This window comes from Protopterus annectens, chromosome 2.part2 (genome assembly GCF_019279795.1).
Source record: "Protopterus annectens isolate FY-2018-M chromosome 2.part2, PAN1.0, whole genome shotgun sequence".
In the NCBI taxonomy this organism is placed as follows: domain Eukaryota; kingdom Metazoa; phylum Chordata; order Ceratodontiformes; family Protopteridae; genus Protopterus; species Protopterus annectens.
This window is the reverse complement of record NC_056730.1, coordinates 556,631,116-556,703,204: the sequence shown is the minus strand read 5'-3', so window position 1 is coordinate 556,703,204 and position 72,089 is coordinate 556,631,116.

The window sequence follows — 72,089 nt, the reverse complement described above, 5'->3', positions numbered from 1 at the left end:
TTGGAAAGACTGTAAGAATATTTTGGTAGAGAATTAGTGAGCATGTTCATTCTATTAAACATAATGATTACGCTAATGCTTTAGGTAAGCATTCAGTTTCATGTGTGGGTTTCAAAAGATTTTCATTTTTTGTGGTGGATAATGTCACTGATTATGAGGAGATGGGGATATGAATAATTTATAAGAGATCAAAGCACTGAAATGGCAGGTATGCTTAAATGCCAGAAAACCTCCTGGGCTAAATGGATAGTAAAATATTAAAAGTTTGCTGCCTGCAAGGGGACAATTCATGAATTGATAATGCATTATTATATAGTTGGTTGTAATTATTTTTTAATTTAATTTTTTATCATAATCTCTGCAGGTGTTTTAAATTTTTATATCAGTCATGTGATCCAATTGCATTTAAATGTCTTTGGGTTTTTATATGCACTAAGTTATGATTAAGTCTTTTTAGATGAAAGCTCTTAACTGAGCGGATTAAGTTTTAAGAATAAATGCAAGTTATTTTTTGTTTCCCTCAGCTTTTTGGTGTTTTTACATAGAATGCTGATTGCAGGATCTATTTATCAAGACAGTACATCTGTGCCTGTGGTAATGATGCTATTTGAGTTTTGACAATAATAAAATTGTGGATATAAATAATAAACATGCTTGGCCCACAATAAATATGTCCAGCACAGATGATAGACAAGGGCCATATACTTTTATTGTATATTGTGAAACGTCCATCAAACTACTATTAGTTATGGATATTACATTATGAGGAAATTTCTCCAAAGCCAACTTCATGCTTCTTAAGACAGAAGTGGTGAACTTCATGACACCCATGCAGATGGACAATACAGTTACCACTGCTGAATCCTACACAAATGCACTTTATAAGCACTTACATGAGTGCATGGATCATGCTATCCCAAACAGAACCAAGACACTATATTCCAAAAAAAGAAAGCCAGTCTGGTGATCCCCTGCCATAAACAAACTCTACAACAGAAGGAAGAAACTGTTGCAAAAGAGAGTAAAACCCCATGAATGGAGGAGTTCCCTGGTCAGCCTTGGCAAGAAGCTGAGATCCCTTATAAGATCCTCCAAAGCTAGCTACAAAAACAAAATCACCACTGATTCTAGGGACAACCACAAAGCATTCTATAGCTATGTCAAGAATCTCAATGGCAACACCCAGATCTGTTCTGAGTTACAGCACAACGGCATAAAAATTACAGAACCAACTGATATTGCCAACGTCCGGGCAGATAGGTTCAGTGCTACCTTTACCCCCCTCTCACCCCCTAAAGGGCCCATATCTATACAGGATGAATGCAGAGTCCCTGTAATCACAACTATGCAGGTAAAAGCTGCACTCTCTAAAGCCAAAAATACAGCATCCATGGGACTGGACAACATCCCAGGCTGAGTTTTACACGAACTTCAGAACGAACTGGCTCCCCACCTAAGCACCATGTTCGGTCATAGTCTCACATCAGGCTTTGTGCCCACTGAATGGCACACAGCAACAGTTATCCCACTCCACAAAGGGGGAGCCACCACTGATCCTGGAAATATCGCCCTATTAGCCTGACAAGCCTGGTCTGTAAGGCCATGGAACATATCATCATGAAACTCATAAACAAAGACATTGGTAACCTCCAAACTCTGGACCCCACCCAGTTCAGCTTTGTGAAAGGCAGATCATGCCTCCTGAGCTTGATTGACTTCTTTGAGGTAGTCACCAAAGCTGTAGACAAGGGCAAGGTGGTTCACACAGCCTATCTTGACCTCGCCAAGGCTTTCAACACCATCCCCCATTCTGGAATTATAGCTAAACTCACTAAACTAGATATAAATCCCTATGTCACAAGATGGGTTGCCAATTGGCTCACTGACAGAACCCACACTGTAAAAGTTGCAGACTCCAAATCTGACTTCAAACCAGTGACAAGTGGAGTACCACAGGGTTCAGTCCTGGGACCTCTCCTGTTCGGTATCTACTTCTCTGAAGTACAGGCTAACACAGAAGGCTTTTGGCTAATGAAGTTAGCAGATGACTGCAAACTAGGCGCCATAGTTGAGTCCCCAAATGATGTGGACATCCTACAGAAGGGCCTCACTGAGACAGATGCCTGGTGTCAGAGCCATGGCCTCAAGCTCAATGCCAAAACGTGCATTGTCATCCCCCTTGGTAAAATCTCTGTACCCATGAACTACCACATAGGCGACAGTTTACTTAATGCTGAATGTGTGATAAGAGACCTGGGGACCCAGGTGGACAGTTGTCTCTCCTTTGATAATCACATCGCCACAGTAGTCAGGAAATCCTTTTACATGGCACACCTCATCACAAAAGGGTTATCATCTAGGAAAAAAGAGGTCATTGTTCCCCTCTACTTGACACTCATTAGACCCATTATAGAGTAGAATGCTCCTTTTGGAATGTACCTCACAAGACATCTGCAGCAGCTGGAAAGGCCGCAGAAGTACCTCACAAAGAGGATTTCTGGCCTCAAACAGATGCCCTACTCTGACCGTCTCAAAAAGCTCCAGCTTTACTCCATAGCATATCATCTATTCTGAGGTAATATCTGCCTAACATATAAAGCTATGTCAAACCCAGGGCTTTTGGACATGATACACCTAAAGAAATTCCAATCCTTCCGAGCTACCCGCTCAAGGGACCTAAACCTTGTCACCACAATAAACAGGACATGCTGGAGGGATAGATTCCTGTCCCAGAGACTTCCCATACTCTGGAACAAGCTACCCATCTATTTCAAGCAAAGTTCCTCATTAGCACTCTTCAAGAAAAATCTTGATAAGTGGATGGGAAATAGGAAATACACCCCGGGGATCACTTTGGTGGCTCTGCTCGACAGGGGCACAGGAAAATAACTTTCTTGGGTGGCGTAAGCCAGGGAATCTTGTTGGCTAGGCTTACTTAGGCCCTTGTGTCGATAGCCTAGTACCTACCTATGAACCTACCTATGAACATATATGAACATTGTAGTGCTGCATTGATACTGGATGAAAAATATACTTTGCCATGTCACCTTTTTAGGGGGGGGAGTGGAACTAGACTTACAGCCATCCTAACAATCTCAGAACACACACACTAACATAATGATCATAATGATTCACTTGTCCAGGTATACTGGAGAAGGCCTGCAGAAGTACACTCATACTACTATCCTTGAGCTATGCCAGTACGGACAGATGTGGTACTGCTACATAAATATTATACAGAATTATTTTGAATGGCTGCCACTATTACAATGTCAGCAGACCTATTTTTCTTGACAGCATGTAAACTCACCTTGGTACTCTTTCAGGTGCTCTAGTTTGCTCATGTGCCTCTCCCTAATCCTTATGATCTCTTCATGGTCTAGAGATATAAAAAGGTATAATGAGAAATTGGATGGTGACATGTAGTGGCAGAATATTTGCTTAGCTAAAAAAATGGTACACTCACAGTACTGAGGTGTGATTGCTCCGTAACTTCAGCCTCCCATCACCCAAGAAGCAATGGCTTTCCAGCTGCTCTGCACTGCATTTTAGAGTTTATTTTAAACAACATTTCCATCCACTGATGGCCGGATCATTGTCATAAAAAATATGACTAAGGAAAGACATTCATTGTTACTGTTTATTTACTTTTACTTACACCCTTTCAATACACACTAAATGGCCAATACAGCAGTAATAACTGTGTAGGAAATCATTTAATTAGGCAAGGAGTTGCATGCCCCCAGAAACCACAGTTTCAGATGCTCTGAGGTGGATTTTAGAGCATCTTCTTTTGATTGAGCAGTGGCTTGAATGAAAATCATGAATAAAAATTTCAGTCTTATTCAATGAAGAAATAAGTTATGTCCAATACATAATATTGAAAGCTGGCAAATATAAGCTCACAGTAACCTGGCAAGACAAATATCTGAAAGGATACATAAATCCTGCCTCGGAATACTGCCTGTCTTCAACCCCCCCCCCCAAAAAAAAAATTATAGTCACCATCTGAGCAACCATTTGGTGTTTCTATTGCAATGAAAGCAAAGATTCAAATGGCTACAGTCATATATTTCAAGTGATTTATGTCATACATAACATAGCATGCCTTCTTCTCACCCTACTCCAGAAAGGCAACCATCTGTACACGTACCTAATGTTTGATATTTTTGGAAAGTGACAAAAATAATGATCACAGTAATGTATTCCAAATTGTTGTTCCTAGATAGTACTGTCCCTACACAAGCTACAATGACCTTCTTTGCATAACTCTAAGGTCTATGAGTGAAGTAAAAGGAATCATGACCACATTGTCCCAGCCACAGCAAAAGTTATAATTACATCCTGTGCACACCTCAGAAGTTAGACTATGAGGAAAATTAACAAAATAATGACCACACCGTCCACCGCCCCCCCGCCCAAGCTACAGCAACCTTCTGTGCAAACTTCTGAGCAGGGCTGGTTTTAGAATGGGTGGGACTGAAGGCAGAGGCTACCAATAAGTCCATGTGAAAATCCATTCATACAATCTGGAATTTTGGAGTCCTAGAACTCTAGAAGTTATAAGGTTCTGGATATCCTGTGATGCACTGTATGCCTTATTTTTGATAGATAGTTACTTGTAATTGTGTTTTTACTGCTACCTAGAAGAGGTATGCATGTGCCCAGCATTATTATGTGAGTGTCAACAGATAAAAATCAGTGATATTTTATATATATATATATATATATACACACACACACACACACACACACACACACACACACACACACACACACACACACACACACGCTGACTTGTCCCTGACGGATCAGATCTATCACAAGTTGCACAAAGACATGCAAACATACTGTATTCTCAACTTCACAGAACTGGAGGAATGCCATGCTATGTCATGTCTTTGGAGTGCTGGAGGAAACTAGGGAAAGAGAGGACATGCAGACTCCGTATAGAAAAAGCTACATCCAAGAACGCAAAGCACTGTGAAATGACTGTGCTACTCACTGTGCCACTGTGGCAATGAACATTTGCAATGCTTACACAAACATTCTGCTTCTGTCCAACCACCAAAGATAGAAACCTAACATGTGCATGTTCTGCGTATTTGATGTTAAGCAAACAAAAGTATGGCCATCTTGTTATAGGTGATCAGTGTAATGGTGGTTGAGCAGCTTTGTGCGAGAATTTAGTGCTGTGGTGCATTTCACTGCAATACATTATGTTATGCAAGCAAGTGGTGCACTTCTCTGGGGTTTTTCCCCATTTCTCTACTGTGGTGTGACTGAGGAGTAGGCATAATATAATTCTGTGGGGGTGTCAGGATCTTAGCTCCCATATAAGAAGTACAGGGGAGCTTGGCCTCCATGTAAAAATATTTTTTTTAAAAGTTTTTATTAGTTTTTTCATATCACCATTTTCGATATGTAATTTTCAATAAATGAACAGCCAAAAAAAAAGATTGTAATGGCTTGAAAGTAAACCCAGCAACCTCCATCTCTCCACCCATCACACATGCGCACACACACACACACACACACACACACACACACACACACACACACACACACACACACACACACACACACACACACACATATAGTGCCAATGCTGATGATGTTTGTAATAGAAAGTGAAATAAATTATGGCCAACTTGTAACTCTTACACTTCACCCCCCCCCAACACACAAACACAAAAGGATAAGCCATAACAATATGAGTTTTGTTCTAATTTCTACAAATAGCAATGCACTGTGTGACATCAGTACTGCTACACCATATCAGTGGCTGTTGTTTAGTAGTCATCAAACAGCAGGAGTGAGTGACTTATATTCACCTCAGTGAGGAGTAATGTACTGATGCCACTGTCCCTAATTTCACAGGATGTTCCTGATTTTGCCAAGTGTTTTGCCCTGTCCCTCATAAAATGTTTGACTTACTGGCAAATCATTTAGGATTACAGACACTCAATAATGGCAGATATTAGAGTTTCATACTTCTTACTGTTCAGAAAATGTGTGCTGATGCAAAATATGTAATTCTATTACCTTTTTAAGGGAATTAGAGTAATATTTAAGACAAAGCCAGAGAGGCAAGATTACGTAGGTTTGGACATGTGCTGAGGAAGGATGCAGAGTATATTGTGAAAAAGATGCTAAGGATGAAGCTGCCAGGTAACAGGAAAAGAGGAAGGCCTAAGATAAGGTTTATGGATGTGGTGAGAGAGGATATGCAGGTGGTTGGTGTGACAGAGCAAGATACAGAGGACAGGAAGAAATGGAAACAGATGATCCGCTGTGGCGACCCCTAATGGGAACAGCTGAAAGAAGATGAGAGTAATATTTTAAAAAGTGTTTCTGATTTTGTACCTTTATTATTCCACTATTTTTGGCTTTCCCTAGAATTTCTGAACAAAGAAGTTGAGAATTGTAGTAGTTGGTGTCTTGCCAGTATTTATAAAACCATTGAAAGTGAAAACTATCTAACAAACAAATAAAAAACACTCAAAAGAAAATTTCAGTATTAATGCTTTCTTTAGTGCTTGAGATGAAACAGCTTCCCATAGGAACTTACTAAATTTCCTAGTGGTGTGACATAGGGATCAGTGCTGGGCCGATTCCTATTTCACATTCATTTTGCAGTCGAGTCCAATATCCCAGATATGTAGTTGACCAAGTTTTCGATGTCTGGGCACTGTTATCCATTCATCCACTGTTACTAAACAGCTCTAGCAAGGGCTGGAATATACACATAAATGGTGTATTGTGAACTGTCTCAAGTTAAATGCAAGAAAAGTGCAGCATAGTAGTATTTGGTACAAAAGCTGTTCTAACAACATATATTTTAATTAAATAGGATTCCTCTTCAGGCAGACACAATCATAAGAGACCTGGGTACTTACATGGACAATTGTCTCTCTTTCAGTCATCATATGTCCAATATAGTCAGGAAAACCTTCTATCTGGTGCAGTTAATTTCCAAGTCAATATCTTTAAGATCCAAAGAAGTCATCCCGCCACTGTACTCTTTCCCTGTCATACAAATCATTGACGGCAATATCCCCTTTGGTAAGTATAAATCAAGGTATATTTCTCAACTACAGAGGCTTCAAAGATACTTTACAAAGAAAATCAAAAACTTTTAAATCTTTCAACTATCCTGATAGATTAGCACAACTCTCTTTACTCTCAGTAGCATACAGTTTGCTTCAAGGTAACTTTCGTCTTGCTTTTTGAGCCATGAAAGACCCAGTCCTATCTAACCTTCTCTTTCTTTGCAAAACCAGCAGCTGCACAAACACTATTGGGGACTTAAATCTACATCAACAAATAAACAAGACTTGCTGGAGACAGATTCCTAGCATAGCCTATACCCAGCCGATGGAACAAAGTTATCAGTACAGGTCAAACAATGTACTACTTTGACTACCTTCAGAATTGGATGGGTAGACACAAATTTACACCAAGATTGTCATATACAGCCCTCGATTTGTGAGCTAAGCACTATTAAAGGTGTACATGGCTAGGCATCTTACAGTCTTTGTGTCCGTTTGTCTAAGTATTGTTCCAGTATTCAGGAACAACATACCATACAAAAAACGTCTCACTTAGTGTGTTCATTCACCCACTATCATCCAACAATGGAAATGATGCTTGAAAAAATAGATATCAGAAATATATAATTGCTCCAATACTTCAGGGCTAACAAAATATCAAATAAAATAAAAAATAAGTATTAATACATATATTTCCTTATATTTTTTATCTGGGTTATTTTTTATAATTATTTCTATATAAAAGTTTTGTGTTTTTAATGTGAATCATTTTATGAACAATGGTTCTATAATTGTTTAATCTCGTGATGTATTTTTGATGGTGTGTATGTTCCTTATAAGTTTCTTCCATTGGTGGAATATATACATATGGCTTTTTCATCACATGGTTCTGATGAAGCCCTGTTACATTTAGAGATGGCTTAACCGTAATAATTGTTATTGTTTTTACTATTTTGGTCTGATGCCCAGTTTTTCAAGCATCATTTCCAGTGCTGGATGATAGATGTGAATGAAGAAACTATGTGAGCCATTCTCTGGTACGTTATTCCTGAGTTTGGTGTTAGGCTTCATGGACACATGCTGGGTGTTGCATTTTTACTGGATTTTTCCAGTGTTCCTGCTCTGCAGGTACAATATATATGTGTGTGTGTATATAAATATATATATATATATATATATATATATATATATATATATATATATATATATATATATGGGTCTACCTGATAACACCGACACGCCAAAACACCGACAACGAAATAACCAACATGACAAAACCGAAAGTTCAAAAACACAAAACTTCACATGCCCGACAAACCACAATCTCGACAATCAACAAAACAAATAACTTTCCCAAAAAACACACACACAACACAAGCACACCAAAAACCTTACAAACCTACACTAAACCTTACATACACAACTATATATGCACTAACCTTAACCCAAACCTTAACCCTAAGGTCTGTCACTATCGCACACTTACCTTACCCGCACCCTAACACTAACTCACTTAATCTGCCCTTAACCCTTAAGTCTGTCACTATCGCACACTTACCTTACCCGCACCCTAACCTTAACTCACTTAATCCGCCCCTTACCCTTAAGTCTGTCACTATCGCACACTTACCTTACCAGCACCCTAACCCTAACTCACTTAACCCGCCCCTAAACCTAAAGTCCATCACTTTCGCACACTTACCTCACCCGCACCCTACCCTAACTTCCGTGACTATCACGCACTTACCTTCCCTACACCCTGACCCTAACGTCCGTCCCTATCGCACACTTACCTTAACATGTCAGTGTTCTCAGCATCGGGATTCTCAACTGTCAGTCTTCTCTGTTGTCGATCTTCCGGTGTCGGTTATCTCGTTGTCATTCTTCTCAGCTTTCGGAGTAATCAGGTCGACCCATATATATATGTATATATATATATATATGTATATATATATATATGTATATATATATATATATATATATATATATATATATATATATATGTGTATATATATATATATATATATATATATATATATATATATATATATACATATGTTTTTTTCATCACATGGTTCTGATGAAGTCCTGTTACATTTAGAAATCACTTAATCATAATAATTGTTATTGATTTCAGTCCTGGGACCTTTCCTGTTTGGTATCTACTTCTCTGAAGTACAGGCTAACACAGAAGGCCTCTGGCTAACGAAGTTCACAGATGACTACAAACTAGGAGCCATAGTCAAGTCCCCAAATGATGTGGACATCCTACAGAAGGGCCTCGCTGAGACAGATGCCTGGTGTTAGAGCCATGGCCTCAAGCTCAATGCCAAAAAGTGCAGTGTCATCCCCTTTGGTAAAAACTCTGTACCCATGAACTACCACATAGGCAGCAATCTACTTAACACCAAATGTGTGATAAAAGACCTTAGGACCCAGGTGGACAGTAGTCTCTCCTTTGATAGTCACATCGCCACAGTAGTCAGGAAGTCCTTCTACATGGCACACCTCATCATAAAAGGGTTCTCATCCAGGAAAAAGGAGGTCATTGTGCCCCTCTACTCAACACTCATTAGACCCATTATAGAGTACGACGCCCCTTTTGGAATGTACCTCACAAGACATCTGCAGCAGCTGGAAAGGCCACAGAAGTACCTCAAAAGAGGATTACTGGCCTCAAACAAATGCCCTACACTGACTGTCTCAAAAAACTCCAGCTTTACTCCGTAGCATATTGCCTTCTCCGAGGTGATCTCTACCTAACATATGTCAAACCCAGAGCTGTTGGACATGCTACACCTAAAGAAATCCCAATCCCTCCAAGCTACACACTCTAGGGACCTAAACCTTGTCACCACAATAAACAGGACATGCTGGAGGGATAGATTCCTGTCCCAGAGACTTCCCATACTCTGGAACAGGCTACCCATCTATGTCAAGCAAAGTTCTTCATTAGCACTCTTCAAGAAAAATCTTGATGAGTGGATGGGAAATAGGAAATACACCTCGGGGATCACTTCTGTGTCTCTGCGCAACAGTGGCACAAGAAAATAACTTTCTTGGGTGGCATAAGCCAGGGAACCTTGTTGGCTAGGCTTACATAGGCCCTTGGGCCGATAGCCTAGTAACTACCTATGAACCTATATATATATATATATATCTATATATATCTATATATATATATATATATATATATATATATATATATATATATATATATATATATATATATACATATACATATATTATTTATTTATTTATTTAACATGTATTTACCAGGATAATCTGACTGGACAACTGGTGTTCGTTTTCAGTGGAGACCTGGGGAGAAAAGCTCCAGACATTGCAGAAAGAAAATAAAGTAATGTCAACAGTTAGTTACAAAAATATAACAGAATATAAAAATGTAAATTTAGTTACAAAGTAGATTAGGAGAGATGTTACCAAGTGAGAGATGATAGTAGCAGATTAGGAAACGTATTTTACGTAGCAGATGTAGTTTATACAGCATACATAACGGGTGTAGTTAAAAGACAGTATTCTCATGCATTTTATCAAGTAGTACCAATGTATACAACATGTACAGTATCACTGGTAGATAGAAAAGTTGGTGAATACCAGAAGTATGAGGGAATAACAGCAGGACTGCTATAAAGTTAAATCTTGCAGTCAATGTGGATTTGGGGGGGTGGGTTGCAGTTACAAAAGTGGTTACTGTAGAGGTATGCTTTAAGGAGGTTTTTGAATGCAGAGGTACAGTTTTGTATTCTGAGGTCAGGAGGTAGGTTGTTCCATATTTTTGTGACTTCATTAGGGAAGAGAGATTTGCCTGAGCTATTTTTGTATGGAATTGTATTGATCAGAGCTTTATTATTACATTATTATTACATAATATCTATCTATGTCTATATCTATCTATCTATATATATATATATATATATATATATATATATATATATATATATATATATATATATGTTGTACATATATATGTATGTAAATACATATATATATATATATATATATATATATATATATATATATATATATATATACACATACATATATTTATATATATTGGTCCATAGGTTCATAGGTGTGTACTAGGCTAATGGCCCTGGAGTCTTTACAAGCCTAGTCCATAGGATTACCCTGGCTGGCATCATGCTACCCGACCTTAGTTTCCAGTGCTTCTGTCAAGTAGAGCCACTGGAGTGATCCCTGGGGTGAATTTTCCTGCTTCCCATCCACTCATCAAGATTTCTCTTGAAGAGGGCCAGTGAGGTACTCTGTTTGACATGTATGGGAAGTCTATTCCATAGGATAGGCAGTCTCTGCATGGGCAGTCTCTGGATTATGAACCTGTCCCTCCAGCACGTTCTGTTGGTTGTGGTAATGAGGTTGAGGTCTCTGGAGCGTGTGGTGTGGAGGGATTGGGATTTCTTTAGATGTAGCATTTCTAACAGAGCTGGGTCAGACATGGCTTTGTAAGTCAAGCAGAGATCGCCTCTAAGCAGGCGATATGAGACAGAGAATAGTTGGAGTTTTTTTGAGTCTGTCCATATAGGACAATTGTTTAAGGCCTAGGATCCTCTTTTTGAGGTACTTTTGCGGCTTCTCCAGTTGTTGAAGGTGTCTAATGAAGTACATGCCAAATGGGGCATTCTACTTGATGATTGGCCTAATGAGGGAAGAGTAGAGGGAGACAATGACCTCTTTCTTCCTGGATGCAAAACCCTAGTAATGAGATGTGCCACATAGAAGGACTTTCTGACCACAGTGACAGTGTGGTGGTCAAAAGAGAGGTTGCTATCAACCTATGTTCCCAGATCTCTTATAACTCCTTCTATGTTCAGTGGACTACCATTGATGTAGTAGTTCATGGGAACTGGGTTTTTCCCAAAGGGGATGACGACACATTTTTTGGCATTGAGTTTAAGGCCATGGTTTTGATACCAGTCGTTGGTCTCAGTGAGGCCTTTCTGTAGGATGTCAACATCACTTGGGGAGTTAATAATGGCTCCTAACTTGCAATTGTCTGCAAACTTTGTCAGCCAGAATCCCTTCGTGTTGGACTGGACTTCTGAGAAGTAGATACCAAACAAGAGAGGACCCAGGACTGATCCCTGTGGGACTCCACTCATGACTGGTCGGCAGTCTGACTTGGAGTCAGCTACTTTTACACTGTGGGTTCTATCTGTGAGCCACTTTGCAACCCACCTAATGATATAGGGGTTGATGCCTAGCTTAGTGAGTTTTTCTATGATTCCTGAGTGGGAAATGGTATCAAAGGCCATGGCCAGATCAAGGTAGGCTGTATGAACCACCTTGCCTTCATCCGCAGCTCTGGTGACTGACTCAAAGAAGTCGACCAAGTTGAGCAGGCATGATCTACACTTCACAAAACCAAACTGTATGGGATCCAGAGTTTGGAGATTCCCTATATCCTTGTTTATTAGGTCCATGATGATACGTTCCATAGCTTTGCATATCAAACTTATCAGGCTAATGGGGCAATAGTTCCCAGAGTCCGTAGTCACTCCTCCTTTGTGGAGAAGGATGACTATAGCAGTGCACCATTTGGTAGGGACAAAGCCTGAGGTGAGGCTGTAATTGAACAGGGCACACAGGTGAGGTTCCAGTTCACTATATATATATATATATATATATATATATATATATATATATACATGCACATATGCACATATGTAGTTCTCCTCACTAAGTGCCAGACAGATCAGACCACATGTATATTCTGACATTTAATGTTGTGATACCTACTGGATTCTGACTAATTGTAAATGTTTGCCCAGTGACATCACATCAGCATGGCTCCTTTTGCATGCCACCATGCACGTGCATCCTGTGTCTTCCAGTGTCCCTGTGTCCATGTCATCTGTGAAGTTCTACATATTACATGCCCGCTAGTTTCCACCCAGAATGCATGTTTGACCATGTATGTACTGTATGTGTTGGAAGCATGCTCATGGATGCTCATGGATGGCTGAGTGTGTGTCCTTCCAGACCATTACTGACATGGCCTTGTATGGTGTATGGTTAGAGATACAAATGTGTTTTGCTAAGTGTTGCATAACATGTTACATTTTGTACTGTGTTAAAAGATTCCCTTCTCTGATCTGGTTCTCCCCCGTCATCTAAGGAGGAGCACCAGTTCCTAACACCCTCATGCTCTACTGTTCCACAGAGGAGAAGTGAGAGCCAAAAAAAGGATCAGCAGATCACAAACAAATACCTTACGCAGACCATCTCAAAAAACTCCAGGTTTACTCCGTCGCATATCGCCTACTCAGAGGCGATCTCTGCCTAACATATAAAGCTATGTCAAACCCAGAGCTGTTGGACATGCTCCACTTAAAGAAATCCCAATCCCTCCGAGCTACACGCTCTAGGGACCTAAACCTTGTCACCACAATAAACAGAACATGCTGGAGGGATAGATTCCTGTCCCAGAGACTTCCCATACTCTGGAACAGACTACCTATCTATGTCAAACATAGCTCCTCATTAGCACTCTTCAAGAAAAATTGTGATGATTGCATGGGTAATAGGAAATTCACCCCGGGGATCACTTCTGTGGTTCTGCTTGACAGGGGCACAGGAAAATAATTTTCTTGGGTGGCGAACGCCAGGGTACATTTTTGGCTAGGCTTGTATAGGCCCTAGGGCCAATAGCCTAGTACCTACCTATGAACCTATGAACCTATGAACATCCCCCTACTGCTTGCCTTGCATCAAGGGTGTCTGACCCATTTGCCCCTCCCTAGCAACTCTTCTGATTAAGTTGGCTATTGTTATGATGGACACTTATGTTGTGGAAAACTAAGGTCATAATGGAGACAATATCAGTGGTGTATAAACTGCCCATAATGGAACAACAGCATGCATGCCTACTGTAGGTCAGGGCACATTGCACTTTGGTACTCTCACATGCACTCTGCAAGCATGAATGTGATCATGTTCATGTGCATATTTGCAGTACCAAGTTAGTGTCAGTAGTAATGCACATCAGTGTGCTTTGTACTTGCACTGCCACTGTTGCTTATGCTGACAGCTGTTATGCTAGTATACAGCTCAGCAAGCTCCTGCCTGGTGCCCTGCAAAGTTCTCCAGCAGCAGAGAGACAAAAGAGAGACTTTGGAGTGATTAAGTATAATTTTTCTGCATTTTCTTGCTGCCTTTAGTTAATTCTGCCTAAAACGCCGATTTTCTAGAGTTTGTGTGATATAAAAAGCTTGTTTCAGTACATATTGTACTTATTTTACTGCCTGCACGTTAACAAAGTCATTTTTGTGTTTAAATTGTTCTAGGCTACACACTCAAGTGTGATAGCCATTTCTGTGCATTTAAAGTGTTTTTCTGATTGTATCTGCTTTATTTCCTGAAAAAAACAAAAAATATATACTTGTTTTCCACCCTTTCTAAGCTAGTATAGTCCAGTTTTCAGGTTAGTGCTGAATTCAGGGCTGTGTTACAAATTTTTGTGTTTGCCCATACCTTACTTGGATAGAAGGAAGTTTCTCTGTTCACTGTGAGAGAAGGAGCTATGAGCAGCCTATCTGTCCCTGGAGGAGTGGTTTCAGCCCAGAAATTAGTAGTTTATTGGCCATTTTGGGCTAATTTCTATCTCTTTCATTTCCCTGCTATAAAATTCGCATTTGCGGAGTTTTGCGTGCCGGGCAGCGCCAGTTAACTAGGGTATAACTATTCCCAGCTCCACAAAGTCTACTCTTCAATTTTTCCCCTGGAACTAGACAAACTTTCAACTTAAGCACTCAAACCATTCACTTCTCATCCTGGCACTTGCTCAAAACTCATAGCAAGCACTAATAAACCTTAGCACTAGCCCCCCCCCCATACTGTACAGAAGGACAAGGCTCTCTATTCGACCTTACCAGCCAGTCAGTAAAACAGTTCACTGTACCTATCCAGGCATGTCCAAAGGGCAGTTTCTCTGGGCATTTTGAGGCAGTGTTACAATTGCCTCATGTACACAGACAACCCTGTCCTCCTTCCACCAAACACTAATACATGTGAGAGATGCAATTATACAGCCAAACTGGAGGCTAAGCTCTCTCAACCCAAGACTGAACCAGTCAGTCAAGAGGAGAATGGAATTACTTGCATCACACCACCAGTTTCTCATAGACCTATGAAACCAGTACCGGCAAAAAACACACATAAATACACAAAAACATACTCGGAGGCTCTAAATAAAAATCTGCAAACGCAACAGAGACCTCCAAAGCAGACATCCAAGCAACCTCCACCCCCCAACGCAAACCATGAAACACATACTTCACAAAACCATTGTGCCACGCAATCACAGCACTTAAGGCAAAATAACATATCCAACACACTAGTAATAGGTGACTCTATAGTCAGGCACACTGACGTCCCACTCACTAGGCTGAACAAGGAGAAGGTTACTGTTAGCTGCCTGTCAGGTGCCAGGATCTGCCACATAACAAAAGCACTCAGGTCACTCCAGAACAAGTACAATTATGACTCTGTCATTGTCCATGTTGGTGTGAATGACCTGAGCTGTACCTCCTTGGACTACACGAAAGAGACATGGAGGAGCTCTCTGATGACATAGCCCAGGCCGGTATGACCCTGACCCTGAGTAGCATCCTGCCCTCACCAAGAATGATACATGTACTGATGAAGGGTGTATTCCCAAAAGCTTTACCACATTAAACCTTTGGTGTGCTAAGTTGCTGTTTCTCTGCAATTCGTTTTTATACAGTATTACCAAAGTTATTTTACTCACCAAGAATGATACCACAGTACAGAGAAAAAATTATCAATTTCAACAATTGGCTAAGCATCTGGTGTCATTCAAAGGGGATCCAGTGTCTGTCAGCCTGGGATGACATGCTCGACAATCCACTCTGTTTCCCTAGAGATGGCTTGCACCTGTCACCCTTAGGCTTTCGAATACTGGCCAAGGCTCTTGCTACCCCCGTAGTGCCTTTTTTAGGCAAGGCTCAAAAGACAAACCCACCACCGTAAATAGCACAAGTAACAAAAAACTGAGGGTAATGCTACTCAATGCCAGAAGTTTAAACCTCAAAATGCATGCACTCGAGGCACTCCTCAGTATGGAGAAAATTGATATATGTACAGTAACAGAAACCTGGTTTAAGGCTCCAGAGAGCACCCCAGCATTACCAGGCTACAACTCATATCATACATTTCAGCCACAAAACCCGAACCGAAATACAAAAGGCGGGGGAGTATCCATATTCATCAAGGATACCCACACCTCCAGGTTAGTTGCACAGCACGATGCTTCAGAGATCATCCATGTGCAACTAACAACGGGCAAAACTGCTATTCAAATTATAGCTTGCTACAGATCACCCACCATGTCCCAGGACCCCACTCCACATTCCTGGAAACACTGGGAAACATAAAGGTCTTACCAAACACCCTGATATTGGGTGATTTCAATTACCCAAACATTAACTGGGAGAACTACTCAAGTACAAACTCCCTTGCCCAACATTTCCTAGAATTTATAAACTCAAACACCCTGGATCAACTGGTCAACACCCCCACCGGAGGAGACAACATATTGGACCTGGTCATCACCAACATGGGCGACTGGTGTTCCACACTGGAAGTCATCCCCTCGCTAGTTAGATCTGACCATAAACTAATCACTCTGGATATCCACATTCCGCCACCCCCAGTCAAAGAAACCACCATGAAAAACTTTTCAAAAGCAAACTTCACGTTACTTAAGATCGAGGTGGGAAGTTTCAAAGCCTCCATGCTAAAGGATAATGCTGTCCAAGCTGCAAAATGCTTTACTACTGTACTCCACGGGCACCTACAAGAATGCATGGATCGTGCTATCCCAAACAAAACCAAGATTCACTCCTCCAAGAAAAGGAAACCAATCTGGTGGACCCCTGCCATAAACAAGCTATACAATAGAAGGAGGAAACTAGTACAGAAAAGAGAAAAATCCCAAGAAGGGAAGACTTCCCCTGATCAGTATCAGCAAGAAACTACATTCCCTCATAAAATCATCCAAGGCTAGCTTCGAAAGAAAAATTGCCATGGACTCCAAAGATAACCACAATGCATTCTTTAGCTATGTCAAGAATCTAAGTGGCAATTCTCAGACCTGCTCGGATTTAGTGCAGAATGGCACAAAATACACTGAACTGACCGGTATAGCCAACATCCTGGCAGACAGGTTCAGTTCAAACTTTACTCCCTCTCATCCCCAAAAGGGCCCATAGCTATACCAGAAGAATGCAGTGCCCCAGAAATCACAGACACTCAGGTTAAAACAGCCCTCTCCAAAGCTAAAAATACAGCATCAATGGGACCGGACAGTGTCCCAGGCTGCGTCCTACACATGCTCAAAGATGAACTAATCCCTCACCTAAACACACTGTTTAAACTCAGCATCTCCACAGGCTACGAGCACACAGAGTGGCACACAGCAACGGTTATTCTGCTCCCCAAATGTGGAACCACAATGGACCCCGGGAACTATCGCCCTATAAGCCTGACTAGCTTGGTCTGCAAAGCTATGGAGCACATCATCATGGATCTCATTAACAGAGACATTGGGAACCTCCAAACACTGGACCCTACCCAATTTGGCTTTGTTAAGGGCTGATCATGCTTCCTAAACCTGATGGACTTCTTTGAGACAGTTGCCAAGGCTATAGATGAGGGAAAGGAGGTCCACACAGCCTACCTAGACCCCGCAAAGGCCTTCAAACACCATTCCCCACTGAGGTTTTATAGACAAGCTCACCAGCCTGAACATAAACCCCTACATCATGAGATGGGTTGCCAACTGGTTCACGGACAGAACCCACATGGTAAGAGTTGCGGGAGCTAGGTCTGACTCTAAACCAGTTACAAGTGGCATTCCCCAGGGCTCAGTCCTAGGATCCCTCCTGTTTGGCATATACTTCTCAGAGGTACAGGCAAGCACAGCAGGACTATGGCTGACCAAGTTCACAGACGACTGCAAACTAGGGGCTATAATTGACTCTCCGGCTGACACAGACATCCTCCAAAAGGGTCTCACTGAGACAGATACCCAGTGTCAAAACCATGGCCTCAAGCTAAATGCCAAAAAGTGCATAGTCATCCCCTTTGGAAAAAACAAAGTACCCACAAACTACCACATAGGTGGTAGCCCCCTAAATACTGAAGACGTAATAAGGGATCTGGGGACCCAAGTAGATAGTAACCTCTCCTTTGATAATCACATTGCCAAAGTGGTTAGAAAATCCTTCTATGTAGCTCACTTAATCACAAAAGGGTTTGCATCCAGATTGAAAGAGGTCATTGGGCCCCTCTACGCATCACTCATCATATCCATCATAGAGTACAATGCCCCATTTGGGATGCACCTTACAAGATACCTGCAACAACTGGGAAGACCACAGAAGTACCTCACCAAGAGGATCACTGGCCTCAAGCAAATGCCCTATGCAGCTCAACTGAAGAAACTCCAGCTGTACTCAGTTGCATATCGCCTACTCAGAGGTGATCTCTGCCTGACATATAAGGCCATGTCCAACCCAGAATTGATTGACATGCCCCACCTAAAGAAAAGCTTATCCCCTCGTGCCACACGCTCTAGGGATCTAAACCTCACCACAACAATAAATAGGACATGCTGGAGGGATAGATTCCTGTCACAGAGACTTTCCATGCTTTGGAACAAGATTCCAGTCTACATTAGGCAGAGCTCCTCGTTAGCACTCTTCAAGAGAAACCTTGACGAGTGGATGGGAAACAGAAAGTTTACCCCGGGGGTCACTTCAGTGGCTCTGCTGGACAGAGGCACAGGGAACTAAACTAAGGGGGCAGCGAAAGCCGACACATTCTGGCTAGACTTATAAATGCCTTCGGGCAGATAGCCTAGTACCTACCTATGAACCTATGAACCTTTTTTCATCTGGAAATAAAGTTTATGCTCATTATTATCTTGGGTAAGATATGACCAAGCTGAATAGTTTTCATGTTTTAATAAACAACACCCCAATTAATCTAGGTAGTTAAACTGAAAGAATTACTGCAAAATTTGAGTAGCTATTTTAATTTCTTCACCAAAATATTAGTGCTGGGAGAACCGCATGCGCTATCCATAGTATCTCTCTTTTTATATTAAAAGTAATCTGGCACAGGATGTTAAGGCCTTCTTTAGTACGTTTAGCCCTAACTGGAACCCTGCACAGTCTAATATTTGCAAACTAGGCTCACTAACCCTGTTCTATATTATTATGGCTTTTCAGTCGCTGAATAATTATTATTTTACTGTGGTTTCATATTCATTTTGCTACTCGTGGTAGGTAGTTACATGTTCATTCAGTTAAATACACTTCTATATTGTAATTAAATTACAATACAGTAAACTCTGCAACTATGTTCATAAATGAATGGGGGGGGGTTACGTTGGTTAAGTGGTTTAATATGAATATAATATAACAAGCTATGACAATCAAAGTAGATGTAATTCTGAGCGTGGCATATACAATACGTTTGAACTCCATACTGTAGCCTGTGTGCTATAGGTTTGGAAAACAAAACAAATAATGCACCTAAAGTATCCCAGAAACATAGTTTCGCCTTCTTATTCAATATTCCAGTAACAAGTTTATTTAATTCCTACTGGTCTGATACCTGCGTAAAAGTTACCTGCACTGACAGGAAGAGTGTAGTACCACATCTCACCCGCAGGTGTCCCTGTAGCGCAAGGGGGAAAAGTGAAAAAAAAAATAATTTCAAGTTCTCCAGAAAAAAAAAAAAAACTTTTGCTGCTGTTATTGTTAGGAATTGGCAGTCTTAACCGCATCATTGCCTGTAGAAGCTGCAGTTAGCGATTCACTTTGCAGTCTGATTCCAAGGAATCTCCGTGTTAAGTGATTATGTTTTTATTATAACTGAATTATGGTATACAGCCTTATAATCGCTTTTTAACGTGGGGTTTGTTTTTGGTTGCATATCTTCCCGATCCTGGTGAGACATGTTCTGCAGGAACCAGCCGACCAGAGCCACTGTGGCCAGGGGCTCAGCGCTGGATCTGGAGATCAAGAGGGGTCGGTACCGACAGAGCATGTTTCTGGAACCACTGCCGGTAAGGAAACCACGTAAAACACTGGTTTGATCTCTGTAGTTTGTTATTTAGCCTTGCAGTGCCTGCTTGTCTGGGATCCTAGTAAAGTAGTAGTTATATAAAATTCAAGGAACCAACTGTGTATGGAAAATACTTTATAACACCATGTCCATTGATAAAGTTTTTCTTACTTATAATATTCTCTTCTGGAAACACTGACGTGGATTTAGCTACACGTTTGTTTTTAGTAAATAAAAACATTAAGAGTTGTAAGCAAACAAATGCCATCATCATCAGATAGCAAAATACATACACATAGTCATGATGGAAAGTCTAGCAGAGATATACATATTTTCTTAAAGATGCTGATTTTATATGTTAAGAGCAAATTAATAACATGAATACAAGCAGAGTTGCTGATTGTATCTTTTATGAGCAAACTAATGAATAGAAGTAGAAATGCTAATTGTAGATGCTATGAGCAAGTTAACATGAACAGAAGCTATAATTTGTGAGAGACAAACTTCAGGGTTAACAATTCTGTCTCTAATCCTGTTTTAAGATCTTGATATTAAAGTTTATATTTAAGGGGCACTATGTACTTCTGGAAATCAGTTTCTGATGTTGGAAAGATAATACCATTCAGGGCTTGTGTGTTTTATGTTACATCTGTTTGTTCAGATTTCAGATGTTTTATGTATTGACATTCAAATGACTAATAGCATTTTTGTTTTAAAAAAAATATCTGGTTGTTGGAAATCATGAAGTGATGTGGCATTGAAAACACAAAGAAACAGATGTGTATTTCCTAGATTTGAATTTTTTTTCGATTACGTATTGAGTCTGTATTGATAGACCTTGTTGTAATACAAAGTGCATTGTTTTTGTCTCAGTGTCTATTAAATGCATTTAATATCCTTCTTCCCATCTATCCCTCAATTCTCCCTCACCTTTTCTACACTTGCCCCTCACCCTTAAATACTTCAGTAGGTTTTCACTGCACCATCCATTCCCGGAGTCCATGCCATGAGTCCACAACCCTCTCAGTGAAGAAGTACTTTCATAGTTCTAGGGAATAGTTTTGCCCTACAGTCTGATTGCCTGTGCTTTACCAGATATTGTTGACATTTCTTGCTGACAGGAAGATAACTATGGTTTTATAGGTTCATAGGTTCATAGGCTGGTACTAGGCTATCGGCCCTAGGGCCTATACAAGCTTAGCCGTAACAATTCCCTGGCTGATGATTATTTGCCAACACTTGGATCTTTATAAAACTGGTGTAAAATATGTCAGTCTAGGTCTACTTGTGCTTTTAAAGTATTCTTTTGTCAAGTTTACTATGTTTATCCTGAATCTCTTGCTTTTACAGAATGGCATTTAGTCCAGCTTTCAATAACATTATCAGGAGTTGATAGTGTCTTAGCTATTTATTAAGGTCAAGTAGTACTGGTTTAACTATATTTATTCAGTATTTTGTATGACTATCATAAAAACTCTGTGGGGGTAGTGTCCAGATAAAATGCTGTTATAGTGTATGGAATAATGAATAGTGTGAACTGGGAAATGCAAATAATTTTAATTCTTCAAGGTGTTCAGTGGTCTCCCAGCAATAAAATTAAAGAATTGGGGGGAGTTAATAAAGCATTGCAAATTGTCACATTTTTTTTTAGTTCCAGTGTAACTGCTGGAAAGAAGACACTCTGGAGCTCTTCTGTGTGAAACATCCATATATCAGTATTTTTATTTCTGTACTTTGACAAAGTGCAACAGCTGTGTACAAGACACATCCTGTTATGCTTCCAGTGGAGGACATTTGTGAAGTAACAACTTGCTATAAGGGAATTATTATTCAAGATGATTTACTTGCATAGTAATTGTAACCCTCAAAGAATAATTCCGATAATGGCTGTACATTTGTTATGTGTTACTGTTTGTTGTTTGACTGGAGCATTCCTTACCTGAGATGCTGTTATACATCTCCATCCTCATCTGAAAAAAAAAAAAAACAGTATTACGCTGTCTTTGTTGTGTTCAGTGCAGTACAGTACATAAAGTATGCAGTTTTTTTAATGTAACAGCACACACTTGGACTATAGTTTTAAATTAATAGTCATCCTGAGGCACCCTTGCAACTTAAAGTGATTTGATCATCAAAAACTCCTTACGTTTGCATTAGACAAGGTATTACATGAAGTGCAGAACAGTGTTTCTGTAGTGTTATGAAAGGTGTTTAACAGCACCATTTGTTGGTGGAAAAGCTTTTTATATCACTGCTTTTCCTACGATCATGCCACTGAACTTAACAGTAAACAACTTTAGTGAGATTGTGTTAGTGGAAGGGTGCAGTGCATCCATAGACTTTAATGGGTGCACTGCTGTGCATATGGAGAGGTGCACCCTTTACAGTCAATGGACACAGTGCTCTCTGTACCTACGTTGATGTCAGGATGGACCACAGGAGATTTATTTGGGCCATGATTAACGTTTACAAAGCTTTTTTATTAAAAAAATGCCAAAATAAACACTAAATTAAAACAATGTGAGTACATCACGGCAGTTATCTCTCTAGATGCTGCAAAGCACCTACAATCAGGACCAAATCACTTTAAGATGCCATTTCAGTTACAACAAGGGGTCAGTTACACAGTACTTACTTGAAGTGTTTGCTGTCATACTGTGTATTTTATAAATGCATACAGTGAAGTGAGCTTGCAGTGCAAACATTTAAAATGTATTGTTCTAGCATTACAGCTGTTGTTAAGACAATGTGTTATGAGTTCATACAACAGACAAGTAATTATCTGGCCGCTGCAAACAGCAGTTAATCCAATATGTGTTAAAGTTCAGAGTGTAACTAGAACCTTTTCTTTATTAAAAGTGATAGCTTCTCAAATATGGTTCTTGGAAAACAAGATTTCTTAGAAAACTTGAGTTTTCAGGCAAATATGTCAGTAGCATAAGACTAGTTCTTATGACTGAGCTGTTTCCTGAGCAACAGAAACAGCAATTTTCATCAGTCAGAGAATTGCGGCATTGCATTTAAAGAGCATTTTGCTTTAGTCAGTGTACTGCAGTATGTTTCTAAGCTACTAGATTTGTGTCTGTGGTTTGTTTCATTTACTGCTGCACCTATAATTTTGGTGTTAGGCACAAAGTGGGGAAGTGTGTAAATGAAGAAAACTTAGGGAGAGAGAGAGAGAGAGAGAGAACTAGGCACATTTACCAACATGGGAGCAAGGTAAATTGCCTTAAGTGCCAGGGAAGCCTGGTTAACCATATATGATGTATAGCTGAATATATACTGTGAGGCCTTCTGGAAAAGTACAGCTACATACATATAGTAACAGGTGAACCATCCCTGATGAAGTCTATGTGTTATTGAAGGAGACAGCAGTGCTTAGCCTAGTGTGGTTTTATTTTATACTTGACATTTTGCTTTTGTTTTTATTTATTATATATTTTCACCTGGTTGTGGAGTCATTATGGAATCATTTCCTTTGGACATAGTATTACACCTTCTGTTTGTTTACTAGTTTTGAGAAGGTGTTTTTGCCAGAGCCAGGCATCCCAGTCTTCTTCGATTATCCTTAAGAAATCCATTTGATGGTATCATTATATACAGCTGCCTAACACTGATCCCTAAAAATCACTAGAGTACATTGCCAGAGCTTCTCTGATATACTACAGTGAATACATTACTGTACTGTTGTGCTACTCTGGCAGTGTGCCTTTCAAAAGCATAACAATGCTATTGTTGAGTGGCTACCTCCACTTCAAGCAATCAAATCAGTTTTAGTTTTCTTAAAGAGGCCAGCTTTGTTTGTTCTTTGCTAGTTCTTTTTTCACAGCTGGCACACTGCAGATGTGGAAGGAAAGGCATGTAGTGTAAAGTATAATTGTTTTATGGAGAGAGTTTAAACAAATGAAAAGTAATGCTTGTTTTTCGTGCGTGCATAAATACCAAGGTTGTATTCATTTTCAGCATGTAAGAATGCATATGGTTCTCTGTATCTTGACAAGCTTGCATCATATCCTCGGAGCTGCTTGATGGAAATATGGAACCTTTTGCTGTGTGATGTCATGATCAGGGTGTACCCTAGCAGCGTGTGGCATTATACCTGGCAATATTCAATTGTAGGTATTTCTGAAACATGTTAGCAACTTACTGCTTTAGTTTTAAATCAATTAAATATGTAATTCACCTCTTAAACGTTTTTTTTTGCAATATTTTTGCCTCATTAATTAGATTCTGATTTATGGAAAGTAAGAAAATTGCCTGAAGAGCATAGCTTCAGGCATTAAGGCAGATGTACTGAGGTTTGTTCATATGGCTGCTTCAATTTCATGCTCTGATTTCAGACTTTCTGGTGTAGTTTGAACTCATCAGATAAAATAATGTGTCTTTTAAAAAGAATACAATTGTGTAACCTGACTCCTACCATAATGTTTGTAGAAGCTGTGAAAGTCTTTATGTTTCCTTTTGAAGCAGGGGTGTCCATATAGGCGCCAGAAGCTGTTGAATACTGGGGGGAGGGGGGGGAGGGGGTACTTAGTGATCTAAAAGGGGCAATTTTTTATAACTTTTACTACCACAACATAGGTTCACCTGGAGGACATTAAGCTTATCCAATACCCTTTTGGTGCTTGAATTAACATTTTCTGATTGGTCTTAGCTATCCCCATGGCTGATAATTATATATTAGCCCTAGTAAGAATAACTCTGATCATACCCTAGATAATTTGAGGGGCCATGTAAGGGATGCAGCATTTAGGAAATGCCTCTCTCCATTAGTGGCATGAGGGGCAATCCTGCAGTACATTTTCTATTACCCATCCTTAGATCCAAGTTGCATTTGAATATGAACAGATGAGCTTTGTTTTATTTTTATGGATAGTCTGTTCTGGAACAGTGATAGTCTCTGTGATATATATCCATCTCTCCACAACATTCAGTTTAGATACCTGGACTGAGTATTTCTGATGCCATTTGACTTGCTGATGTTCAGTAGGTCCATCTGTATTAGGTCAGAGGATGCCTACTATGCCAGACATGTCACCTCTAAGCACTCTGTAGGATACTGAGTATAGTAATAAATCTTTGAGGTAGTCCATGTAAAACCTATTGTTTAGGACTGGGTCTGTATTAGATAAACGGAGGCTTAAAATGTCAAGTACGACATGCTCGACAGCTTTTAAGTGAACGTTCATCTAAGCGAAACCCCAAAATGTCGAAACAAGGAGTTTTGAAAAGTTATAGTTGGCCAGCCATCAGGAAGCCAATGGCTGATGGCTAAAATGTACTGTACACCATTACAACCCCCCCCAAAAAAAACAAACAAAAAAACCCCAAAATTGACAAACAACATAAAGAGGGGGGGCTTCGCCCCCCACACCTCCTACACCTCCACTACTTAAATATACCAACTCCAAGATCGCACCAGAGTGGAGGAATGTCATAACATTACACAGGGTGAAGGGCGAGACCACACCACAGTGGAGGACTGTAAGAATGGCTACACAGGGTGAACGTTCTGATGTCAGCCATTGGCTTCCTGATGTCTGGCCAATTATAACCTTTCAAAACTCCTTGTTTTGACATTCTGAGGTTTCACTTAGATGAACGTTCACTTAAAAGCTGTTGAGCATGTCGTACTCGACATTTTAAGTGTTCATTCATCTAATAGGGAACCTTCAGGACTTGTATACTTTTAGTAAGGTATCTCTGAAGGTATTTCAATTGTTGCATGGGGCTGGACAGATACATGGCAAAGTGGGCATTATACAAAATGATTGACCTAATGAGAGCTTTGTAAAGGGTGACAACAACATCTCTAGATCTAGTCACAATCAATTTGTTTATAAGCTGTGCAATATAGAAAGGCTTTCTTATAACTCTGGGCACATGTTGGTCAAAAGTTAGGTCACTGTACACACACGTTCCCAAATGCCAAACAACTGGATCAGTTCTCAGAGGGCATTGTCATGATTCTGACACCAGTTATTGTTTGGGACAAACCTTCCTGCATGATAGTTAAGTCATTTGGGGATTCATTAACTGCTCCTAGCTTGCAGTCATCTCAGACTTAGCCAGCCAAAGCCCTTTGGTATTTCCTTTTACTTTTGAGATGTATCTGCTTAATAGAAAAAGTCTCAGCACCGAACCCTGGGGGACTCCATTGGTAATTGGTCTCTTCCCCTATTTTGATCTCCTGCATCCTGTGAGCAAGTTGGCAATCCAACTAGTGATGCAAGTGTTTGCTCCTACATTTTTCATCTTTTGTACTCTAGCTGAGTAGGGGATTGTGTCAAAAGGCTAGGCCAGGTCAAGGCAATGTGGCGTGAACTGTTTTACCTTCATCCATTGCTTTGGTAACAAGAGTAAAGCTTAACATTTGCCCATGATTTTGAGCCTTTCACACTTTCCTCTGGGCTGTTTTCAAACACATTTTTATGGCCATGCATACATGTATGCATTTTTTGATTCACCTTCCTGATTGTATTAAATTATATTCCTTGTACAATACAGTATCAGTTGTTAGAATGTGTTTTAAATTTGTTGTTTTGAACAGTCTTCTAGTAAGTAATGAAACAAAATGTATGAACCAATAATGATGAAACTACCCATTTCAGAAAATTTCGACTATAAAAGGCCACTCAAACTTCTGTCATTACAATCCACCAATATCAGTAAATAAGCAAAATCTCTGCAGAAGTAAGTCACCTAAATTATTCCACATTAAAGGGATCTCTAACTAATGAAGAGGTTGCTGCTAGGAAACAACTTTATATCTCATTGTTTCATCTACAAATTCAGTGCCTGCTGCTCTTGAAGAATAAATTGCCTATGTTACATTAAAAAATGATAAGCTAGTAATATTGTAATAGGGAATGGATGGCAAACTGATAACAGGTTCATAGTTACTGGGTAACTCCTCCAAAGGAAGACATTCACAGCACTGCAGCATCCACTCTCTTTAAATTACAATGCAGTACAGTATCAATGATCCATCTGCATACTGTGGGAGTAGAACCCACAGCCTTCTGCATCAAAAGTAAAGCTACTACCTGTCGTGTTACTAACAATACAAACATACTTGGAATAAGCAGCACTAAACTTCTTTTCCCCTGAAGGTCTCAGCTCCTTGTAACATTTTTTATTTATTTAACATTTGTTTACTGGGAAAGTCCAACTTAGAGCAAAGACAACCTTCAGCAGAGGCCCAGGGAGAAATGCTCCAGATGCATGTATTTGTAACATGGGAGGAAACCAGAAAAACCAGAGGAAACCCACACAAACACAGGGAGGATATATAGACTCCACACAGAAGGCACCCCAGCCAAGAATCAAACCAGAGAACCTCTTGCTGTAAGGCAACAACACTACCACTTCACCATACATTTAACACAACTAAATCTCTCAATTTCACAGCAGAAGAAATGTGGAAAACTCCAAAATGTATTTGGGGGGGGGGGGCAAAGGCCCAAAACCCCAAAACCTAAATATTGCTTGTATAATATTAGAAAGTTGCTGAAATAGTGTTTTGTGTTACCATGTATTTCCAAAAAAGACAGGAAGACTGAAACTTAAAAGGCTATCAATAGTTAGTGAATTCCATTCTCACTGATTTGCCATAAAACCACAAATTTTAACTCCGTGAATCACAAGTGGTGGTGTGGGTAGAGAATGCAGGACCTTGTATCTAAGGTTCAGGGTTTGAACCAGGGTAATTCTAACCACCAATTATAAGTAACAGGGGCATTACACACACACACACACACACACACACACACACACACACACACACACACACACACACACACACACACACTTCTTCCTGTGTATAAGTGCAGATGGAGCTTCCACACCTTCCTGTGCATAAATGCAAACAGAGCTTCAACACCTTCCTGTGCATAAATGCAAATGGAGCTTACACACACACACACACACACACACACACACACACACACACACACACACACACACACACACCCCTTCCTGTGCATAAATACAAACAGAGCTTCCACATCTTCCTGTGTATAAATGCAAACAGAGCTTCCACACCTTCCTGTGGATAAATGCAAAGGGAGCTTCCACACCTTCCTGTGCATAAATGCAAAGGGAGCTTCCACACCTTCCTGTGCATAAATGCAAATGGAGCTTCCACACCTTCCTGTGCATGAATGCAAACGGAGCTTGCACACCTTCCTGTGCATAAATGCAAACGGAGCTTCCACACCTTTCTGTGCATAAATGCAAATGGAGCTTCCATACCTTCCTGTACGTAAATGCAAATGGAGCTTCCTTACTGTGCATAAATACAAATGGAGCCTCCTTACTGTGCATAAATACAAACTGAGCTTCCTTACTGTGCATAAATACAAATGGTGAAAGCTTCTCTGGCAGCAGGTGCAGTAGCAGCAATGATGTGTACAGTTTTTCCATGCACTTTTGTGTTTAAGTTACATTAGCATGTGGTGCATGCATGAGTCCTCCACTGGGTCCTTCTTAAAGAAAAACTCCCTCCATTGGGGTCCTTCTTAAAGAAAAACTCCATGTTGTTACAGGTCTTGCAGCTGTAAAAGTAGGGGGTGCTCCCTCCCCCTTGCCATATGGTTCCCGTGCCTATGGGTATCCAACCTTTTTGGCTCAGGGGCACTTAGAGTTTGCAAGGTGTGGGGAGCCGCACTACCGTGTCCAACATATATCTGTCCATTCAAAACAGTATGTTGTAAGACATAACTAGTGCCAGATAAAGTACTTTGGTGGGATGGACCATGGTCCTAGAGCCACCTTTTGGACACCCTTGTTGTAAATGCTACATCTTCAAACTTGAAATCAGTGCAGTAACTTATTTACAGTGCACAGAGTGCCTCTAATTTAATAAAAATACAACATTGTTAAACACCTTTCTGATGTAACAAATGTGCTTATCAAAGTTTGGATAAGCACCTTTCACTACTGCTAAGCTCTAGTTTAGTGATAGAGCAAACAGCAACCACCACAGAACAGCATCCAAGGCATTTCCACAGGGTTAACAGCTGCCATACAGTTTGCTAATATACACATAAGAAAGTATTGTAGAGTGACGTATCCACCAGATTTTAAAACCACTCATTCATCTGACAGACACTGCACTTCTTCTCATTGTATGTATGGCTGCTCCAAGTGTTTTACAACTTTCAAAGCTGTAAACACTGTGTGCTTCTACTTTCTTCTGGCATTGTTAGAAATATGCAGCAGATAAAGCTTCTTGTGCTACAAAGAACAATTATTGTGTTTCTGTCATCATAACTACGTTATGTTTTCTTAACATGGATGTTAAAATTTATCTCTTGAGATTTGCTTCACTCTTTGCTCAAAGTGAATTTCTTGACAACTATGTCTTGAATGTATAATAAGTTGGTTATGATTGAAAACTGATCACAGGCCTCTATCTTTGGTCATTTATGCTTGAAACTGTTTCTACTGACTTTGGGTCCCACGGGTTCATCCATTGTCCACTGTCTTAATTTTCTCTACGCATTGTAGACTGGCTGACAGTACATACCTCTCAACCTCTTACAACAAGAAATCTGGACAAAGCCATAAATAAAAGTGGGACAAAGGCCAAAAAATAGGGACAATTTTTAAATTTTGCTCTTACAAACTTAGAAAGTTGATAGAATAGCAGGTTTTGCATTAGCATGAATTTTCTGAAGGGTATGAAGTCTGAAACTCAAATGTCTGTCATTATTTTCTCAATTTAGTCTTTAATGAATTGCCAATAATTTGCCAGAAAACCACAATTTTATAAAAAACGGACCAACGATATGAGGCCAAAATGTGGACTTTCTGCCAAAATTGTACAGTTGAGAGGTATGCGAGTGGCAGACATTTAATGTTATTACAAGATAGGGCTAGTTATAACTTACACATTATACCATGACCCCTCATTAATATTCCAAAACGTGCACGCTGATTGGTCAGTGTGCACGTTGTAAATCGACTTATACTAATGGAAAAGGTCCGTGCCGGACTTTTCCATTAGTATAAGTCTTTAAAACACTGTCTCGCTATGTTAAAGGAGTTTAACATAGAGACAGATTTAAAAGCAACGGAGATCTCCGTTGCTTTTTAAACTGTCTCGCTATGTTAAAGGAGTTTAACATAGCGAGATTAAAAGCAACGGAGATCTTGCTTTCTCCGTTGCTTTTTAAACCTGTCTCGCTATGTTAAATGGGTTTAACATAGCGAGACAGCTTTAAAATAAGCAACAGAGATTCTCCGTTGCTTTTTTTAAAGCTGTTTCGCTATGTTAAACCCATTTAACATAGCGAAACAGTAAAAAGCAACGGAGATCTTGCTTTCTCTGTTGCTTTTGCCCACAGCTCTGATGTACTGCATAGGCATATGCATGCGCAGTACATCAGAACTGCCGCAGAATACCAGACAGCTGCGGAAGGGCAGCAAGGAGGCATTATACAATGACATTATTTAAGAAAAGTAATTATTTTTTCTTAAATAATCTCATTATAATAGTAATAACACTTCTGGTGTGTAATGCTGGATTTACCCATGGTTGGCTTTGTTTTGCCACTTGGGCTTCGCCCTCGTGACCAAACCACGCCAACCATGGGTAAATCCAGCATTACCCACACCCAGGCGTGGGTTATTGCTATATTATTCACTGTGTCTCCTTAGGTGGCAAAAATAAAGCAATTATATCAGCTAGAGAAGGTCACAGATGCTTCTATGTGCCTGATCAGCACTGATGCATGTTTACAGTTTGTTGAGGCTTCTTTCCTTTTGCAAGCTATTGCCTAGACTGGGGTCTGCCAGACACTGCAGACATATCTATCCACCATTTCCTGAAAGAATAGAAATGGCCATCAGCTGCGCAAATTCTCTGCAACCATTCCTGGACCATCTATTCCACCTCCTCTGCACTGTTGGACTGACCAATTTACTGTGTTCTTATAAATGGCTTGAGCAATACTGCTGTATCATTTGTTAAGTTGGTAAGAAAAGAAGAAGTCAGGTACCCACCTCCAAACTCAGAGGTTTAGAAGACAGACAAATTAATCATCCTGTGGTGCTGTATATCATCTTTGTATTCATGTGATGTACCAGTAGTATGGATGGAGCTACACAATAGACATTCAGTTAACAGTGCATGAACAGGTTAAGGAAGCATCACATCTAATGCACCATTACTAATGTACATTATTCTCTAGCTTGCTGGTGTTATTACTGGATTCCTTTCATTATTAATTATAGCAGGTAGTACTATGACTTTGGTCACATTTTGTATTAATTTGTTCCCTTGTCCTTTTATTTTGTATTCATTTATTCCTTTGGCTTTGTATATGTCTATGTTTGTAAGATTAAATAACCATCAGCATAAGTTTGTTTGACAGCATTGTGATTTGTTTGTTTGTGTGTGTTGGATTTACTACAGTGAGGAAAGCAGCAAACTCAAACTTAAAACACTACAGAAATAAAAAAAAGAAAATTAGTTTCTCATTGGTACATTAGTGTGACTAGTACTGTATGTAAAATGTTGGAGAAAGTTACGGTGAGACTTATCCAGGGTGACACAGCAGGCCTATTTTTGTTATCTATGGAACAGTATGGATTTAAAAAGATGAAGATCTTGCTTGTTGAGCCTTTTGGAAAATTTTGAAGAGGTAACAGAAGCACTTGATGAAGGGCTGACATTAACTTGCAAAGGCATTTAACATTATCCTATATAAGGGCATAGCTGACAAATTAATATCATTAAATGTCAATCCATATGTAATTGAGTGGGTATAACAGGGGCAGGAATTGGGCTATGGATAATCAGGTATGCTGATAATTGCAAATTCTGGTTACATACTTAACTTCAGTAAAAGGTGATGAAGTGCTCCAAGGTGGCTTATAAAAATACACTCTTGGTGGGCAACCAGCAATCTGATCTTTAATATCAGTAAATGCAGTTCCCAAGACTCAAAAAGGGCATAAACTATGAATATAAAATAAATGGTTCAGATAGCAAAGGTGACATTATTGTTATGAAAGGTTGACAGAGATAATAGTAGATAACTGTTTAAACTTTGACCATTGTTTTTCTGCCAAAGTCGTGAAAGCATACTCTGTAGGCTTTCTACTTCTAAAGGGCACTGTTCTATGGAGATCCCTGTATCTATTAATGTCTCTCTGAATTGACCTACTATGCTGCATTTTGTAGCCTTTAAATATGCTGCCTGAAAGAGCTTGAAATGTGCATTGATTCCTTAGTCGAAAAATCACAGGACTGGAAAACTTGAACTATTGAGAAAGGCTACAGGACCTGTCATGTTTTGTCATATTTTACTTAGTATTGACATCTGCCTGGTACATTACGTAGCATCTGATCTAGTTTGGTTTGAACGTCTATGGCTAGAAAACAGAGCTGATGGAATGAGCAAAAGATTAGAGAAACTAATAAAAGTTAAGTGTCAATAAAACAAAAAAGTCACAGATACATTGCTCAATGTCTTCCAAGATTATGGAGCAAGCTTCCCCTTACAATTGGAAGAAGTCCATCTTTAATTGTCTTTAAAAATAAACTCAATATTTAAGTCTTATGGGGCTCAGAAAGGTTGATTGTCTGCCCTGGTTATTCAGTACAACTTAATTAATTAAAATTATTATTTGTGATTATATAAGGTTGTCACAAAAGGAGATATTGCCAACCCATAGGTTCATAGGTTCATAGGTTCATACTAGGCTATCTGCCCTAGGGCATTTATAAGCCTAGCCGGAGTGTGTTTGGCTTTCGCCACCCATTTTAAATTAATTTTGCTATGCCCTTTTTCAAGGTTAGTTTACTGTGCCTCTGTCTAACAGTGACACAGAAGTGATACCCGGGGTAAACCTATGATCTCCCATCCACTCATCAAGATTCCTCTTGAAGAGAGTCAGTGAGGGACTCTGCCTAACCTGGACTGGGATTTTATTCCAGAGTGAAGGGAGCCTCTGGGTTATGAATCTGTCCCTCCAGCATGTCCTATTTATTTCAGTGCTGAGGTTCAAGTCTCTCGAGCGTGTAGCTCGATGGGATTTGGATTTTCTGAGGTGCAGCATGTCCCTTAATTCGGGTTGGACATGGCCTTATACGTCAGGCACAGGTCACCTCTGAGCAGGCGGTATGCCACTGAGTAGAGCTGGAGTTTCTTTAACCGGGCAGCATATGGCATCTGTTTGAGCCCTTTGATCCTCTTGGTGAGGTACTTTTGGGGTCTTTCCAGTTGCTGCAGGTGTTTGGTAAGGTACATCCCAAAAGGGGCATTGTACTCGATTATGGGCCTGATGAGGGATGAGTAAAGAGGCACGATGACCTCCCCTAATCTAGATGAGAATCCCTTCATGATTAGGTGGGCTATATAAAATGTTTTTCTAACCACTTTGGCCACGTGGTTGTCAAATGAGAGATTGCTATCAACTTGGGTCCCCAGGTCCCTAATTACTTCTTCCATACTTAATGGATTACCACCTATGTGGTAATTTGTGGGCACTTTGTTTTTGCCAAAGGGGATGACTATACACTTTTTGGCGTTTAGCTTGAGGCCGTGGCTCTGGCACCAGTTGTCTGTTTCTGTGAAGCCCTTTTGGAGGATGCTTGTGTCAGCTGGAGAGTCGATTATGGCGCCCAGTTTGCAGTCATCTGCGAACTTGGTCAGCCACAGTCCTTCCGTGTTGGCCTGTACCTCCGAGAAATATATACCAAACAAGAGAGGTCCCAGGACTGAGCCTTGTGGGACGCCACTTGTAACTGGTTTGGAGTCTGACATGGCTCCAGCAATTCTGACCATGTGGGTTCTGTCCTTGAGCCAGTTTGCAACCCATCTAGTGACATAGGGGTTTATATTTAAGCTGGTGAGCTTATCTATAATGCCCGAGTGGGGTATTGTATCGAAGGCTTTTGGGAGGTCCAGATAGGCTGTGTGGACCACCTTCCCTTCGTCAATGGCCTTGGTGACTGTTTCAAAGAAGTCAACCAGGTTTAAGAGGCAGGATCTGCCCTTAACAAAGCCAAACTGGGTAGGATCCAGTGTCTGTAGGTCCCCAATATCTTTATTTATGAGGTCCATGATGATCCTTTCCATAGCTTTGCAGACCAAGCTAGTCAGGCTTATGGGGCGATAGTTTCCAGGGTCCGTTGAGGCACCACCTTTGTGGAGAGGGACCACTGTTGCTGTACGCCACTCTTTGGGTACATATCCTGTAGTAAGGCTGAGATTGAACAGTAGTTTTATGTTTGGGTTTAGCTCTTCATGGAGTTCATGTAGGACGCAGCCTGGGACACCGTCTGGTCCCATTGATGCTGTGTTTTTGCTTTGGAGAGGGCGGCTCCCACCTGAGCATCTGAGATGTCAGGGCAGCACTCTGCTGGGATAGATATTTGCCCTTTTGGTGGGGAGGGGGGGGGAGTTTGCACTGAACCTGTCAGCTAGGATGTTGGCAATGTCTGTGGGATCAGTGTATTTTTTGCCATTTTGGACTAATTCTGAGCATATCTGGGAATTCCCACCCAGGTTCCTAACATAACTAAAGAAAGCCTTGTGATTATCCTTAGTGTCCTGTGCAATTTTTCTCTCGAAGCTGGCCTTTGACGATTTTATGAGTGCCCTTAGTTTTTTGCTAATACTGATCAGAGATGCCTTCCCTTTCAGGGATTTTGCTCTATCATGTAGTAGCTTCCTCCTTCTATTGTATAGTTTGTTTATGGCTGGGGTCCACCAGACAGGTCGTCTGCCTTTGGAGGATTGGGTCTTGGTTTTATTTGGGATTGCATGATCCATGCATTCCTGAAGGTGTTCATAGAATGTATTTATAAAGGATTCTGCGGTCTGGGCCATATTTTCCACAGGCCCGGGGGCTTTGAAGGATTCCACCTCAGTTTTGAGGAGTGTGAAATTTGCTTTAGAGAAGTTTTTCACTGTGGTTTTCTGGGCAGGGGGTGGGGTCGGGATGTGAATATCCAGTGAGATCAGTTTATGGTCTGATCTAACCAGTGAGGGATACACTTCTGGTCTGGAGCATAGAGTCCCCATGTTGGTGATGATCAGGTCCAGTATGTTTTCCCCTCTTGTGGGAGTGGTAACAAGTTGTTCCATAGCATTTGAGTTTATGAATTCTAGGAACCTTTGGGCAAGGGTGTTGGAGCTAGAGTAATGCTCCCAATCTATGTTTGGGTAGTTGAAGTCGCCCAATATAATGGTGTTTGGAGAGACCTTCATATTTTCCAGTGTTCTCAGGAAGGCCGAGTAGGGTTCCTGGGTTTGGGAGGGTGGTCTGTAGCAGGCTATAAACTGGAAGGCAGTTTTACCCACTGTTAGTTGCACATGGATAGTCTCTGATGCTTCGTGCTTTGCCACCAACCTGGAGGTGTGGGTATCTTTGATGAATATCGATACTCCCCCTCCTTTTGTGGTTCGGTCCAAGTTTTGGGGCCGAAAAGCATGGTATGAGGTATAACCTGGTAGTGCTGGTGTGCTCTCGGGAGTCCTGAACCAGGTTTCTGTTACTGCACAGATATCGATGTTCTCCATGCTAAGGAGAGTTTCGAGTGCGTGCATCTTGAGGTTTAGACTTCTAGGGTTGAGTAGCATTACTCTTAGTTTCTTATCCCTTGTGATACCTATGGAGGTGGGTTTGTCTTTTGAGCCTTGCCTAAAAAGGCACTATCGGGGTAGCAAGAGCCTTTGCCAATGTCCGAAAGCCCAGGGGTGACAGGTGCAAGCCGTCCCTAGCAAAGCATCGTGGCTTGTCGTGCATATCATCCCAAGCTGACAGGCATTGGATCCCCTTTGAATGACACCAATACTTAAGCCAGTTGTTGAAATTGATCATCTTGTCTTCATATTGTGGCATCATTCTTGGTGAGGGTAAGATGCTACTCAAGGTCAGGGTCATACCAGCCTGGGCTACATGCTCAGAGAGCTCCTCTATGTCTCTTTTCATGTAGTCCAGGGAGGTGTCTCAGGTCATTCACACCAGCATGGACAATGACTGAGTCATATTTGTACTTGCCTTGGAGTGACCTGAGTGCTTGTGTTATGTGGCGGATCCTAGCGCCAGACAGGCTGATCACCGTGACCTTCTCCTTGTTCAGCCTGGTGAGCGGGACGTCAGTGTGCCTGACGATAGAGTCACCTATTACAAGTGTATCAGGTGTGTTGTTTAGCCTTAAAGGCTGTGACTGTTCGGCACACTGGCTTTGTGAGATATGTGTTGCACGTGTTTTGTTTTGGGGTAGCGGTTGCTTGGGTGTCTGCTTTGGAGGTCTCTGCTGCTTAGGCCGATCTTTATTTAGAGCCTCCGAGTATGTTTTTGTGTGATTATGTGTTTGGTTTGCTGTCGTGGTAGGTCTATGTGAGACTGGAATTGTAGTGAGTGTGGTTTCCTTCTCCTCCTGACTGGTTATGCCAGTACTGAGTTGAGAATGCTTAGCCTCCAGTTTGGCTATATGGTTGCATCTCTCACATGTGTTGGAATTTGTTGGGAGGAGGAGAGGGTTGTTTGTGTACATGAGGCAGTTGTAACATTGCCTCAAGATTCCCATATTCACCAGCTGGACCGGAGAGCAGATTGACAACTGACCTTTGGACATGCTAAAATAATATTGGGAATTCCTTTATAATTGAAAACAAGGGCCAATGGGGAGCGAGGGTGTAGTGCTTTTAATTTTTAGTGCTGACTTATAATTGCTTTAGTGAGCAAGTGCCAGGTAACAAGTGCAATGTGTTACAGGTAACTTAAATGCAAAAACGACAAACAGTAACTTTCTTTCAAGCGAAGCAAGGAAATAAGTACAGTAAAGCAATGCAGATATCACATCTATCTGGAATTTTGCAAATAATTATATTTCATTTGTGAATATCAACATGATTTATATAGACGTGTGACAAAGAGAGATACTGCCAGCACAGCTGGCAGAATTTTGTAAATGGTTATGTGTCATTTGTGAATGCCAACATGCTTCATGTAAGATGCTTGTGATACAACTGTATTAGAACTGTATGTTATGTGTATATCAAACTGCTGTTACAGAAGTGCATATTGAAAAGGTATTTTACAAAGTACTGAGCTTAAAGGTGTAACCACAGCGGACCCTACTGGATTAGATCAGAAATGTGCCTGCACTATTGTAACTGTTTAGATGTATATATTTTAACAATGAAAACTGGAACACCAGAGGTTAACTTCAGAAAAATGGCTGAAATTAAATTACTTTATAGCCACGTGATAAAAGGATTTTATCTTTCAATTTCAGTGCAGTAACAGACACAATGTCTAGAACTAGAGGTTCACTGTATTGTCTTCGAAGTGTTTTTGTTGTTTTATGATTTCCAGGACCTGCCTTAGATCTAAGAAAATCCTTGTCTATTTATTTTCATAGTAGATGCTAAATGCTACCAGCTGCATCAATAGGGGTTTTACCTTTGATAGAGTCATATGAGAAGAAGTGATGTTATCCAGCAAGCTATTCCAGCAGTAATATTTGAGATTCGAGATTCCAGCAGTAATATTTGAGATATTAAGTTAAGAACTCTCTGAGAGAGACTGAGTATTCAGTATTTTGTTTGACCTGACAACATCAGCTGGAAGACCCACTCACTGCATCTGTCTTGCTGCTCTAATTAAGTGTACTAGGGTACTGTAATTCCCTTAGATTCAGTCAGGAATATAGTGAAACATAGTTTAGATGTATGTCTTTCTTTATTTGAGACTGTCCTGCAATGTTGTTTTAAATATTTACTGTGATTTTTAACTCTGATGTTACTGTGTATATATATATATATATATATATATATATATATATATATATATATATATATGTATACGTGCAGAGAGAGAGAGAGAGTATTGTCTTGTTCATTTATTGTTTATTATTAAATGTATGTAAACTTTTCATTGTGGCTGATCTGTGTAGAGACATATTTAAGTTCTGAGAGTACCTGCATATTTATTGGGTGACACTGTGAGCCACTCCTAATAGCCTTGCTCGTGGTCAAACTACCATTTGTATTGATAGTAACATTACACAGTAAGATTGGACAACCGTTGTTAAGGGCCTTAAAGTAGCTGATAAAGAGTTGGCTGGTGGCAGTAATAACTATGTTGTAGTCTGGGCAGAAGGAGACATACCTAGTAAACCTGTGCCGGCCTTTCCGAGGTATGTGTGTGTGTGTGTGTGTGTGTGTGTGTGTGTGTGTGTGTGTGTGTGTGTGCGTGCGTGTCAGCTAATTGGCAGGGACACAAAGCACTGGTTGGATAGAGTGGATGCTGGAGGTCTTGGCTTGGCCACTCAGCTGAGATCTAAACTGTATAGCTGTGCCAGTGGAGAGTCTTATTGGGGATCTGGAGAAAGAGGGAGAAACCAGCCCTTGACTGACCATGGTGTCTGTGTGCTGTTAAGGGAAATTACACTTGATGCCAAGAGCTGCATCTGGAAATATTGTGTGTGTACCTTGTCATCCTTCCAGTGTACATCCCCCAATGATACTAGTGGTGAGGATTAAGGTTCATTGATTACTGGGCCTGAGGTGGGGCATCACAAAGGTGATTGATGTGAATTAATAAAACTGTTCAGTTTGAAGGTCTTGTCATTTGAGTGATGGTAGGAGAAAATCGAAACCATACCTGAAAACAGCTATGAAAACGTGTATGGAGGAGAAATGTGCAGTGAGAATCAAGAAGCGTAGTGGACACTAAAACAATGTTACACTGATATTAAGAAATTAATTTGAATGAATGTCAAAGAAGTGATGAGAGGTTTGGAAACAGATGAAGTTTGGCTGGAGGAATACTTCAGGACTGCTGGAAGGGTATATAAGAAAACAGCATGCCGTTAGTGATGTTACTAAGTTCCTTCATGTTCAGCAGATTGCCATGATACCAGTTAAGCCACAAATGGCTGAAATGTATCATAAAATGGAAGAACTAGGTAGCCAGATTGGAAATGTGGATTAGCAATTCATTGCAATGGAAGATGCAATCCACAGAGAGAATTTCAGACTAGCTGCAATGCTGGAAGGAGGGAATGGACTGGATTTGTTGGAATCTGTGAAAACAAACATAGCACAGTGAAAAACCTTCATGAAATTTTCTAAGGGAATTGAAGAAGTGTTTGTAATCGTTGACTGTACCATGCAGGATATATGTCAACCCTAAAGTTATTTTATTGCAGTTTGAAATGATGTATGATGAAGAGCAGGTGCTGTGGCAATTGTGGCAGCCAAGGAGAAGAACATTTTCTGGAGTGGATAAGAACGTGCATTTGGATCAGGATTATTCAGATGCATCTTTTCAACAGAAAGTGTAATTTATGGATGCCATTGTAGAATGTAAGAGATGCAAGCTGAAATACAGATTGACTTTCCCAACCACATTGAAAGTGTTTTCTATAGATGGAATTTTACAAATGCTAAGGAAGTGATAGCTAAGCTAAATGAGTTGTCAGTATGTTGACTTCATGAAGTAATGGGAACTGGAACAAGAATAAAGTGATCAGTCATTGTAGAGATGTGACCCACCTGTGGTAACAAGCAACTTTAAGATTTGGTAATAGAAGGAAGAAAATGGGTTGTCTGCAAAAACAACTGCAGTAGTAGTAAAGATTAATTAGTAGGGAGCCTCCACACTGCAGTATTAAAGATTAATTAGTAGGGAGCCCTCACACTGCAGTAGTAAAGATTAATTAGTAGGGAGCCCCCACACTGCAGTAGTAAAGATTAATTCGTAGGGAGCACCCACACTGCATTAGTAGTAAAGATTAATTAGCAGGGAGCCCCCACACTGCAGTAGTAGTAAAGGTTAATTAGTAGGGAGCCCACACACTGTAGTAGTAATAAAGATTAATTAGTAGGGAGGCCCCACACTGCAGTAGTACAGGTTAATTAGTAGGGAGCCCCCCACACTGCAGTGGTAGTAAAGATTAATTAGTAGGGTGCCCCCGCACTGCAGTACTAAAGATTAATTAGTAGGGAGCCCCCACACTGCAGAAGTAGTAAAGATTAATTAGTAGGGAGCCCCCACACTGCAGCAGTAGTAAAGATTAATTAGTAGGGAGCCACAACATCGCAGCAGTAATAAAGATTAATTAGTAGGGAGCCCCCACACTGCAGTAGTAGTAAAGATTAAATAGTAGGGAGCCCCCACACTGCAGCAGTAGTAAAGATTAATTAGTAGGGAGCCCCGACACCACAGCAGTAATAAAGATTAATTAGTAGGGAGCCCCCACACTGCAGTAGTAGTAAAGATTAAATAGTAGGGAGCCCCTACACTGCAGCAGTAGTAAAGATTAATTAGTAGGGAGAACCCACACTGCAGTAATAAAGATTAATTAGTAGGGAGCCCCACACTGCAGTAGTAGTAAAGATTAATTAGTAGGGAGACCCCACACTGCAGTAGTAAAGATTAATTAGTAGGGAGCCCCCACAATGCAGTAGTAAAGATTAATTAGTAGGGAGAACCCACACTGCAGTAATAAAGATTAATTAGTAGGGAGCCCCACACTGCAGTAGTAGTAAAGATTAATTAGTAGGGAGACCCCACACTGCAGTAGTAAAGATTAATTAGTAGGGAGCCCCCACAATGCAGTAGTAAAGATTAATTAGTAGGGAGCCCCCACACTGCAGTAGTAAAGATTAATTAGTAGGGAGGCGCCACACTGCAGTAGTAAAGATTAATTAGTAGGGAGCCCCCACACTGCAGTAGTAGTAAAGATTAATTAGTAGGGAGCCCCCACACTGCAGCAGTAAAGATTAATTAGTAGGGAGCCCCCACACTGCAGTAGTAGTAAAGATTAATTAGTAGGAAGCCCCACACTGCAGCAGTAAAGATTAATTAGTAGGGAGCCCCCACACTGCAGTAGTAGTAAATATTAATTAGTAGGGAGCCCCCACACTGCAGCAGTAAAGATTAAATAGTAGGGCACCCTCACACTGCAGTAGTAGTAAAGATTAATTAGTAGGGAGCCCCCACACTGCAGTAGTAGTAAAGATTAATTAGTAGGGAGCCCCACAGTGCAGCAGTAGTAAAGATTAATTAGTAGGGAGCCCCCACAATGCAGCAGTAGTAAAAAATAATTAGTAGGGAGCCCCCACACTGCAGTAGTAGTAAAAATGAATTAGTAGGGAGCCCCCACACTGCAGTAGTAAAGATTAATTAGTAGGGAGCCCCCACACTGCAGTAGTAAAGATTAATTAGTAGGGAGCCCCCACACTGCAGTAGTAGTAAAGATTAATTAGTAGGGAGCCCCCACACTGCAGTAGTAGTAAAGATTAATTAGTAGGGAGCCCCCACACTGCAGTAGTAAAGATTAAATAGTAGGGAGCCCCCACCCTGCAGTAGTAAAGATTAATTAGTACGGAGCCCCACACTGCAGTTGTAAAGATTAATTAGTAGGGAGCCCCACCCTGCAGTAGTAGTAAAGATTAATTAGTAGGGAGCCCCCACACTGCAGTAGTAAAGATTAATTAGTAGGGAGCCCCCACACTGCAGTAGTAGTAAAGATTAATTAGTAGGGAGCCCCCACACTGCAGTAGTAAAGATTAATTAGTAGGGAGCCCCCACACTGCAGCAGTAGTAAAGATTAATTAGTAGGGAGCCCCCACACTGCAGTAGTAGTAAAGATTAATTAGTAGGGAGCCCCCACACTGCAGCAGTAGTAAAGATTAATTAGTAGGGAGCCCCCACACTGCAGTAGTAAAGATTAATTAGTAGGGAGCCCCCACACTGCAGTAGTAAAGATTAATTAGTAGGGAGCCTCCACACTGCAGTAGTAAAGATTAATTAGTAGTGAGCCCCCACATCGCACTAGTAGTAAAGATTAATTAGTAGGGAACCCACACTTCAGTAGTAGTAAAGTTTAATTAGTAGGGAGCCCCCGCACTGCAGTAGTAGTAAAGATTAATTAGTAGGGATTCCCCACACTGCAGTAGTAGTAAAGATTAATTAGTAGGGAGCCCCCACACTGCAGCAATAAAGATTAAATAGTAGGGAGCCCCCACACTACAGTAGTAGTAAAGATTAATTAGTAGGGAGCCCCCACACTGCAGTAGTAGTAAAGATTAATTAGTAGGGAGCCCCACAGTGCAGCAGTAGTAAAGATTAATTAGTAGGGAGCCCCCACACTGCAGCAGTAGTAAAAATGAATTAGTAGGGAGCCCCCACACTGCAGTAGAAGTAAAGATTAATTAGTAGGGAGCCCCACACACTGCAGTAGTAAAGATTAATTAGTAGGGAGCCCCCACACTGCAGTAGTAAAGATTAATTAGTAGGGGGCCCCCGCACTGCAGTAGTAGTAAAGATCAATTAGTATGAAGCCCCCACACTGCAGTAGTAGTAAAGATTAGTTAGTAGAGCACCCCCACACTACAGTAGCAAAGATTAATTAGTAGGGAGCCCCCACCCTGCAGTAGTAGTAAAGATTAATTAGTAGGGAGCCCCGCAATGCAGTAGTAAAGATTAATTAGTAGGGAGCCCCGACACTGCAGTAGTAGTAAAGATTAATTAGTAGGGAGCCCCCCCACTGCAGTAGTAAAGATTAATTAGTAGGGAGCCCCAACACTGCAGTAGTAGTAAAGATTAATTAGTAGAGAGCCCCCACACTGCAGTAGTAAAGATTAATTAGTAGGGAGCCCCCACACTGCAGTAGTAAAGATTAATTAGTAGGGAGCCCCCCCACTGCAGCAGTAGTAAAGATTCATTAGTAGTGAGCCCCCACACTGCAGTAGTATTAAAGATTAATTAGTAGGGAGCCCCCACACTGCAGCAGTAGTAAAGATTAATTAGTAGGGAGTGACAACACTGCATTAGTAGTAAAGATTAATTAGTAGGGAGCCCCCATACTGCAGTAGTAAAGATTAATTAGTAGGGAGCCCCCACACAGCAGTAGTAAAGATTAATTAGTAGGGAGCTCCCACACTGCAGTAGTAAAGATTAATTAGTAGGGAGCCCCCACATCGCACTAGTAGTAAAGATTAATTAGTAGGGAGCCCACACTGCAGTAGTAGTAAAGATTAATTAATAGGGAGCCCCCGCACTGCAGTAGTAGTAAAGATTAATTAGTAGGGATCACCCACACTGCAGTAGTAGTAAAGATTAATTAGTAGGGAGCCCCCACACTGCAGTAGTAGTAAAGATTAATTAGTAGGGAGCCCCCACACTGCAGTAATAAAGATTAATTAGTAGGGAGCCCCCACACTGCAGTAGTAGTAAAGATTAATTAGTAGGAAGCCCCCACACTGCAGAAGTAAAGACTAATTAGTAGTGAGCCCCCACCCTGCAGTAGTAGTAAAGATTAATTAGTAGGGAGCCCCCACACTGCAGTAATAAAGATTAGTTAGTCGGGAGTCTCCACACTGCAGCAGTAGTAAAGATTAATTAGTAGGGAGCCCCCACACTGCAGCAGTAGTAAAGATTAATTAGTAGGGAGCCCCCACACTGCAGTAGTAGTAAAGATTAAATAGTAGGGAGCTCCTACACTGCAGTAGTAATAGTAAAGATTAATTAGTAGGGAGCCCCCACACTGCAGTAGTAGTAAAGATTAATTAGTAGGGAGCCCCCTCACTGCGGTAGTAAAGATGAATTAGTAGGGAGCCCCCACACTGCAGTAGTAAAGATTAATTAGTAGGGAGCCCCCACACTGCAGTAGTAAAGATTAATTAGTAGGGAGCCCCCACACTGCAGTAGTAAAGATTAATTAGTAGGGAGCCCCCACACTGCAGTAGTAGTAAAGATTAATTAGTAGGGAGCCCCCACACTGCAGCAGTAAAGATTAATTAGTATGGAGCCCCCACACTGCAGTAGTAGTAAAAATGAATTAGCAGCGAGCCCTCACACTGCAGTAGTAGTAAAGATTAATTAGTAGGTAGCCTCCACACTGCAGTAGTAGTAAAAACTAATTAGTAGGGAGCCCCCACACTGCAGTAGTAAAGATTAATTAGTAGGGAGCCCCCACACTTCAGTAGTAAAGATTAAGTAGTAGGGAGCCCCCACACTGCAGTAGTAGTAAAGATTAATTAGTAGGGAGCCCCCACACTGCAGTAGTAGTAAAGATTAATTAGTAGGGAGCCCCCACACTGCAGCAGTAGTAAAGATTAATTAGTAGGGAGCCCCTGCACTGCAGCAGTAGTAAAAATGAATTAGTATGGAGCCCCCACACTGCAGCAGTAGTAAAGGTTAATTAGTGGGGAGCCCCCACACTGCAGTAGTAGTAAAAATGAATTAGTAGGGAGCCCCCACACTGCAGTAGTAGTAAATATTAATTAGTAGGGAGCCCCCACACTGCAGTAGTAAAGATTAATTAGTAGGGAGCCCCCACTCTGCAGTAGTAAAGATTAATTAGTAGGGAGCCCCCACACTGCTGTAGTAGTAAAGATTAATTAGTAGGGAGCCCCCACACTGCAGTAGTTGTAAAGATTAATTAGTAGGGAGCCCCCACACTGCAGTAGTAAAGATTAATTAGTAGGGAGCCCCCACCCTGCAGTAGTAGTAAAGATTAATTAGTAGGGAGCCCCACACTGCAGTAGTAAAGATTAATTAGTAGGGAGCCCCCACACTGCAGTAGTAGTAAAGATTAATTAGTAGGGAGCCCCCACACTGCAGTAGTAAAGATTAATTAGTAGGGAGCCCCCACACTGCAGTAGTAGTAAAGATTAATTAGTAGGGAGCCCCCACACTGCAGTAGTAGTAAAGATTAATTAGTAGGGAGCCCCCACACTGCAGTAGTAGTAAATATTAATTAGTAGGGAGCCCCCACACTGCAGTAGTAAAGATTAATTAGTAGGGAGCCCCCACACTGCAGTAGTAAAGATTAATAAGTAGGGAGCCCCCACACTGCAGTAGTAGTAATGATTAATTAGTAGGGAGCCCCCACACTGCGGTAGTAAAGATTAATTAGTAGGGAGCCCCCACACTGCAGTAGTAGTAACGATTCATTAGTAGGGAGCCCCCACACTGCAGTAGTAAAGATTAATTAGTAGGGAGCTCCCACACTGCAGCAGTAGTAAAGATTAATTAGTAGGAAGCCCCCACACTGCAGTAGTATTAAAGATTAATTAGTAGGGAGCCCCCACACTGCAGTAGTAGTAAAGATTAATTAGTAGGGAGCCCCCACACTGCAGTAGTAAAGATTAATTAGTAGGGAGCACCCACACTGCATTAGTAGTAAAGATTAATTAGTAGGGAGCCCCCACACTGCAGTAGTAAAGATTAATTAGTAGGGAGCCCCCACACCACAGTAGTAGTAAAGATTAATTAGTAGGGAGCCCACACTGCAGTAGTAGTAAAGATTAATTAGTAGGGAGCCCCTGCACTGCAGTAGTAGTAAAGATTAATTAGTAGGGAGCCCCCACACTGCAGCAGTAAAGATTAATTAGTAGGGAGCCCCCACACTGCAGTAGTAGTAAAGATTAATTAGTAGGGAGCCCCCACACTGCAGTAGTAAAGATTAATTAGTAGGAAGCCCCCACACTGCAGTAGTAGTAAAGATTAATTAGCAGGAAGCCCCCACACTGCAGCAGTAAAGATTAATTAGTAGGGAGCCCCCACACTGCAGTAGTAGTAAAGATTAATTAGTAGGGAGCCCCCACACTGCAGTAGTAAAGATTAATTAGTAGGGAGCCCCCACACTGCAGTAGTAGTAAAGATTAATTAGTAGGGAGCCCCCACACTGCAGTAGTAAAGATTAATTAGTAAGGATCCGCCACACTGCACTAGTAAAGATTAATTAGTAGGGAGCCCCCACACTGCAGTAGTAGTAAAGATTAATTAGTAGGGAGCCCCCACACTGCAGCAGTAAAGATTAATTAGTAGGGAGCCCCCACACTGCAGTTGTAGTAAAGATTAATTAGTAGGGAGCCCCCACACTGCAGCAGTAAAGATTAATTAGTAGGAGCCCCCACACTGCAGTAATAGTAAAGATTAATTAGTAGGGAGCCCCCACACTTCATCAGTAAAGATTAATTAGTAGGGAGCCCCCACATCACAGTAGTAGTAAAGATTAATTAGTAGGGAGCCCCCACACTGCAGTAGTAGTAAAGGTTAATTAGTAGGGAGCCCCCACACTGCAGTAGTAGTAAAGATTAATTAGTAGGGAGCCCCCACACTGCAGTTGTAGTAAAGATTAATTAGTAGGGAGCCCCCACACTGCAACAGTAGTAAAGATTAGTTGGGAGCCCTCACACTGCAGCAGTAGTAAAGATTAATTAGTAGGGAGCCCCCACACTGCAGTCATAGTAAAAATGAATTAGCAGCAAGCCCTCACACTGCAGTAGTAGTAAAGATTAATTAGTAGGTAGCCTCCACACTGCAGTAGTAGTAAAAACTAATTAGTAGGGAGCCCCCACACTGCAGTAGTAAAGATTAATTAGTAGGGAGCCCCCACACTTCAGTAGTAAAGATTAAGTAGTAGGGAGCCCCCACACTGCAGTAGTAGTAAAGATTAATTAGTAGGGAGCCCCCACACTGCAGTAGTAGTAAAGATTAATTAGTAGGGAGCCCCCACACTGCAGTAGTACATATTAATTAGTAGGGAGCCCCCACACTGCAGTAGTAAAGGTTAATTAGTAGGGAGCCCCCACACTGCAATAGTAGTAAAGATTAATTAGTAGGGAGCCCCCACACTGCAGTAGTATTAAAGATTAATTAGTAGGGAGCCCCCACACTGCAGTAGTAGTAAAGATTAATTAGTAGGAGCCCCCACACTGCAGTAGTAGTAAAGATTAATTAGTAGGGAGCCCTCACACTGCAGTAGTAGTAAATATTAATTAGTAGGGAGTCCCCATTCATTTTTGTTCATATTTGAAGTGTTTTCAATAAATGATGTGAGTCTCTTACAGTACTCATTGACTACTGAGACAAAATGTAGACTTATCAGACTAGTCGAGTATTTCTTATTAGTGAAGAAAGTACAGTTATGTAAGTAAACTTACTATAGCAGTAGATGTTCAAGTGATCACTGCAGCAGTAACCTTAGCTATTTGGTTTATATCCTGCCAAGGACATAACAGTCAATCGGCTTCCAAAGCTTCAGGGCACCTTCCACAAGCTCAAACTGTCAGGCAGCTTGAGCTGGGCTGACTAAAACACAGGTTTGGGTGCTAAGCCCTTCCAGAGGTTTCATGCCAACAGGAAGAGGGTAGCATAGCCCTGAAAGGACAATACTAGGAACAACAAAAAGTAAATATCCACACCTTGGCATAAAAAACACATAAAAAAAATAAGAAGGCTGGAGGAAGGGAGTGGAAACTGCAGCAGTGATCATTCGAACACCTGCTGTTATGGTTGGTTTACTTACACAACTGTGCTAATGTTATCATATTGATCACTGCTGCAGTAACCTTAGCTAAATGGGTAGATTACCTTTCCTAGCTTAATGCATTTGGGTGGTAGAAGAAGAGCTCAGGAGCCCCTTGGAGAATAGTCCTAGCAAAAACCTGGCCTGGACCCAAAGAAGGAATCAAGTTTACAGTGCTTTGTAAAAGTATGTTCAGAGGACCAAGTAGGAGCTTCAAGAATATTTATAGAATCAAAATCTTTCCATAAAGTTGTAAATGAAGCTAAGGCCCTTGTAGAGTGGGCCTTGACACTCCCTGGAATTGATTTGTTATGATGAGTATACAAAATGTAATAGCCTTGAATAACCATTTGGAAATAGTCTGTTCTGACACAGGTTGTCCCTTCTTCTTACCTCCAGAAGAAATTAACAGTTAATCTGAAGAGCTGAAAGATTTAGTTCTGTCAAGATGGTACCTGAGTTGTCTGTGGACATTTGAGGTATGGAATCTTCATTTTCCATCTTTTTTGATTCAGGAAAGAAAACAGGGACACGAGTAGTATGGCTTAAAGTTAACTCAAGATACCACTTTAGGCATGAAAAAAAAAGATTAGTTCTGAAAGAAACCCCTATCCCTGTGGAAATTAGATAGGGTTGACTCATCATAAGAGCTTGCAACTTAGACTCTGTTCTTGCAGATATCAGAACAGTCATTAAAACTGCTTTCCATGTTAAGAACCTCAAGTCAGTCAGGTTAGCTCGTTCAAATGGAGCAAGTGTTAGCTTCCCTAACACAAAATTAAGATCCCAAGAAGGGGCCATCAGTTTACTTGGAAGCCTCTTGTGCAAAATCCGAGTGAAACAGGGAATCTTAAGACAAGAGCACTGAAATCCAAACATACTGAAACTCGTAATGTAGAATCCCAATCCCACCAAAGTCCAATCTACTTGTCATAGGAGACTCTATCATGAGACACACAGATGTAGCCCTCACCAGGGTGGACAAGGAGAAAATCATGGTAAGTTACTTGTCAGGTGCTAGAATCCACCATATCATGCATGCACTCAAGTCTCTCAACAACAGGTACTGTTATGACTCTGTCATAGTCCATGTTGGTGTGAATGACTTGAGACGTACCTCTCTGGACTATATGAAGAGAGACATGATTGAGCTCACTGAATATGTGTCCCAGGCAGGTATGTCCCTAGCCTTAAGAAGTATCCTACTGTCACCCAGAATAATGCTTCAGTACAAACAGAAAATGATTGACGTTAACAACTGGCTTAGTTTCTGGAGTCATTCCAAGGGGTTCCAGTACCTGACAGACTGGGAGGACATGATTGACAGACCACGATGCTCTGCCAGAGATGACCTTCATCTGTCCACCATGGGCTTCAGGCTTCTGGCAAAGGCTCTTGCCTCCCCCATATTGCCTTTTGTAGGCAAAGTCATGAGGGCAAAATTACCAACGTGAAAAATTCTTCTAAATGAAATTTAAAAGTCATGCTGCTAAACTCTAGGAGTCTTAATATGAAGCTGCAAAGCATTCTTCATCCTGGAAGGTGCTGACATTTGTGTAGCCACTGAAACCTGGTTCAAAGCTATAGAGAGCACCCCAGCCTTACCAGGTTAGTCATCTTACCATACTTTCAGACCTCCAATGCAGGGCTACAAAGCCAAAGGAGGTGGAGTTTCAATATTTATCAAAGACATACATACCTTCAGGCTGGTCAAAAAGTATAACACACAGGAGACACTCCAGATGCAGTTAACTGTTGACAAAACACCTATTCAAATCATAGCTCTATCGACATGACTTAGGATGCCCACTCCACCTATCTGGACTTACTTGAATCCATCAAGATTCAACCCTCTACCCTGATCCTGTGTGACTTTAACTACCCATCCATAGAGTGGAAGACCTATTTTAGCCCAAACACGAAGGTCCAGAGATTCCTCTGACTTCATCAGTGCCAGTGCATTGGATCAGCTGGTTGACACTCCCATGAGAGATGAAGATATCTTGGACCTGGTACTAATCAGCATAAGTAGCCAGTGTAGTACCCCTACAGTGTCATCCTCCTTGGTCGGATCTTACCAAGGAAGATGACACTATAGCACCCCTACAGTGTCATCCTCCTTGGTAAGATCCAACCATAAGGGGACCACTTTCAAAGTCACCATCTTCCCTGACCCCCCCCCCCCCCCAATTGCCAGGGTCAATAAGCAGCTTCACAGCCACTGTCCCTTCAGTTGGAACTAGCACTAGTGTCCAAACCTACACCAAAAAACTACACGAGCACCTACATAGCTGCATGGACTCAGCAATACCTGACAGGACCGAATCATCTTCCTCAAGGAAGAGTAAACCTGTCTGGTGGACAGCAACAATAAACAAACTTTATAATAAAGGGAAAAAGTTGTTATCCAGGACTAAGAAGGAGCAGGTGCCAAGATGGAATCAATCTCTCCTTTGTCTGAACAAGCAAATAAGGTCACTGATGAAATCCTCTAGGGCTAACTTTGAGTCCAAATTGGCCACATCCACTAAGGACAATCACAAGGCCTTCTTCACATATGTCTCAAAGGTAACACCCAAATCTGTTCTGAACTGGTGGTCAAGAACACCACATACACAAATGCAGTAGATATAGCCAACTTGCTGGCAGACAGGTTCAGTGAAAACTTCACCCCCCTCCATCAGTAAACCAGGATATCGCCAGCACCTGTCCCCCCCCCCATTACCAGGGAGCAGGTCTTTAATGCCCTCTCAAAAGCTAAAAAATGCAGCCTCCATGGGAACCTACAACGTCCCTGGCTATGTCCTACATGAACTCAGGCATGATATCTCAGCACCATTATGCAGCCTGTTCAAACAAAGCCTGAGCAGCTGCTTTATCCCAGCCAAATGGAGGACAGCCACTGTCCTCCCTCTGCACAAAGGTGGAGCTTCCACCAACCCAGGCAATTATAGGCCCATCAGCCTAACTAGCCTGATCTGCAAGGCCATGGAATGCATTATCATGGACCTTTTAAACAAGGACATTGGTAACCTGCAAACGCTTGACACCACACAGTTTGGTTTTGTCAAAGGGAGATCATGTCTGTTAAACTTGATTGACTTCTTCGAAACAGTTACTAGAGCCTTGGACGAAGGGAAGACGGTGCACACTGCCTACCTTGACTTAGTCAAAGCCTTCAACACTCTTACTCAGGCATAATAGATAGACTGTCCCAGCTAGGCATCAACCTGTATGTTAACAGACAGGTAGCTAACTGGCTCACTGATAGAACCCATTTAGTCAAAATAGGGGAAGCTACCTCTAGTAGTAGACCCATAATAAGTGACGTATCCCAAGCATCGGTCTTGGGGCCTCTACTGTTTGGGATATACTTTTCTGTGGTGCAAGCCAAAACCAGTGGTCTGTGGTTGACCAAGTTTGCAGATGATTGCAAGCTGGGTGCTGTCTTAAATTCCCCTAGTGATGTGAGCATCCTCCAAGAGGGCATTACCCAAACTAATGACTGGTGCCAGAAGCATGGACTTAAGCTAAATGCCAAGAAATGCATCATTATCCCCTTTGGTGAAAATGGTGTACCCACTAATTATCACATTAATAACAACATGCTAAGCATGCAATCAGTTGTGAGGGACTTGGGCACCCAGGTAGATAGCAAACTGACTTTTGATCACCACGTTGCCTCTGTTATACAGAAGGCTTTTTACATGGCCCACCTCATAAGTAAGGGTATTTCATCCACAAACTAGGAGGTCATAACATCTCTGTACTCCTCCTTTATCAGACCTATTATCGAATACAGTGCCCCCTTTGGCATGTACCTTGCCAAGCACATGCAGCAGATGAAGAGACCACAGAGGTTTCTGACCAGGAACATCCAGGGTCTCGACACCTATTCTATACAGATAGGCTAAAAGCCCTGTCCCTCTACTCAGTCTCGTACAGACTGCCCAGAGGTGACCTGTGTCTGGCATACAAGGCCGTCTCAGACCCAGCCTTGATGGAGTTGCTACATATCTGTAAGTCAAACTTCACTTGTGCAACCTGCACATAAGGCCTCAACCTGGTCTGTTACATTAATAGAGCTTGCTGGAATAGATTTGTATCTCAAAGACTCCTCCATCTGTGAAATAGACTCCCTCTCTATGTCAAGCAGAGTATCTCACTAGCCCTCTTTAAGAGGAACCTGGACGACTGGATGGGAAACAGAAAATACATCCTTGGGATCCCACCTGTGTCCCTGCTGCACAGGGGAAACAGGTGCTGACTTTGTGGGAACGTTGGCAAAATTCTTGGCTAGGCTTGTAAGGGCCTCCAGGCCAATAGCCTAGTATCATCATATGAACTTATGAAAATAGCTACCCGAGTCAAAGACGATCACAAGTCCTTGTTTTAGTTGTGTTCATAATTTCAAAAGTACACTATACTAATGTGCTGAGCTGATTGTGAACAATGTTACCCACAATGACCAAGAAAATAGAGAACAGCTACAGTCATTCCCCTGCATAAGGGAGGACCTTCCACAGACCCTGGCATTTACAAAACCATAAGACTGACCAGACTCATATGCATAGCTGTGGAAAGACTTTTCATAGAACTAATCAGTCAGGATGTTAAGAACCTCCAAACACTGTCCCTGTCTCAGTTTGGATTTGTCAATGGCAGGTCATGCATACCTATCCTGGTTAACTTTTTTGAAAAGGTCACCAAAGCAGTGGATGAAGGCACAATGGTGCATGCTGCGTATCTCGACCTGGCTAAAGCATTTAACACAATTCCCCACTCTGGCATAGTAGAAAAGCTAAATAAACTGTCAATAAACTGTTATGTCACCTGTTGGATTGTCAACTGGGTCACAGATAGGATGCAGGAAATCAAAATAGGGGAAGTTGCCTGCACAAAGAGACCAGTTACCAGTAGAGTCCCTCAGGGTTCTGTGATGAGACCTCTCCTGTTTGTCATCAATATTTCTGAAGTAAAAGCTAATTGCAAAGGGCCCTGGCTGACTAAGTTTGCAGATGACTACAAGCTAGGATTAGTCATTGAATCCTCATATGACTTAGCCATCCTATAGAAAGGCTTCTCCCAAATAAATTACTAGTGCCAAAATAATGGACTGAAACTAAATGTCAAAAATGCATTATCCTATCTTTTGTAAAGTCATCTACCCTAGGGAACTACCACACTGAGAATACATCCCGAAGAGATGGCTAGGTTGTTTGGGATTTGGGAACTTATGTGTAGAGTGATGTAATTTTTGACCAACATGTGCCCATTATTTTAAGAAAGCCCATCTGTATTGCACAGCTTATAAACAAAGGGATTAAGACTAAATGTAGAGAGGTCAATGTCCACCTTTACTCAGCATTTATCAGGCCAGTAATTGAGTGCAATGCCCCCTTTGGCATGTGTCTCTCCAGACACATGCAACAACTGGAATGCCCACAGAGATACCTTACTAAAAGGATTCAAGTCCTAAACAACATGTCCTGCATGGACTGACACAGAGCTCCGTCACTATACTCAGTGTCCTACAGAATGCTAAGAGCTGCCCTGTGTCTGGCATACAAGGCATCCTCTGACCCACTACTGATGGATTTATTGCACATCAGCAAGTCAAAGGGCATCAGAAATAGTCAGTTTAGGGATGAAAACCTCTTCTGCAAACATCAACAGAACTGTTTGTACAAACAAGTATATGTTGTAGAAGAGGATAGTTCTGCTCTGGAACAGACCCCTATTCACATAAAACAAAGTCTGTCCTTGTCCATATTCAAGTGCAGCTTGGATCTATGGATGAGAAACAGAAGATTTACCTCAGGACTGCCCCGTGTACTACTAATGGACAGATGCAGATCGTAAATGCTTTATCTCATGCATGTGTCCTCTCAAATTATCTATGGTATAATCTCAGTTATTCTCATTAGGGATAATTTATAATTATTGACCATGGAGTGGGTAAGGCCAATGTCTAACCAAATGGTATAGGTTAATTTAAGCACAAAAAGGGAAATAAGCTAGGGTTAAAATGGCCCACAAGGGCAGATAACCAAGTACTCAACTATGAACCTTTATACATATTTATATGTATGCGTATATATGTATAGTTATTTACTTATCTGTCTTGAGTCCCAAGTTCTCAGAAACCACAGTCTTACAGCCAGTGACTCAAGTGTCTTGTAGATCATGTAACCTGCTACTTCTGCTTGATCTCAAAAATGAGTTTGGGCAAGCAGCTGTGGGGAGGGAGTGAGACTGGATTTTATGGTTAGGGAGCAGGTGGAGAGTTTTAAGACTGGGAATTAGGAAGGGAATGTGAAGGTTAGGGAGTGATCAGGGAATTTATGTTTGGGGAGGGGGCTGCAGTTTTAGGTTTAGGGAGTGATCCAGGACTTTAAAGTTAGGGAGAGGAATTTCAGGGTAATGGAGTGAGGACCTGGTCTGAGAAGCTTGATGGGAATTTTAGTGTTAGAGTTAGGGCTCACTAGTTGACTTCACCAGGACACACTAGCAAGTGACCCTAACTGTTGGAGGTGGACACTTTAGTGATGCTGTATAACTGTTGTATCTTAGAGAGGAGGGCTAAAGAGAGCCACACTTTCTTAGAGGTCATCACATCCAGCAGAACCATCAAAGATTTACAAAAAAAGTCATGCAGATGAACCTGTATATGATGAAGGACATAATACAAGAGTGAGTAGAGTACAGAACTGTCTGGGTTTGGGTATGTACTGAAAGTTGCAGACATTTTGAATGCAGTGCAGTACAGTACGGCCATACCTGGATAAACATACAGATGATATTTTCTAATGTGTGGTAGTCTGAGCAGTATGATCATGTATGTGTAAATATTGAACAGTGCAATGCAATGTTTAACCGACAGCTGTTACTGGTTCTTTCATATTAGGACAGATACCACTCATAAGCATTAACAGTAGTTGGACTAACATGCATCTCATACCATCATAAAAAGCCTTATTACATTAGTAAAATGAAGTTATGTGCTTAAGAAACTGAATAGCTGTGATTAGCATATTACTCAAGCACCCATGAATACTTGTTTCATACTTGTAGAAGGGTTACACAATTACATAACAAGAGACATGTGATATTATCTGTACTCCCAGTAGTGGCATAAGCAGTTAAAATGAAATATGTTCAACATGCATTTTATTTACACAAACAGCTTAGCAACCACATGTGTAATAAATTGGGCAATTTTGGTTTTGTCAAGGGCAAATCATGCCTTCTCAACCTGATGGACTTCTTTGAGAAGGTCAACAAGGCCTCTGGCTGACCAAGTTTGCAGATGATTGCAAACCTGGAGCAGTTATAGAATCCTCCCAAGACACTACCATCATATAGGAGGGATTAACACAGACAAATGATTAGTGCCAAAGCCATGGCTTAAAACTAAATGCCATGAAATGTATAATAGTACCCTTCATGAAGCCAGCTACCATAAGAAATTACCTCATTGATAGCATACTCCTAAGAGAAGAACCAGTTCCAGTAGTCAGGGATTTGGGCAAATATGTAGATAGTAACCTGGCGTTTGACCGGCATTTGTCTAAGATAGTAAGGAAATCATTCTGTGTTGCTCATCTTATAGGCAAGGGCATTGCATCTAGGTCCAAGGAAGTCATCGTTTTACTGTACTTGGCCTCATCAGGCCATCATTGAGTACAATGCCCCTTTTGGTACGTATCTGACAGACACACAAAACAACTAGAATGTCCACAGAGGCTCCTTACAAAAAAAAAAAATACTTGGTGTAAACAGCATGTCCTGCGCGGATCACTTTAAAGCCCTGTATCTATACTCTTGTTTCCAACAACATGTCCTGCGCAGATCAATTTAAAGCCCTGTATCTATACTCTTGTTTCCTACAGCATGTCCTGTGTAGATCACTTTAAAGCCCTGTATCTATACTCTTGTTTCCTACAGACTGTCCTGCGCAGATCACTTTAAAGCCCTGTATCTATACTCTTGTTTCCAACAGCATGCCCTGTGCAGATCACTTTAAAGCCCTGTATCTGTACTCTTGTTTCCTACAGCATGTCCTGCGCAGATCACTTTAAAGCCCTGTATCTATACTATTGTTTCCAACAGCATGTCCTGTGCAGATCAATTTAAAGCCCTGCATCTATACTCTTGTTTCCAACAGCATGTCCTGCGCAGATCACTTTACAGCCCTGTATCTATACTATTGTTTCCTACAGCATGTCCTGCGCAGATCACTTTAAAGCCCTGTATCTATACTCTTGTTTCCAAAAGCATGTCCTGCACAGATCACTTTAAAGCCCTGTATCTGTACTCTTGTTTCCTACAGACTGTCCTGTGCAGATCACTTTAAAGCCCTGTATCTGTACTCTTGTTTCCTACAGCATGTCCTGCGCAGATCACTTTAAAGCCCTGTATCTATACTCTTGTTTCCTACAGCATGTCCTGCGCAGATCACTTTAAAGCCCTGTATCTATACTCTTGTTTCCTACAGCATGTCCTGTGCAGATCACTTTAAAGCCCTGTATCTGTACTCTTGTTTCCAACAGAATGTCCTGCGCTTATCACTTTAATGCCCTGTATCTATACTCTTGTTTCCAACAGCATGTCCTGCACAGATCACTTTAAAGCCCTGTATCTATACTCTTGTTTCCAACAGCATGTCCTGCACAGATCACTTTAAAGCCCTGTATCTATACTATTGTTTCCTACAGCATGTCCTGCACAGATCACTTTAAAGCCCTGCATCTATGCTCTTGTTTCCTACAGCATGTCTTGTGCAGATCACTTTAAAGCCCTGTATCTATGCTCTTGTTTCCTACAGCATGTCTTGTGCAGATCACTTTAAAGCCCTTTATCTATACTCTTGTTTCCTACAGACTGTCCTGTGCAGATCACTTTAAAGCCCTGTATCTGTACTCTTGTTTCCTACAGCATGCCCTGTGCAGATCACTTTAAAGCCCTGCATCTATACTCTTGTTTTCTACAGCATGTCCTGTGCAGATCACTTTAAAGCCCTGCATCTATACTCTTGTTTCCAACAGCATGTCCTGCGCAGATCACTTTAAAGCCCTGTATCTATACTCTTGTTTCATACAGCATGTCCTGCGCAGATCAGTTTAAAGCCCTGTATCTATACTCTTGTTTCCTACAGCATATCCTGCACAGATCAATTTAAAGCCCTGTATCTATACTCTTGTTTCCTACAGCATGTCCTGTGCAGATCACTTTAAAGCCCTGCATCTTTACTCTTGTTTCCTACAGACTGTCCTGCGCAGATCACTTTAAAGCCCTGTATCTATACTCTTGTTTCCTACAGACTGTCCTGTGCAGATCACTTTAAAGCCCTGTATCTATACTCTTGTTTCCTACAGCATATCCTGCACAGATCAATTTAAAGCCCTGTATCTATACTCTTGTTTCCTACAGACTGTCCTGTGCAGATCACTTTAAAGCCCTGTATCTATACTCTTGTTTCCTACAGCATATCCTGCACAGATCAATTTAAAGCCCTGTATCTATACTCTTGTTTCCTACAGACTGTCCTGTGCAGATCACTTTAAAGCCCTGTATCTGTACTCTTGTTTCATACAGCATGTCCTGTGCAGATCACTTTAAAGCCCTGCATCTTTACTCTTGTTTCCTACAGACTGTCCTGTGCAGATCACTTTAAAGCCCTGTATCTGTACTCTTGTTTCCAACAGCATGTCCTGCGCATATCACTTTAATGCCCTGTATCTATACTCTTGTTTCCAACAGCATGTCCTGCACAGATCACTTTAAAGCCCTGTATCTATACTCTTGTTTCCAACAACATGTCCTGCGCAGATCACTTTAAAGCCCTGTATCTATACTCTTGTTTCCTACAGCATGTCTTGTGCAGATCACTTTAAAGCCCTGTATCTATACTCTTGTTTCCTACAGACTGTCCTGTGCAGATCACTTTAAAGCCCTGTATCTAAGTTTCCTACAGCATGTCCTGCACAGATCACTTTAAAGCCCTGTATCTATACTCTTGTTTCATACAGCATGTCCTGCACAGATCACTTTAAAGCCCTGTATCTGTACTCTTGTTTCCTACAGACTGTCCTGTGCAGATCACTTTAAAGCCCTGTATCTATACTCTTGTTTCCTACAGCATGTCCTGCGCAGATCACTTTAAAGCCCTGTATCTGTACTCTTGTTTCCAACAGCATGTCCTGCGCAGATCACTTTAATGCCCTGTATCTATACTCTTGTTTCCAACAGCATGTCCTGCACAGATCACTTTAAAGCCCTGTATCTATACTCTTGTTTCAAACAACATGTCCTGCGCAGATCACTTTAAAGCCCTGTATCTATACTCTTGTTTCCTACAGCATGTCTTGTGCAGATCACTTTAAAGCCCTGTATCTATACTCTTGTTTCCTACAGACTGTCCTGTGCAGATCACTTTAAAGCCCTGTATCTATACTCTTGTTTCCTACAGCATGCCCTGCGCAGATCACTTTAAAGCCCTGTATCTGTACTCTTGTTTCCTACAGCATGCCCTGCGCAGATCACTTTAAAGCCCTGCATCTATACTCTTGTTTCCTACAGCATGTCCTGCGCAGATCACTTTAAAGCCCTGTATCTATACTCTTGTTTCCTACAGCATGTCCTGCACAGATCACTTTAAAGCCCTGTATCTATACTCTTGTTTCCTACAGACTGTCATGTGCAGATCACTTTAAAGCCCTGCATCTATATTCTTGTTTCCTACAGCATGTCCTGCACAGATCACTTTAAAGCCCTGTATCTATACTCTTGTTTCCTACAGACTGTCCTGTGCAGATCACTTTAAAGCCCTGCATCTATATTCTTGTTTCCTACAGCATGTATTGCACAGATCACTTTAAAGCCCTTTTTTCTTTCTCCTTTTTCTTACCTTCCTACTCTCTCTACATACCATATCCCTTGTTCTGAAGGGTCTATCTATCCTACTACAAGCCAAGTAGGGCTGCTACTACCTAACCGTATAAATAGCTTCACTGCTGCCTCCCTCCCTGTCCAACACTGGTAGCTTTGTAAATAGTGTTTAGTTTGGGTTAAGTTGTTAGTTTGTGTACCATGTATACTGCAAGAGATTGTATTTCTTTTTAAGATCATTATAAACATGTCTTTTTGTCCCTCTCATGTACTTATATTGCTGTAAACCATTATGTGTGTTGTATTGCCGTAACTCTTATTGCTTGTACCATCATAGTATGCATGGTTTTATTTTTATTATAAAAATAAAAAATAAAGTTTTAAAAAAAAAAAAAAAAAAAAAAAAAAAAAAAAACAGATCACTTTAAAGCCCTGTATCTTTACTCTTGTTTCCTACAGCATGTCTTGTGCAGATCACTTTAAAGCCCTGTATCTATACTCTTGTTTCCTACAGCATGTCCTGCGCAGATCACTTTAAAGCCCTGCATCTATACTCTTGTTTCCTACAGCATGTCCTGCGCAGATCACTTTAAAGCCCTGTATCTATACTCTTGTTTCCTACAGCATGCCCTGTGCAGATCACTTTAAAGCCCTGTATCTGTACTCTTGTTTCCAACAGCATGTCCTGCGCAGATCACTTTAAAGCCATGTAGCTATACTCTTGTTTCCTACAGCATGTCTTGCGCAGTTCACTTTAAAGCCCTGTATCTATACTCTTGTATCCTACAGCATGTCCTGCGCAGATCACTTTAAAGCCCTGTATCTATACTCTTGTTTCCTACAGCATGTCCTGCCATGCATCTATACTCTTGTTTCCTACAGCATGTCCTGCGCAGATCACTTTAAAGCCCTGCATCTATACTCTTGTTTCCTACAGCATGTCCTGTGCAGATCACTTTAAAGCCCTGTATCTATACTCTTGTTTCCAACAGCATGTCCTGCACAGATCACTTTAAAGCCCTGTATCTATACTCTTGTTTCCTACAGCGTGTCCTGCCAGGAAACAAGAGTATAGGCTTTAAAGATCTGTATAGGCTTTAAAGTGATCTGTGCATGTCCTGCCAGGATCACTTTAAAGCCCTGCATCTATACTCTTGTTTCCTACAGCATGTCCTGTGCAGATCACTTTAAAGCCCTGTATCTGTACTCTTGTTTCCTACAGCATGTCCTGCGCAGATCACTTTAAAGCCCTGTATCTATACTCTTGTTTCCAACAGCATGTCCTGCGCAGATCACTTTAAAGCCCTGTATCTATACTCTTGTTTCCTACAGCATGTCCTGTGCAGATCACTTTAAAGCCCTGTATCTATACTCTTGTTTCCTACAGCATGTCCTGTGCAGATCACTTTAAAGCCCTGTATATATACTCTTGTTTCCTACAGACTGTCCTGTGCAGATCACTTTAAAGCCCTGCATCTATACTCTTGTTTCCTACAGCATGTCCTGCGCAGATCACTTTAAAGCCCTGTATCTATACTCTTGTTTCCTACAGCATGTCCTGTGCAGATCACTTTAAAGCCCTGTATCTATACTATTGTTTCCTACAGCATGTCCTGCATAGATCACTTTAAAGCCCTGCATCTATACTCTTGTTTCCTACAGCATGTCCTGCGCAGATCACTTTAAAGCCCTGTATCTATACTCTTGTTTCCTACAGCATGTCCTGCGCAGGTCACTTTAAAGCCTTGTATCTATACTATTGTTTCCTACAGCATGTCCTGCACAGATCACTTTAAAGCCCTGCATCTATACTCTTGTTTCCTACAGCATGTCCTGCGCAGATCACTTTAAAGCCCTGCATCTATACTCTTGTTTCCTACAGCATGTTTTGCACAGATCACTTCAAAGCCCTGCATCTATACTCTTGTTTCCTACAGCATGTCCTGCGCAGATCACTTTAAAGTCCTGTATCTATACTATTGTTTCCTACAGCATGTCCTGCACAGATCACTTTAAAGCCCTGTATCTATACTCTTGTTTCCTACAGCATGTCTTGTGCAGATCACTTTAAAGCCCTGTATCTATACTCTTGTTTCCTACAGACTGTCCTGCGCAGATCACTTTAAAGCCCTGTATCTATACTCTTGTTTCCTACAGCATGTCCTGCGCAGATCACTTTAAAGCCCTGCATCTATACTCTTGTTTCCTACAGCATGTCCTGCGCAGATCACTTTAAAGCCCTGCATCTATACTCTTGTTTCCTACAGCATGTCCTGCGCAGATCACTTTAAAGCCCTGTATCTATAATCTTGTTTACTACAGCATATCCTGCTCAGATCACTTTAAAGCCCTGTATCTAGAGTCTTGTTTCCTACAGGCTGTCGAGACGTACTCTATGCCTGCTGTAGAAGTCATCCTTGGATCCCACTCTGATGGATCTTTTGTGTATCTACAAAATCAATAGCATCAGAATTACTTGATCTAGGGATTTAAACTTTGCTTGCGACATAAATAGGACACATTATGGAGGGACAGGTATATATCCCACAGAATTTTCCTTCTTTAGGGATAACACCACCATTAGTCTGTATATTACCCAGGAGTCTTTGCCATATAACAATACTCTCATAATAATAGCCATCTAAGTTAACATCATGTATTCCAAATTTAGAGATAAACATCTGTAATTGTAGTATACCTTCTGCATACTGTACATTTGTACAATACACTCACTATGTAAATAACGCATATTGAAAATGGCTATATCATTACTGTAGAAGAATTTAAGCTCTTTTTTAATTTCTCTATATATAATATTACTGGTTAGTGATCTGTATCTATAAATCTACTCCATGTAGGTGAAGTGATGTTTACAAATGCAGCAGGAAAGAAGCCATTCTACATCAGCTGGTATTATCTGTCTTATATTACAGAGCAGTTCTCTGGCAGAAAAAAATTATGTGATTTTATACGTATGATTTGACTATACGCAATATTAATTCCAATGCGTTGGCAACCTTGTATACTACTGTAGTGTGTACATAATGTAGTATATTCACATATAGTGCCATTGGAGTACAGTCTGAATACACATTAAGGTATATTTATGTTACTAGATCAAGAATAGTTCATGTCTTTGACAAGGATTTATGGATAATATGCAAACTAGCTGAACATATCTCTGTGTTTTTTCATATATATATATATATATATATATATATATATATATATATATATATATATACATATACACACATGTACACACACACACACACACATATATATATATATATATATATATATATATAGATATATATAGATATATATATAAATATTAAATGGGTTGCCAAATGAAGTTAAGTTTTCAGGTGGATAATGTAAAAATTAAAAATGTGAAAGAAGAGAAACAAAGCAAAAGTAAATTAAAAATATAATTGTTTACCGGAAGGAATTGTGGTGCAATGGTTACTCACTGCACTTGGTTCTGCAGCTCAATTCTGAGATGGGTGCCTTCACTGCAGAGTCTGCATGTCCTGCCTGTGTGCATGTGGGTTTTGTGAACCAGTTTCTTTCCAAATCCCAAAGACATGTTATAGGTAAAAGGTGATCCTTCAACCCCTAAGTACCTATGCATACTGTGTGTGAAGGAGTTTGTGTGTCTGTCCTGAGATAGACTGGTGTCCAGCCATTCTATACCTTCTGTTCATTCATTGCCAGGAAGACAAACCCTGGCTGCCATGTGATGTTCAAGTGAATAAAGCGAGTAACCAGATTCTAAGTGAAAACACTCCAACTCTCTTGTTTTTAAACAAATTCTACATGATACAAATCTGAAACTGGTTGAAGTCCTAGTTACACTCAATACAACTAATTATATTATAACCAGTTATAGAACCCTGTCTATGACTCCTTCAGAGCATGAAGGATACCTTTACATGTTAGAATGGTTAACCATTAAGTCAAATAGTTTTCTTATGGGTGACTTCAGCTATCACCACATGAATCGGAAAACATATAACATATGCCACCAAGAAATATGCTCAGAGATTTCTATACTTCATAAATGCCAACACACTTGATCAAGTCATCTCCCTGACCAAAAGAGGAGTTAGTTTTATCTTGTCCTCACAAGTGTTTCTTGTAGTCATACCACTCCACTTTTTATGCCCTCCTTACAAATATCTGATCATCCTGCTATGATCTTTTCATTAAAGTCCTGTTTTGCAGTCACTAGTAACTCCTCTCCATACCAGTTGTTTATTCTTCATTGATCTTATTGATAACCATGAATGGCTTAGTTCTCCAGTGCACCTTGTTCCTGAGGCTGCTGCCTACTCCTCTGAATTGTGTTTCCTCATACATAGATATATTGAGGCATCTGTATCAGTTCAATGTAAGTATAATATCAAGCTTAAAAACTAAACCCATATGGTGGAACTACCATATCAATAAACTGTATAAAAGTTCTCGGGCATCTTTAAATTACGCCTATTTCTTCATTATAAAGCAACTCTAAAAAGTCCCTCAAAGATTAGAAAATGTAAGTCAGATATGAACTTAGAGTGGGAACTAATTAAAAAGGCAACCATAAAGCCTTCTTCAGCTGTAATAGGAACTTTAGAATTAACCAAAAATTCTGTATTGAACTATTGTCTAAGAGTATCCCATTTTCTGATCTCTAGGATATTGCTAATATTCTCTTCCAACTTCACCCCATACACCCTCCAATCTTTTCCCCTATTCTCCCTTACATCTCCCCTCCTGAAACCCTTTGGACCAAGTCCTTTTGGCTCTTTCCAAAATTAAAAATACCATTTCCATAGGTCTTGACAATATCCCTGAATATCTACTCAGTAGTGCTATGCTCAGTGAGGCAAAACCCCTCCATTGCCTCTTCAATCTGAGCCTTTGCACTGGTTAAATCATTTGCGTGTAGAGAACAGCTGTTGTGGTGCACTTGTGTAAAAGTGGCTCTTCTGTTGACCCTGGGAAGTCCAGGCCTGTTAGTCTCTCTAGTATTATTTTCAAGGTTGTGAAATATATTATAGCTAACCTAATAAACAACAATGTAACTGATCTTGTATCCTTGAATCTGCACCAGTTTAGCTTTACAAAAGGCAGATTATGCATGCTCAGCCTGTTGCTTTTGAATGCGTTAGTGGGGCCATTGACTTTCTATTTGTTAACAGTGTAAGCCCACTGGACAATGTACCCCTTTTTAGGGCTGACCTGGGAATACTGTCCAGTTAAGTGACCTGCTGAGAATCACATAGTAGGCAAATAGAGGTGGAAGGAGCCAAACCCTGTACCTGTGACTACAGCAAGCAGCTTATTAACAGCTCAGAGCCTTGAGCCTCTGCTCAAACTTCCAGACACTGCTAAATGCCAATTGATGAGGGGTGTACAGTTTATACTGCCTTCCTGGATCTTGTTAAGGCCTTTGCCACTGTCTTCCATACTAGGATTATTGAAAAACTCTCCCAACTCAACTAGGGTTGCCACCTTTTCAAATGGCCAAAGTGGGACATTTTCGGTACAAACATCAGATTTTACAGGCCAACACATACCCACGGTCAGTACAAAGGATAGAACTTAACTTTTTTGCCTAAATAAAAGTTTATTCTTGTAGCATTTTAGTTGCTTATTCTGTTTCTTATAACATTTAGGTATTTTAGATACAGAATAACTGTTTTATGCAACTATTACATAAAATATAGGAAATACTTTTTGTCCTACAATCTCAGGACATTTGTCATTTTTTAAATTTTTTGTCAGGACACAACTGCCCAAAGAGGGACTGTCCCTCGCAAAGTGGGACAGGTGGTAACTCTAAACTCACCAAAGCAAGACAGAAACTACCGCAGAAAACCAAAAGGAGAGCTCGAACAGTCACCAGCAACAAACCCAAAAGGAATACGTGGAAGTATTTTAACGTATCCAAAGTTTATTAAAACCAAACAAACGTTTTCATCGCTCTACTCTAGCAACTTCATCAGAATAAAATACACAGCACAGGTGTACTCACTTTTAAAATTTCATGCAATAGACGCCAAAAGGTACTGACCTATTAGCACAACGTCTTATGAATAATTAATCAAAAAAGACGTCACAGATAAAAACGTTTAAGTACTCTTTTTAAAAACATTTTCTAAATCCTCTTTAAAGGAACACAAAGCACAAGACATATCATATGCAGCACATAATTATAGTTCAAAAGACCCCAAACATTATACAGCTGTAATACTACAATATTCCGAATGTTTACACTGTTTCTGTTGAAACTATGTCTGTATATATAATATGTAGTGAATAATAAACATAACAAACTAAAAAACTATCAAACTAAAAAACCAGAAATGAACAAAATCTCAGTTACCTGAGGTGTATTAGTAAGGCACAAATATACTATGACCAAGATACACTGTTGTTTATCTCAAACAACTTTTTAGTTTGAGAAGACAAGCAATATTGTGTGCTGCATATGATAATAAACTTTGGATACGTTAAAATACTTCCATGTATTCCTTTTGTGTTTGTTGCTGGTGACTGTTCGAGCTCTCCTTCTGGTAACTCTAAACTCAACATTAACCCTCTCATAGATTTCTAGATAGGGAACTGTGTGACAAAACCCATATTGTTAAGGTCAGGGGTAACTACCCAACAGAGGAAAAGCATAAGCTGTGGTGCTCACATAGAGCTCTATTCTGGACCCCCTCCCCTTTGGTATATACTTCTGTGGCATGAAAGTTGTTATCAATGGACTATGGCTAACCAATGTTGATACTGATTGCAAACTTGGAGCAGTTATCAAATCCCATTCTGATACTCAAATTCTCCAGCAAGGCCTTGACCAAACAAATTCTTGGTGTATTAATCATGGACTTAGCCTCAATGCCAAGAAATGCAGCGTAGTTTCCTTTGGCAAGTCTTCCATTATTTCCATTCACCATATAGATAATATTCTACGGAAGTCTGATGCAGTCATCAGTGACTTGGTAACGTTGTTGATAACAGACTCTCCTTTGCCCACCATACCTCTGTGGTAGTAAAAAAAATCTTTCTACCATGCATATGTTATCCTTTATGGTATCTCCTCAATGACCAAAGGAGTTATAATCCCACTTTATTCATCCCCTACCTAGCTAGCCCATGCTAGAATACAGATCCTCCTTTGGTATGTGTCTTGCTAAGCACCTTAAACCATATCAAGGATCCACAACATTTCCTCAACAAAAATATCTTGGCTGTCAGTATTTGTAGTTATTCTGGTAGACTAAAAAGCCTTGTCTTTCTACTAAGTGTTATATAGACTCCTGAGAGGTCATCTCTTCTTAGTCTTCCGTGTTATGAGTGACCCAGCACTCTTTGAATTCTTTCACCTCAATAAAAGTCAGTGTCAAAGGAAACTCCCACTCTAGTGATCTAAATTTATGCTTCTGCATCAACGTCAGTATGTAACATAGCAGATACTTAACCTAACATATTCTGCATGTATGGAATAGCCTGTCCTTACATATCAAGCAGAGTACATCTGCAGCAACCTGTAAAATCAGTCTAGATGACTGGATGGGTGTATGCAAATTTTTATCTGGGGGTTTGTGAGAAAAATCTGCTTACTGGGGGACATTGTCAATCTTCCATCAGTACTGGGTGGTGTGGCTCTGTTTCTCAATGATCTCCTTGACCATAAGATTAGCAAGAACCAGTGAACAATTATTTTCTTTCCTTTGGAGGATTGAATGAGCTGGTGATACCTGTGGCAGGACATGCTACTTCTGTAGGAGGCCAGCAAATCTGCCTGCAGTGTCCCCTTTACGTTTCCTCATGTTCTTTTCAAGAACAGTAAACACCACCACATACTTGCACTGTTATATAATAAAAAATGACTAACCTGAAGTCAGTATATAGTACTGTATCAAGCACAGTGTCCTGCTTAGCTGGCTCACTTTATGTTTTTTATTTCATTTATGTTTGAAGATGAGACGCTTAGCAATACAAAATGTAGTTCCCTTACAAATTAATTTGTACACCATGGCTTATGCAGTGTATGGCTGCCAACACCATTGAAAAGGTACAACTTTCCTTCAAGATACATAACCTAAGGCACTTGGAATACTAACTAGTAGTGTTATATATAACCTAAGGCACTTGGAATACTAACTAGTAGTGTTACTGCAACCATGTCATACGGTGATACCTGCAGTTCACATCAGACTATCAAGTTCCCACAGACTTGTTTAGTAACTTATCAATGACACCATGCAGAAAATCCCTTTAGACATTATCTCATGAGTTTTGCAATGTTTAAAACTATAATCATTCAGATGTTTTAATATGACACAGAGTCTGGGTTGCTATGTAATTCTGTCTGTACTTTGTAGAACTTAGCTATAAATTCTTTTCAGAAGAATATGTATTGTAGGAAGAAAACATTTTAACAGTACAAGTTAGTTCAGTGGAGTTACAAAAGTATTTCTTCATATAAGTGGTGTCAGATGAATGAAACTACCTTCTAAAGGGTGCAGTAGGTTAAAAATGGTGAAGGCATTCAGGAATACATAACACAAACATTAGATAATTATTATGAGGGAGGGGTGGGAAAAGGAGATAAGTATAATACAAGGCTTATCTACCTGGAAGAGGACATGGACACATATGTGTACTGTAGAAACTACTTAAGCAGTAATTTTCTGATATTAAAGTTTGTATTTCTTTTTGATCTTATAAATCGGTCAGTAGTTGGGTGAGTTATACACAGTCAGATAAAAAAATGCTAGGCTGACTGTAAATAGAAACCTGGAGCAAATGGTGTTTATCATAGAAATATTAAACATTTTAAAATATTTCCACTGACGTACCTTAACTATATGTACCCATTATATTATATCACTTCAAAATACCTCCACCTCACCTGCAAAAAAGAAAATCATATTGAGCTGTAGAGCATAACAGAGCCAGCCTTTTTACAGGTTGTGGCGGGGCATAAGGGTCCCAATGTCAGAAAAGAATGTACATGTTTTGACAACTTTTTTATCAATCCATTTAGTATAAAAATGTTATCGGTTGTACAACACAGTGATGACATTCAGAAATCAAAAAAAACTTATGATTCATTACCTAACAAAAGATCGCATTTTACTGATTTGTTTGTTTCAGGTGTATTTGAATAAAACATTATTTACTTAAAAATATATAATGGTAATAAAAGCAATTGTTCCATTACCCTTCTCACAGTACATCATTTGATCTCACTGCAGCACTTAGCCTTGGCCAACCAAACTAATAAATGCATTGGACATGTCATGACTAAGGGGGCTGCCCACTTAATAAATTGCAAATAAAAAATACGTTAATATAAAGCAAACATTAGTTGTACACTGCCACACTGTCATAGTGTAAATTAAACAGAAACTTGCTTTCCAGTATGTGTCATGCAGAACTCTCCTGTATCTTAGGTGGAGAAGCCTTGGCATAACCAGGCATGGCAAGCTAACTCCATTCCCCATTTAGTACCTCCAGGCTTAGAACATTATACTGCACTGCTGGCTTACTGGGCGTAGAGTTGCATGTGCCCACACCTATGATTTGAGGCATTCTAGCAGCTATGAATTGACATGTTCAACAGCTTGAGCAGTTAATGTCTCACTGAGACTCATATAGCTGTGAACAGCTCAGTGAAGTAGGAATAAGGTAGGAAGTAGGCTTAAGAAACAAAAAATATCTACCAGATTTTAGCCAGCTGTTGGTCAAGCAGTGAGAACGCAAAACAATGTCTGATAGTTTTTCAGGGAAAGAAAGGTGGCCTCTGTGCTCACGTGTTATAAAGACAGCAGAACCTTGCATTCCAGTTGTAGATAACTAAATGTACAGCAGTAATTGTCACTTTCATGGTAGATGGTATTTTGCAGGGCCAATATTTGTAACACAACTTTCCCATAATGCACCACGGCCTGTGTGCGTAGTTGCCAGTTACAGCTCAGACAGCGCAATATAATATGAACTGTTGCTGTCACATCCTTGTCTCACACTAAAGTGGAAGGACTCTACTGCCTGACCCTATTGCATAAAACTTGAGAGCAGTATTCAGTTGGCTCGCACCTGTTGTCTCCCAAAGGCACTGCATTATGCAGCAGTACTGGTACCTTAGCTTCCAGCTTTTACTACTTATTTAATGTTTGTTAACAGCTTCTGAATGAAGAAAACCCCATAGAAGCTGTACTGCTTGAGACACAGCCTATGATGAAAGAGGAGGAGGATCACACCCCAGAACTAAGAACAGTACTAAGGAAAATGAAATCAGGGAAAGCAGCAGGCTCATATGAGGTCACAGCAGCTATGATAAAGATGTTTGGTGAGAGAGGGGAGAAATGGCTCCTGAGGGTACTCATAGCACTGTGGAGAGATAGGCTTATCCCAGATGATTGGAGAATAAGCGTACTAGTGCCAGTGTACAAGACAAAGGTGGCATCCACAACTGTCGAAGTACAGATGTATTAAATGGTTGACTGGTAAACGAATGGACAGAGTACTAGAAAGTAAGATGGGAGGCTAACAGTTTGGGTTCCGAGCAGGATGCAGCACAATGACTCAGTGTTTGCAGTGAGACAGATAGTTGAGAAGCTAGAGACGAGGACAGAGTCCTAGTGGGAGTTCCTAGACTTGGGGAAAGCACATGATAAGGTCTCATTTGGGCAGTCCTGTGGTGGTTCAAAGTCCCAGAAACGTGGGTGGAATTATTGTAGGCTATGTACAAGGATCCAATGACTCAAGTACGGACAGTGTTTGTCTCACAGAGGGGATCCCAGTGGGAATGGGTGTGCATTGGGTTCAGCTCTGAACCCACTGCTGTTCATACTGGTGAGGGACTACATCAGCAAAAAGGTTGTAGGGGACAGACCGACAAACTTGCTGTATGCAGATTATGTGGCATTGCAGGCAGACTCTGAGCAAGAAATTCAGCAAAGGATAGAGGAATGGCATGCAAAACTTAAGGTACATAGGATGAGTCTGACTAAAGACAAGATAGTCGTAATGGCAGCAAATGGGGGAAATCAAAAGAAGCGATTAACTGAAATAAAAAAGAAATAGTGGGACAGGAAAAGAATCAAAGGGGCTGCAACCCACTGGCTCAGAGTGTTGGGGTATTGTGTGATAGATGAATGCCAAAGAAAGTAAACTGTACAAAACAGTGGTGTAACCACTGCTACTACATGGTACAGAAACCTGGGCAGTAAGACAGAGCAAATGAAGAAGCTAGAGGTGATGGAGAAGAAATGCAGGATATGGGTGGTAGGGTGCACACTATGGGACAGATGAAGTAATGAGGACATCAGAGGAGAAGGCAAAGTAACACCAATTGCAGAAAAATTCAAAGGGAACAGATTACGGTGTTTCGGACATATGTGCAGGAAACCAGAAGACAATCTGGTGAAAAAAGATTTGGGACAGACAGGAAGAAAGCAAGAGGAAACAAGGGTATCCAATAAAGAGATGGACTGATTGTGTGAGAGAAGACCTGCAATGTCAGGCATGACTGTCGAAGAAGGTAGAAGAGTGGCATGGTGTTGAATTGAGAGAGAGACGTTAATAGTTGATACAACACCCTGATCCCATGTAGAAAATTGGAACAAGGGGATTGATGATGATGATAATGATAAGATGATGATGATGATGATGATGATGATAACAAAGTAGCTCATTGCAGACAATGGAGCATTGTGGTGCATTGACTACTTTACCTTTTTGTGAAAATTGGTATTGTAGGCAGTACAGGATGATAAGCGCATCAGTTGCTGTGCCATTTCCCAGGTACAGTTGAAGTTGTACTCATGACAAGGGAAACTGGTAGGGTGAGGCTGAGTCCCACTCATATGCATGCACCACTAACATTGCAGATACCATCACACCCAGTGTATCCTCAATTACCAAGCCCATAAGGCAGGCCAATAGACTACCTAGGACTCTAGTCATAGGGAACATCATTGTACAACATTCCCACCTGGATGAGCAAGGATAAAGTAATGATCAGTTGCCTATCGGGGTCAGGATCCTCCAAGTTATACATGCACTCAGGTTATTGCACCACAGGTACCAATAATAATTCAGTCATAGTATATGTAGGTGTAAATGACCTGACATGCCCCTCTCTAGACTATATGAGGAGAGACATTATGAAGCTTTTAGATTATGAGTCACAGGCTGGTATGTGCCTAGCATTGAGTAGCATTCTACCTTCACTAAGGATGATGCCACAATATGAAGAGAAGATAATTGACTTTAGTAATTGGTTTAGTTTTTGGTGTCATTCTAGTGGGTTACAATTTTGCCCGTGTGAGAGGACATGATTAGTAAACCACGCTGCTTTCACTAGGGTGGTCTGTACAGATCTCCTCTAGGCTTTCGAATATTGGCTAAAATATTGTCCTCCTCATGCAGCCTTTTTTGGGCAATTGACAAACCTTCCAAAGGTGTCACTGCTCAGTGTCAGGAGTCTAAATAAGAAGCCCCACTCCCTCCAAGCTCTCCTCACCTTGGAGACTGTGGACATCTGTGCAGTTACTGAGACATGGTTAACAATGCAAGGCTTTAAATCCTTCCACACATTTAGACCAGCAGCTGCACAGACAAGGAATGAAGTTGGAGTTGTCTCGATCTATGTCAGTAACAAGCATACCTCTAGGTTGGTTAAACAGGATGATGCAGTGGAGTTCCACTATGTCCAGACTGACACAGATAAAGTCTCATACCATATTGTAGCAAACTATCGATCACTCTCTATGTCCCATAAACCCATAGTTTCAAGCCCCTCCAAACCCAGAAAACACAACAGCCTATGCCGAATTATTCACAGAAGCTCTGTACAACCATTTCAATGATTGCATACAGACTGCTTAAGGCAAAAACTAACTCAAAAAACAAATCACCCTAGTAAAATCCAAAATTAAACAGGTTGTACAACAAAAGAAAAAATGTCATAGCTTAAAATTAGTAGGTAGAAAATGTAAGACTTCAGTTCCTAGGACAAGGGAATATTATTGGCAGGTACTTCTCAGTGCAACAGTATACCCTGGTTTAAACAATCACTTCAATTTCAAGATGGTGTTTAAAAAAAGGAAGTTAAACACTGAATGACTTTATCGGATAGATTGAAGGGGTATGTTTTAAATTAGATGCATTTATCAAAGGTGAATTATTTTCTTTATGTAATCTAAAGAAGTCTCTTTGTGAGATTAAAGTGCTTGCTACCATCTGGGATTTTATTTTTGTTGTCAAAAATTTATGGATTTTTAGTTCTATTAAAAGTGTTTATCCTTGGAACTGAAGTCTTACATTTTTTACTTTTATTTAGTTTATCAACATAAGTGAAATTTTCTTTTTTCGTTAAAATTAGGAAGTGTAACATCAAAAAAGATAAAAACTCTCTCATCAAAGTGTACAGGCAAATAAGAGGACTAATTAAGTCCAACAACGCAAATTTTGGGATAAGGATAGCATTCCAGACCAAGAACAACTATAACACCTTCTTTAGCTATATCCAAAACCTAAAGGGTAGCACATAACAGTGTGCCAAACTCTTGGTAAATGGAGCCACGTTCACAGAAATGGGAGACATAGCAAATCTTCTGGTTGACAAATTCAGCTCCAACTTTGCCTCACTCTCACCCCCAGCTGCCCACCCATGAAATGCCATCTAATGTAATCCCTCCAACTGTCAGTAG